Source organism: Camelus ferus, chromosome 11 (genome assembly GCF_009834535.1).
Source record: "Camelus ferus isolate YT-003-E chromosome 11, BCGSAC_Cfer_1.0, whole genome shotgun sequence".
In the NCBI taxonomy this organism is placed as follows: domain Eukaryota; kingdom Metazoa; phylum Chordata; class Mammalia; order Artiodactyla; family Camelidae; genus Camelus; species Camelus ferus.
In genome coordinates this window covers 63150327-63221830 of record NC_045706.1, presented here as the reverse complement: position 1 = coordinate 63221830, position 71504 = coordinate 63150327, and the positions used below count along the sequence as shown (strand labels likewise).

At 47.4% G+C, this 71504-nt stretch overlaps 1 protein-coding gene across 5 annotated transcripts; it reads right to left on the bottom strand.

The window, feature by feature from the left end:
- Positions 1-40608: 40608 nt before the first annotated feature.
- On the bottom strand, positions 40609-69355 carry CXCL12 (C-X-C motif chemokine ligand 12). Of its 5 annotated transcripts, XM_032491744.1 has the most exons (5): positions 69199-69355; positions 64920-65037; positions 62522-62608; positions 57780-57907; positions 54188-57349 (listed from the first exon to the last, which is right to left on the bottom strand). In XM_032491744.1, the coding sequence occupies exons 1-4, from the start codon at positions 69257-69259 to the stop codon at positions 57805-57807; spliced, it is 369 nt and encodes a 122-aa protein (XP_032347635.1). In that variant the 5' UTR covers positions 69260-69355; the 3' UTR covers positions 54188-57349; positions 57780-57804. The 5 variants fall into 5 exon arrangements, with proteins under 5 accessions (XP_032347638.1, XP_032347637.1, XP_032347635.1 ...); XM_032491747.1 differs by lacking the exons at positions 54188-57349; positions 57780-57907 and adding an exon at positions 40609-40897; XM_032491746.1 differs by lacking the exons at positions 54188-57349; positions 57780-57907 and adding an exon at positions 50455-50563.
- Positions 69356-71504: the final 2149 nt, after the last annotated feature.

Genomic DNA, 71504 nt, shown 5'->3' with positions numbered 1-71504 from the left:
TGTGGCTGTTAAAAAAAAATTGAAAATAACAGATGTGGTTCATGTGCGTGGCTTGCAAATTTCAGTGGGACGGTGTTGATGGAGAGCGTGCATAGAAATCCAACCTCCATTTTGTCATTTTGTCGTTTGGCTTTTCAAGACAAAAATGGCCAAGAGGAAGACATGCCCCCCAAAATAGTTCAAAAACCAGAAAGGAGCATTATGCATTTAACTTAGTTTCTCCTGTCCTTGGTCAGGATCATGTCACAAGCTACATTTCAGGAACTTCCAGGGAAAACAATGTGCCATTTCCTTAAGAACGAGAAGGGAAGAGAGAGGAATCATGAATACCCTGAGTGAATGCTAGTGAAATAAAAAGATGGAATTTTTTTTTCAAAGCCCTGAGGCCTACCTTCACATTTCCTTTATGAACCCACAGAGCTCTCAGCCAGAGGACATGAGCTCCTCCTCCACCCATCACTGAGTCGCCTGTTTCTGCAGCTGATACAGGAAAATGGGGTGCAAGAGATGGTTGTGTCCCAGATTTTGGCTGAGTCCCTGGGACATGCCCCACCAAGTGAGGGTCCTTGGCTTCTCATAGGAAAGAATTCAAGAGTGAGCCATAGCACAGTGAAGGTAGATTTATTCAGAGATGCCCACCCCATAGACAGAGTGCAGGCTGGCTCAGAAGGCAAGAAAATGACCATAAGGTGCCAGGTTCTTAGTCTTCATGGGCTTGGTAACTTCATGTGCTAACAAGTGGGAGGGTTATTCCAACTACTTTAGGGAAGGGGCTGGGATTCCCAGGAATTGGGCCATCACCCATGTTTTGACCTTTTATGGTCAGCCTGGGAACTGTCATGGTGCCTGTGGGACTATCATTAGCATGCTAATATATTACAATGGGCATATAATGAAACTCAAGGTCTACTGGGAGTTGAATCTTCCACCATTTTGGTGCCAATTTCTGTGTCATCTTTTACTGGTTGTGCCCTGGCCCTGCCCTCCTGTCTCACAGCCGCTCCCAGTCTGGGGGGGGTGTTGCCTGCTGCACCCCTCTGCCTGACCTTCTCTGCCATGCAGCCGGTGGCCATTACAGCTCCACACCATGAAGATGACCAGAGAAACGAGATGTCATTATGCAGCTGCGGAGCAACCATGGCCTGGCTGGTGGTTCAGGTATCGCCCCTGAGCTACCTGCCTGTCCAACAGTTGAAAAGGAGTCAGGAGCCTCAGGCCCAGCACAGGGCTGAGGGCACAAGCATGGTGTCCAGCAGCCCAGGACTAGAGTTTCTGCTGAAGCCTGGACTGTCCAAGCTGCCAAGGTTCTAGAAGTGGAAAAGAAATTGGGATTCCTGGAGAGACTGGGCCTGTGACTGCAGCTGCACAAGGACGCCCTTTGAGCTGCTGTAGGAAACTAGACTCACAGGAAATTTCTCCCACCGTGTGTGGAAACTGCATGACGATGCAAAGGGAGTTCTGGGGTTGAGGGGGTTCCCAATAAAAACAGTAATAATACTGAGGTATGATGACTACAAGGAAAGAAGAGATGATTTGAGGAATCAGCTCCTCATTTGAACGGAACAATGTCATCCAGGTACCTAAGAAAACAGCTTCATTAGGGAGAAACAAGAAGGAGAAGGACTCGTAATGATTCTTCACTTCCTGAGTGCCCAGAGCTGGACTAGGGTGGGAGAGAAGTGCATAGATGTTCAAGCTCAAGGTCGTTCTGGTTGGAGGTTGGCTCCTGAGAGAGCCCATCTTCTTTAAATGTTGGGCCTTTGGTGGGTGGCTGGCTGGCTTCACCCTGGTGCTAACCTTGACCAGGAGATCTGTTGAGACCTATTTCCATTAGCTTATTTAATTCATACAAAAGCTTACGGTTCAAAACTCTGATTCTCAGTTTAGAGAATTTCATAAACTTTCCATTTTTGAGATAAAAGACACTGAGGCTTAGGTTCCAAGTCACACAGAGAATAAGCTCACACACATTCCCTGCCCTGCACAGCTCCCTGGATTTCATCTCTACCGTTTGCTCAGAAAGATTTCTGAGTTTTTCCAACCATTCAAACAATGCTGGAGGGCAGGTGGATGACTCTGGTCAGAGTCCTGACTTTGTCACTGCCTAGCTGTTTGATGGGAGGACAATTACTTAGTTTCTTGGTTTTAAATTGGGAGGGTTTGTTTTCAGGATGAAATGAAAAAATGCACATCAAAGGCTCAGCAAAGCGCCCAGCACATGGTAAAGTCAGGAAACACTAATGCGTGTTTCCATGCCCAGGTACCTCCAGCAAGTTACTAGTCCTTGAGGAGCTCATAACCTGGAGGCAGGACAGAAAAAAAATAAGCACAGAGGGTGAAGGAAAAACTTGAGTTTCCCAGGCAGATGGTGCATTCCAGGTGGCTGTAGTATAGCCTGGGATCTTTTTAGGAAGTGTTGGGGGTGGGGTGTGGTCCCAGGATACCTGGTATGGAAGAAGAGGGGAGAAGACAGGACTTTGGACAGGATGTTTGGCCTGAGAAAGTCAAGATATCAGCTAAGGAAGATGGTCATCACTGAGCTGTGAGACGATCACCAAAGAAGGCTTTGAATGGAGGGCAGTCAAGGAAACCCTTGGGATCTGGAAAGTGTATTGGTTAGAGAAAATGCATTTTTGCCATGAGGGCTTGCCCAGCCCAGGCATGTGGTTCTTTCACACTCTGATCTGAAGAGGCTCCGCTATTCAGGAATGAGTTGGCCCAATCCTGGCACCACAGGTAAGTCAGGGAAGGCTGAGAGTGGAGGGTAAGCTCCAGAACTTCCTTTCACCCATTTCAGGACGTAATCACTATTTCCTGCTATATCTCATTCACACAGGGATGGGTCCTTCGTACCTCTCCCCACCTGACCACTTCCTATGTCCTTTCCAGATGTGCTGCTTTTTTTTTTTTTTTTTTTTTTTTGGTTGTTGTGGTTGTTGTTGGAATCCACCACCAACCCACTTCTGACCTGCTGTCCTAGAGGTACTGGCATGTGTGGTGCTGGAGAGTGAGAGGAGTGTTAGTCCATAGCATGAAAAGGGTCTCCTTAGCAGCCATGAGCAGAGAGAAGCTGGAGGCCCTTGGGGAGAGCACAGGTTTAGGAAGAAAGGACTACAGAGGCTGGAGCTCCCTTAGACAGGATCCTAATTCGGACCCCCTGTCTCTTAATGCCTTGGGTGGCCATGGTGAAAGAGGGAAGGGGGATAAATGGGGCATGGTTATCAGCTAGATCATTATTCTTACCTCCATTTCTAGGTAAAGAGATTGGGGTCCAGTGAGGTTCTGTTCCACTCAAGATTACCCAACTCACAGATGACAGAAGTAGGGTTCCCCTTCGACTTGTGTTGCCTCTGAAGTCCAAGCAATGTCCAGCACTACTTGTGGCCTCTCAACCATAAAACTAGCACCAATTTTCCCATCTTTCTGCTCTTACTTTGAATCAATTCTCTATTTTTATTGCTTTAGTGACACTAAGGAGAGGATACCTGGGCGGGTCTCCCCTGCTCCACCCACTTTCTTCTGTGTTTACACAAATAGGATTGGTCTTAAAATTGCTCCTGGCTAGTCACTTGGCCGCAGGCCCCGCCCACTGGCCGCGGCCCCGCCCGGCTCTCTCACAGCTCTTTTTGCTTCTGGTGACTGCAGGACTCTTCAAGACCTCTGACTTTTTCTTTGAACACTGCTCCCTGGGATCATGGCCCCTAAAAGGAGGTAGAAACCTCTCTTCCTTTGCTGCCAACATCCCACCACCTCAAAAGGAAGTAGATATTTAGCAGTCATTGTCTCTTTCCAGATAACATCTTGGGAGCCTCCTCTTTCACATTACAATGGAATAACAAGGTGTTTTGCTAAACAAAGACCATCTGCTCTGTAGTGAGATTGCTCCACTAATTCAGGTTCAGAACTCAGCAAAATGAATTTGGGGTTTGCTTTGTTTTTACTCTGCTGCACATTCACAGACACAAAGTGGTGCTTACTTTGGACTGTTATCTGTTAAGGTCTAGGGTGAGACTACCATCCAATATGTGGCTCATCACACATCCCATTGGTGCCTTCATCCCCAGTGTTGACACAAGGGACATTACTAGCCCTAGCTCTGGTGTACCAAGGAAGGCCAGCAGGAGGAAGTAAGCCTCTCTGTTCTTTGAAGCTGTTGGCTGTTATCGTGCCAAGATCGTCAGACATTTTACATTTGGGCATTGTTTTAAGCAGTCTTCTGGCTCCATTTTTTAGATGAGGCAGCTGTGAGTGTTGTAATTGCAGTGACAAGCCCCTGACAACTTCCAGATTTCCTCTTAAAAATATTTTTTCAATTATAATTTAAGTTTATAATTTCATCATCAAATCACTCAGTAGAAAATGCTACATTTAGGCTCCAACATGGGTGATCACCTGAAAGAAGTGGGTTTCATTCCAGAAAAGACCCAGGTCAAGCAAGTTCTTGGTGAACTTATGGCTCATGAAGTCAACCCCCTTGGTGGGCTCAGAGCATTCAGTCCCCTAAGACAACTTAACTGGGAAGGACTAGGCACTGCCTTTCTCCACTTCCCTTTCTCTGCACCCTGAGTCAGGTGCCCTGCACCATCCTGTGACAAAGAAGTACTTCTACTTCCCTTTTCTTCCAACATATGACCTCACTGGACACTGCAGTGGAAACTGCATAGTAAAGGGGACACAGGTCCTTAGGGGTTGTGGTGAATGTTGACTTCCCCCCTGCAGGTTTGGAGGGAAGAAACCTGTAGAGGGCACTTTCCTCCTCTTTTCTTATTGCATTGTTGTCTTATTGTACCCTTCTCTGCCCCAAAGAACATTGTCTGTTCTAGACATCCTTTTTCTTACTTGAGGTCCTGTTTCAGTTCATGGAAACATTGGTCACATGCATTTTTTACCCAGAATATGAAAATCATAGATTAAGAGCACAGCTCCAGCTTGTTTGGCTGTGAGGCAGAGGGCAAACTGGACCTCTGTTTTCTACTTGATCAGTCTTCATCATAACATCATCGTCCACTGATATGCACAGCACTCAAAGGTTACCACTCATTCTTATCACTTGAGAGTCACATACTTGGTTAGAAAGTAGAAGCAGAGGTAACTCCCCACCCCCCAACTCCTTGTTATAGAAAGGAAAATGAATGCTAAGGCAGGCAAGGTGCCTTTGTCAAACAAGAAATTGCTAGGTTCTCAACTATTTTAACTTTACCAGGATGTATCAAAGAGGACATATTTGCCTATTAGTCTATTAAATACTAGGACATCATTATTTGGATGTGAATCTGTTATATAGACACAAAAGGGAAACTTATCACCTGGAACTTTGATGACACCAGCAGAGCTTCAGACAACTCCTAAGGTATGTGAGAACTAGTAAATGAAACCAACCAGTGGTGGTGATCACATTAAAAAGCTAATTGTGCAATTTGATAAAGGGCATGTATGAAAAGCTCACAGTAACATCATACTTACTGGTAAAATGCTGCATGTTTCACCCCTAAGATTAGGAACAAGGCAAGGATGTCTGCACTTACCAGTTGTATTGAACATTGTACTGGAAGTTCTAGCAGGGTGGTAATTAAACAAGAAAAAGAAATAAAAGTGATCCAGATGGGTAAAAGTGAAAACTATATTTGCAGATGCCATGGTCTTGTATATAGAAAGTCCTAAAGGCTCTACTAAAAAACAAAACAAAACAAAACAAAACTAATAAAACTATTAAAAATGAATTCAGCAAAGTTTCAGGATACAAAATCAATATATAAAAATTAATTGTATCTCAGTATACTAGTGATGAAAAATCTGAAAGTGAAATTAAACAATTCCGTTTATGATAGCATCAAAAATAATATACTTCAGAATAAATTTTACAAAAGAAATGCAAAGCTTGTACATTAAAAACTACAGGATATCATTGAAATAAATTAAAGAACACATAAGTAACTGAAAAGACTTCCTTTACTCACTCATGGACTGGAAAGTTTAACATTTTTAGAATTACTTTCCATAATCTACATATTAATGTAATTCCTAATCACTTCTTTTTTTCGAAGAAATGGGCAAACTGATCCTCATATTTACATGGAATTGCAAGAAGCTCTGAATAGTTGGAAAAAATCTTAAAAGAAAAACCAGAAGTTGGAAGACTCACACTTCTCCATTTTAAAACTTAGTACAACTCTACAGTAATCAAGACAGTGTGGTACTGGCATAAGAATAGACAAAGAAATCAATGGACCAGAACTGATAGTCCATAAGTAAACCCTTACATTTATGGTCAGTTGATAGGAGTCCAGACCCTTCAGTGGGAAAAACAATCTTCTCAACAAATGGTGCTGGTACAACTGGATAACTTCACACAAAAGAATGAAGTTGGACCCCTACCTCATACCATATAGAAAAATTAACTCAAAATAGATCAAACACACAAATGTAAGAGCTAAAACTATAAAAATCCTTAGAAGAAAACATAGGGTAAATCTGAACAACTTTGAATTTGTCAATGAAGTTTTAGATATGACACCAAAAGCACATACAACAAAGAAAAAAATGTTAAATATGATATCAAAATTTAAAACTTATGCATCAAAGAACACTATCAAGAAATTGAAGAGACAGCCAATATAGGAGAAAAATATCTGCAAATCATATATCAGATAAGGGTCTAGTGTCTAGGCAAATAACCCAGTTAAAAATGGGTAAAGGATTTAAATTGACATAAAGGAGATAAGCATGTTGCCAAACAGCATATGAAAGGATGCCTAATATCTTTAAGGAAATGCAAATCAAAATAACTTTATACCCACTGGGATGATTAATAAAAAAGACAGACAATAGCAAGTGTTGACAATGATATGGAGAAATTGGAGCTTTTGATACATTGTTGGTAGGAATGTAAAATGGTGCAGTCACTTTGGAAAACAGTTTGACAATTTTTAAGAAAGTTAAAAATAGAATTACCATATGACTTAGCAATTTCACTCCTGAGAATATATCCAATGAAAATGAAATGAAAACACATATGCACATAAAAACTTGTACTTCAATGTTCATAATAGCCAGAAAGTGGAAACAACCCAAGTGTCTATCAAATGACGGATGGATAAACAAAATGTGGTCTATACACACAATAGAATATTACTTGGCAATAAAAAATAAACTACTGAAACATGCCATAACATGGATGAACCTTGAAAACATGATAAGTGAAAGAAGCCAGACACAAAAGACCACATATATGATTTCTTGTATATGAAATGCCTAGAGTCAGCAAATCCATAGAGCCAGAAAATAGATTATCATTGCCAGTGGTGGAGATGGTTGAGGGTGGAGATGGGGAGTGACTGTTAACGGGTACCAGTTTTCATTTGAGGGTGATGAAATATTCTGGAATTAGATAGTGGTGATGATTGCACAACCTTGTGAATATACTAAAACTCACTCAATTGTACACTTTAAAAGGGTGAATTTCAATTTTCCCTTTAATCATTTACTTGCTCCTCTTAGGTCTAGTTCTAGTTTCTCCATAAATTTTGGAAAATATGAAGCATAGGGATGGGTGTCAATTGTGGATTGATCCAAAATCAAGTGCAATTTTGTGGGGTCATCACTCCTGGCAAAGCAGCCATTCACTTAGGATGGAAGTTTGGGGTGTCTATCTGGCTGTGTAAGGTGGATCTGCATGGTAGTAGGCACAATTTCAGCTGTGCCTCCAGCTCATGGTTAGCTGTTACCATTCATCCAGCCTTCTGGCTGCTCATAGGATTTGTACAAAATCCTGGGCATTTATCCATCCCAAGAACACAAACTCCAACAGATTCCTCAAAAAATTAAAAGTAGACTTACCATATGATCCAGCAATCCCACTCATGGTCATATATCTAGAGGGAATTCTAATTCGAAAAGATGCATGCACCCCAATGTTCATAACAGCACTATTTACAATAGCCAAGACATGGAAGCAACCTAAATGTCCATCGACAGGTGACTGGATAAAGAAGTTGTAGTATATTTACACAATGGACTACTATTCAGCTATTAAAAAAAAAGAATAAAATAATGCCATTTTCAACAACATGGATGGACCTGGAGATCGTCATTCTAAGTGAAGTAAGCCAGAAAGAGAAAGAAAAATATCATATGATATCACTTATATGTGGAATCTGATAGAAAAAGAGAGAATAAAGAGAACACTAATGAACTCATCTATAAAACAGAAACAGACTAGCAGATGTAGTAAACAATCTTATGGTTACCTGGGGAATGGAGGTGGGAAGGGATAAATTTGAGAGTCTGAGATTTGCAAGTGTTAACCACTAGATATAAAAATAGATAAAAAACAAATTTCTTCTGTATAGCACAGGGAACTATATTCAATATCTTGTAACCTCTAAGGAAAAAGAATATGAAAAGAAATATATGTATATATATGCATGACTGGGACAGTATGCTGTACACCAGAAATTGACCCATTGTAACTGACTGTACTTCAATTAAAAAAAAATTTTAATAACATGAACTGTACCTGCTATCCTGGCTTGCCTCCTCCTTCTGAACAGTCTCTTTACATTTTCCCTTTGTGGTATCCTGGAATGTAACTTCACACGTACCTCCATTGCTGGGAGTGGGTGGGGAGAGTGGAGGGTAGGGTAATAGGAGTGAGAAAGGGCACAGGCTTCTGAATCAAAATCTTTTGGGATCCAGTCCCAGCTTTCCCACCAGTCCACGGTGATACAGAGTGAGCCAAAAGTTCAATTGCCTGTAAAATTAGAATAATAGTACTATTAGTAGTACTTTCCTTGCAAGAGTGTTGTGAGAAGGAAGGAAGGAAGGAAGGAAGGTAGGAAGGAAGGAATAGAAAGTGCCCAGAACTGTGTCCAGAACACAATCATCATTAATGTTAGTGAGATAAGATTTTAAAAACATTTTCTTCTCCAAAAGCTCAAAATCCTCATGAAAAGAACTGTCCATGAAAGGGTTCTGAACACCTGTTGGCTTTGAGGAAATGTACTGAGGGGAAAAATTAGACATTGTTCCTATTTTTATGAGCAACTTTTGTAAATAACATGGGCAATCCCACCAAACCAATCCCTTTCATATCATCTGAAACTAATCAGGTTTTATTATTAAATATTTATGAATATTTACCACATTTGCGGAAATGCTCATTTTAGAGCTCAAATAAATGAGATCTAATTCCATGTGCTTATAAAGCAATTCCTACATAATTTTAAAAGAATTTGAGACAGTTTATAGTAAAAGCCACTTTTACAATTCCAGTTAATGATACAGTGAAGTTGGATTTTTACATGGCATTACCATTTTTTAAAAGCACCTGCACATGAAGTCCTCTTGTGTAATTAATACACATAATGCAGTCATAATTAACATTTTAGTGAGCGGCAGTGCAAGGGGCATTTTCCTCCAGGACAGCACACTGGGTATAGTTTGCTCTGTGCCTTTAAGTAGCTGTGTGACTTCAGGCAAGCCTTCACGTTCTGAACTTCAGTTCCATCATTGTAAACCTAGGCATCTGAAAGAGTTCTGTGATGCCAATTACTGCTCCAAAATATTATAAGAATAAAAGTCATCAGTTCACATTATTTCAAGGATTTCAAATTGCTATGTTCACTAGCTTCTTGTCTTGAGTCATGTTATTTTTCATCTCTTTGATACATATGTGTGTGTGTGTGTGTGTATAATTTTATGAAAGAATTTGATCTGGAGTACAATTCCTGGGTACCCCGGTGCACATATCTCTGGATTTGCTATCAAAAAATCTTATTCTCCATTACCGGCTACATGACATTAAGCAAATGAGGTAGCTAGCCTCCCTGAGCCATATCTCCTCCCTTCTGCATAGCTCTGCTCCATTCCAGACTTCCTGTTTCTCCAAGGTCAGGGAACAAAAGATTGCTCATCTTGACCTTTGCCACAGCTGCACAAGGCCAGCACAACACATACTTGTTTTTTTGTGAAATAGAATTTCACTTTTTTTGGTCATATGCTTCCCCGCACCCCCCCTCCCCAATTGATTGGCTCATTTGGAAGATTATGGTAGTATCAGATTCCTGCTGATATGGAAGATTATTCTGACGACTTTTCAATGTTAAACCAGCCTTGCATATCTGGAATAAATCCCACTTACTGGTGGTTTATAATTCATTTCATGCATTATTGGATTCACTCTGTTAATATTTTGTTGAGGATTTTTGCATCAAAGTTCATGAGAGATACTAGGTTGCAGTTTCCTAATTTTTTGTACTGTCTTTGGTTTTGTATCAGTGCAACCTCATAAAATGAGTTCTATTTTCTGGAAGAGATTATGTGAAATTGATGTTAATTACTCTTTAAATGTTTGGTAGAATTCTGCAGGGAATTCTTCTGAGTCTGGAGATTTCTTTGTTGGGAGTTTTTAAGTTGTGAATTCAATTTCTTCCACTCTTAAAGGTCTATTCAGGTTGTGTATTCTATCCTCATTAAGTTTTGCTGGCTTGTGGTTTTTGAGGACTGGATCAATTTCTTCTAAGTTATTGAATTTATAAGAATAAAATTGTTCAAAGTATGTCCCTCTTACCCTCTTAATGGCTTCAGAATCTGTAGAGACACCCTTTGCTTAATAACTGATATTGGTGATTTTTGTTTTCTTTTTTTTTTTTTTCTATGTTAGCCTTATAAAAGTTTTACCAATTTTCTTATTTTTTAAAAACCAGTTTTCATTGATTTTCTCTAATGTTTTCCCTATTTTTTTGAACTTTGTGAATTTCTGCTATTTATTGCTTTCTTTCTTTCATTTTGGGTTTATTTTGCTCCTTTTTCCCTAGTTACTTGAAGTAGAAGCTTAAATTATTGATTTGAGACCTTTCCTCTTATCTAAACTAAGAATGTAGTACTATAAATTTCCTTCTAAGCACTGCATTAACTGCACCCTGCATAGTTTGGTATGTTGCATTTTCATTTTGATTCAGTTCTATATATATTTTATTTCCTTTGAGACTTTCTCTTTGCCACATGGGTTATTTAAAATGTGTTGTTTAATTTCTAAGTTGTTGGAGATTTTCCTGTTGTCTTTCTGTTATTGCTTTCTAGTTTGAGTTCCATTATGGTCAGAAAACATACCTAATACGATTTCAATTCTTTTACATTTATTGCGGTTTGTTTATGACTCAGGATATAGCTCTATCGTGGTAAATGTTCATAGACAACTTGAAAAGAATGCATATTCTGCTGTTATTGAGTAGAATACTCTGTAAGTGTTAATTAAATCCTACTGATAGTGTTGTTCAGTTCTTCTATGTCTTTGCTGATTATAGTTCTATCAGTTGCTGAGCATGAGGTATTAAAGTCTCCAGCTGTAATTGTGGACTCACCTTACAACGCTGTCAGTTTTTACTTCATGTATTTTAAGGCTCTGTTGTTTGTTTGGTGCATGCACATTTAGGATCATTATGTCTTCCTGGTGGTATATATATTTTTTATCATTATGTAGTGTTCCTTTCTGTCTCTGAAATTTTCTTTCCTCTGAAGTCTACTTTATCCGATATTAATATAGGCACTTCTGCTTCATTTTTAAATTAAAGTTTCCATGGTATATCTTTATCCATCTTTTTATTTCATGTCTGTATTTCATTGTGTTTGTGTATGTCTTGGAGACAGTGTATTTTTGACCATACTGTTAAATCCACTCTGTCAATTTCTGTCTTTTGCTTGATATTAGATCATTTACATTTAAGGCAATTTTGTTATGACAGGACTTAAAGCTGAGATTTTGTTGTTTTCTTCTGTTTCTTATTCCTCTATTTCTCTCTTCTTGCCTTCCTTTGGGTTAGTTGAACAGTATTTTAGGATCCCATCTTGATATGGTGACTTTCTTTTCTTAATTAAAAGTAGCAAACATCAAATGTCATGAGCTTTTTCTGTGGGAAGGGCTCATTCCAGGCACTGCATGTGACTAAGGCAAAAGTCACAACATCCATGACCCAGGTGTCTTTGGGGTGGAGCACCTGTAACTGAATACAGGGCTTTTTCCACCCTTCAGCCTGAGAAATCTTTGACAGAACTTATTCTCTGCAGCAATGGACACTCTGGATGTCAATAATCACCAGGACCAATCTTCTGGGGCTGAGAAAGGATTTCTCAAATTTATCATGGGAGGGAGATGCCAGAGGGCGAAGATAGAATTTCTCACAGCTTGCAGGATAGATGCTTCAAATTTAATCCTATAAAGCTGTGTTGGCCTCAATTTGTACCTCAAACTCATGCAAACTATTCCAGACATGCCAATTCTAGCTCTTCCTTAGCCAGAAATAGCTATCTAACTGCAATCTTCCCTGGAGTGACATTTTGAATCCAGATTATCTGCCTTAAATGGCAGAAAAGATAGAGACAACTTCCACCACCCTGCATTCCCCGCATGAGATGAGAGTGCACGGTCATGGTACTGTAGCAAGTATTTCCTCCAAGATGCTCAGAGCTTTCACATACTCAACCTCATTAGTCCTTGAGTTGAAAGTCTTTATCTCTTTCGTATGAGTGGGAAGATTAATCAGCAACAGATACTTGCTCAGAGTCACATGCTAAGGCAGTCAGTGAATTAGGATTCAAACTCCCTCCTTGGATATATGAGATAATTGACTACCCCAGCTGATGTCTGCAATGCTAATTATTTCTGATGCTTAGTTTGTAACCAAAACTGAGAAACTCTGCCCTCTCAGAAAGGAGCCTGTGGTCTGATTCAGGTAGACTTGACTCGTTCATGGTTTATTTAGCATGATACATAATGATGTCTGTGATGTATAATGATTATAGCTCACCTCATTCCAAAGCTTTCGGGACTTTTGCTGGGAGATTTCATTGGCTTTATCCATTCATTACTTCCTTCATTCATTAAACAATCTGTCAGATGCCACTAGAGCCCAGGAGTGCTCCCTAGTCAGGAGCTGCAAAGGTAAAACGTGAGGAAGGTGGCCAGGTAGACAAGTAATTAGAGACTCAGGAATACGTGCAATCAAAAAGGAAGCTATGAAAAGCCAGGAGATAGAAAAAGGAGCTGAAGAAAACTTTTCAGAAGGGGCCCTTTATTCAGAAATGTGGCAGGCATCCAAGAGGACCAAAGCTATTCTAAGCAGAGAATGTTCTAGATAGAAGGGACAGCAAGTGCAAAGATGCTGCCTTGAGTGTTAATATGCATCCATGAGAGGCGAGGAATTCAGTGCAGCTGGAGACCAGGGAGGCAAATGTAGATTTATGGGAAATTAGGAGAGAAGCTGAGGCAAGATCATGGAAGGCCTTAAGCATCTACCATTTCCAGAGCAGTGCACTGTGGTAGAAAGAGCACCGGCTTTGGTGTCAGATCTAGTTTTAATACTAATGCTGCCTCTTTGATGGGATTCTTTGCTTTCCCCTCCTCCCAGCCACCCAGACAGTTGTCCAAGGTGTCGAGGCATTAGACAAGGAATAGATTTACAAAGCCATAAAAATACCAATGCAATGTCATCTAATAGTTTGGGTATGTGTCTGGATTTAAAATCAGACAAGTGGGGCTTGAAGCCTTTGTGCTCTGGTTAGAGGATCTGGTGAAGCTTCAGAAAGTGGCTGGGGACCAGACCGTGTAGAGTAATTGTTTGCCAACATCTGCTTCCAAGGTACCTGGAGCCACTGTCTTCAGTGGTCAGATTTTCCACTGCTTTCTTACAAACGTCTTAGGAGTGTGTTCCCCAGGGCAGAGCTCAGCATTAGGAATGCTGACATGTAGATCTTAGGACAGTTTATGTGCATCCACCAATGGCACCTGCATTCACACACTCATTCTCAATGCCCCCCTGGGAGAGAAGCTCCTGGGATCATTATCAGTCAAAATGGATATCTTTTCTCTTCTGCCTCTTATTTTTTTAAATTTCTTTTTTGTTTCCTCCAGAGAAGATGATTGATTGCATACAGTAGCCCAAAGTGGAAAACATCTAACGCGGTGTCTATTAAACCATAACCAATCGACTTACCACTCCGTTTAGAAAGCTGTCTGCACCTACACTGGGTAACAGCTGTGTTGACAGCCCTGGGATGAATGAGGAAAATGTTACAGAGATTTAAAACGTGTGACTAAATGACTCAGTTCTTTGATGCTCCACTCTCAGAAGAGGGCTACTTGGAAAACTTTGATTCTTTTAGAGCTGAATTCAGCAAAAGTAAGGGTGGTCACAGTTTTTCAGGTTTATTTAAGAATAGCCATTTGAATGGAAGCAATCTATATATTCAAATGGATTGTATTTAAATTATAAAATGTTTTTGAGGCAAGGTTTGAGATAAAAATGGTTGGTATTTCAACCATACTTAAAAACAAAAATCTGAAAATTGAGTAAGACAGAAGAAAAAAATGGACTTTTTTTTTTTTTGCTCAGAAGAAAAAAGAATGGTCATTTGATGTATACACACTACTTTGTACATACCTCACACTTAAAAATACATATATCACATTGACACACACTCACCACAAAATGCGTGCCTGTATCTTCCAATTTCAAAGGGCCATTATGAGTACTACCATTAGGCACCTCCCGTGGAAAGAGAAGCAGGTAGATCAACATGACCCCAGTTGTGACCACATATACCTATATGTTTGGCCAGGTACTCAGATAACAAATCCTCTCAGTAACCCTTTCAGGCAGGCATTGTCTTTTTCACTCGTAAGTAAGAAACAAAGGTTCAGTGAGGCTAAGTTATTGGCTCAAAGTCACACAGCAACTGACTCTAAGTTTGTCTGATTATCAAGCCCATTCTCTACCACTTCAGGAAAACAGACCATCCACTACAGACAACTGAGTCAAAAAAATAAATATGAAGAGGTCCGATATCCACAAAAAGGCATAATTACCTCTTCTACCTTGCCAACCCATCATTCACAAATTAAGTCATTCATTCAACAATTATGTATATACAGAGTCTGCTGCCTGCCAGACACTGCACATTTTGAGAAGTGCATCCCAGCCAGAACCGAACGTGCTGAGAAAGAGCTTCAGATCTAGGATTGGGTATTATTTGCATCTCACGTGGCAAGAAGCAGGGATAATTTCCCAAGTCAGGTAATCAAAGGAATAAGAAGTTAGTGGTGTCTATAAACGTAAACACCATGACAACTATTTCATCAGGGATACCCCTTCTCGCTTCTGAGTCAGGTGTGTTTGTTTCCCAGGACTGTTGTAGCAAATCACCACAAATCGAGCAGCTTAACACACCAGAAATTTAGTTTCTCATAGTTCAGGAGTACAGAGTCAGAAATCAAGATGTTGGCAGAGCCACACTCCCTCCAAAACCTCTAGGGGAAGATTCTTTCTTGCCTCTTTCAGCTTCTTTTGTTTGCAATCAACCCCTGGTGTTCCTTGGCTTGCGATAGAGAAATTTCTGCCCCTGTCTTCACATGCCTTTCTTTGGGGGGGGGGAGGTAATTAAGTTTATTTATTTTCTTATTTTACTTTTTAATGGAGGTACTGGGGATTGAACCCAGGATGATCTAACACTGAGCTATACCCTCGCCCTACAACATGGCTTTCTTATCTGTATGTGTATCTGCATGTCTTCTCCTCTTCTTACAGGGACACCAGTCATGTTTAGGGACCACCCTAGTCCAATACGACCTCATGTTAACTAATTACACCTGCAAAGATCTCATTTCTAAATAAAGCCATATTCTGAGGTTTTAAGTGGACACGAATTGGGGATGGATATATAAACCAACCCACTATAGTAGGAAAGAAATCAGGAAAACCCTAGCTTGTTCTCTCATCTACTCCCTTGCTTCCAACATGACAATCTAAAAGTTTCCCAAATTTGTCCCTTGGTGCCTGCTTTTCTGACCCTGTACCTCTTGACCTAAGAGAAATCTTGGTTAGAAATCACTCTCTTGCCCCATGAATCCAAGCCCTTGGGCAAGTAATCTTCCTTCAGCCCTGGACCACCCAGGACAATGGACCCAGTGCTCCAAGACTCTTAGCCCAGGGAGGATATGAACCAATGCACAAGATGAGAGCTGGACCAGACTAGCAAGGAATTCATTTTCAGCCCTACTACCAACTAATGAGGTTATAGGAAACTCACTTAGGTTCTGTAAATCTCAGTTTCCTCCTCTGTAGAATGGGGAATGTATAACTCATAGGTCTAGTGAGAGGAGTAAATTAGGCAATAATTTTATGTCATTAAATAGTAGCTATTAGTAGTAGCATTCAAGTGGAAGAGGCACAAGACCCATGGGAAGACTGTACTAAGCTCTAATACTTGGTTCACTGGGAGGAGAATGGCTTGGATGAAAAGAAATAGGAACTCCCTCCTCCATTCAGATTGCTCTAGAAATCGTAGAGTCTTCCACCCACTGGACCTAGAGATCTATTTTATTTGAAGTAAGAGCTCCATTGGGAGAGAAAGGGGTGGGAGGCGATATCTGAAGATGCTTAACAGCTGTGTCCTTGGCCATGAACCATGAATAGTGCTTCTCTGGCACTTCCTGGAACTCCTCTGTGTTGTGCTTCCAACTGTCCATGAACTCCTCTCTCATTACCTGTCTCCCTCCCCAGTAGAAGAGTAAAACTAAAGGACTAGCTTAAATACTTCTGAAAAGAAAAAAGAAAGGGAGTTAAATGTATTAAGACAGGTGAAAATCATATTGCATAACTATAATAATTAAAGCAGTGTGGTTGTTATGGATTGAATTGTATTAATAATAATAATAACAATAATAATTAATAATAATGTTAATACAGTGAAGCCCTAAACCCTCGGTGCTTCAAAATGTGAACTGTATTTGAAGATCGAACCTTTAAAGAGGTGATTAAGTTATGATGAGGCTGTTAGGGTGGTCAGAAGAGTAATCTGTCTGGTGTCCTTATAAGAAGAGAAAATTTGGACACAGAAAAAAAGATATCATGGGTGTCTTAGGAGGAAAGGCCATGTGAGGACACAGCAAGTAGGTGGCCATCCATAAACCAAGGAAGAGAGGATACAGGAGACCTCCTGACATCTTGATCTTGGACTTCTAGCCTCCTGAACAGGGAGAAAATAAATTTCTGTTGTTTAAGTGGCCTAGGCTGCAGTATTTGGTTATGGCAGCCCTAGTAAACTAACACAGTCGTGCTGCCATGATAAAAACTAGACAGGCAAGGTGAAAACAACTATCATATTTCTGTATATAACAAGAAAGTCAGAAAATTAAATACAAAAATACACCATTTAGAATATTGCCAATAAATAAATAAACAGAAAAACAACAAAAAGGGGCCTGTATCCAGAATATACAAATAATCCCTACAAATTAGAAAGAAATAAGGCACAAAAAAAAAAAAATGGGCAAAAGACCTGAACAGAGATTTCACAGATCTATTAATAAATCTAATAAAAGTTGTACAAGACCTCTACACAGAAATCTCTAAAATATTACTGAAAGAAATTGATATAACATCTAAATAAATGAAGAGGTCTATTATGTTCTTGGATTAAAAAACTCAGCATTATAAAGAGTTTAATTCTCTTTTAAATTGACCTATAGATTTCAGGCAATCCGGATAAAAAAAAATCAAGTAGGTTGTTTCGGTGCAAATTCCCAAGCCAAATGAAAATTTATATGAAAATGCAAAAGGGCTAAGAGTAGGCTAGGTAATTTTAGCAGAAAACAAAGTCAGAGGAATTACTCTGCTGAGTATCAAGACTTACAAAACTTCAGTAGTTTTAAGAGTTTGTGATATCAGGAAAGAATACACAAAGAGATAAATGGAAAGATAGAGAGCTCAGAAACAGACTCAATCAAAGGTAGGTATGTAATAAATGATGAAGAGGAATTACAGAGCCATGCTAAAGAAGGCCTTTCTGTGCGGTGGTGCTGTATCTGCTGGAAGTCCTTTTGTGCAGGCGGGGGAGATGAAGCTTGACCCCTCTCTTACATCATAGAAACATACCCAAAAATACTTTCCAGGTGGATTATGACTACAAATGTAAAAAATAAAGTTTTGGAGAGATGATGAAGGAGAATATCACATGATTTGGAAGATGCAAATATTCCTTAAACAAGTGCTAAAAAGCACTAATCACAAAATAAAGGATTGATCTGATAAATAGGACCTCATTCAACTGAAGAATGTCTGCCCATTGAAATATACAATTAAGAAAATGAAAAGGCAAGTCGTGGAGTTGTAGAAGACAGTTGCAACATATCAAACAAAAACAGAAAAACAACAAAGGTCTTGTATCCAGATATATATCCAGAATATACAAATAATCCCTACAAATTAGAAAGAAAAAAGGCACACAACACCAAAAAAATGGACAAAAGCCCTGACAAGAGATTTCACAAAAAAGAATATTCAAATGATAAATAAATCTATGAGGTTTTTCAATGGCATGAGGCATCAGAGAAATGCAAATAAACACCACAGTGAGATGCAAATGGAAAAAGTGGAAAAGACCAAGTGTTGGACAGAATATGAAGCAACTTGGCATCTCTTTCACTCCTGGGAGGGGTATAAGTTGGTGATATTTTCACTTAGATAAATGGTATTGTTCATAAATGTGGGAATGATATCCGTGTGATAGAATCTGTGTGTGATATTCACATGATAGAATCTCTACATAGATGTTAAATGAAATCCATCCGACATGGCGACATGGAGATATCTCAAAAATACCAATGGAGACAAAGAACAAGATGAAGAATAAGGTACAGGGAACCACACCATTTACCTAAATTCAAAACTCACCTACATACAGAGAAACCAATACCACATATTCGTTATGAAGATATATGTTTGTAAGAATATAAAAAGTGATGACTGGAAAACATACACCACACTTATCACAGTTGCCACATAGGAGGGAGGAAAGAAATAAGATGGCAGTGAGTGGTTAAAAGGTATTTTAGTTCATTTGAGAATATTTTCTCTCTTTAAAAATAAAAGAATATGGAAAACAACAATTAATCCTAAATGGGAGAAATATATTTGTTTACTTTTTGATTTTTTTAAGAATTTAATTTGACTTTTTTTCTCAAAACATGGAAATGAACTAGCTTCAGTTCCCTTGACACCTTTGGGAATTGCCCTGATTGCCCCTGCCTCTGCACTGACCACCATCTCTATCCTCGTTTGAAACATCAGCTCCCATTTTTTCTTCTAGGAACCTGTTCTGCATCATAGCTGGACCTTCCCCTTCTCCAGCAGCTCTGTGACGAACTCTTCGAGAAGACGGTCCAAATGGTCTCACCTACTCAGCCCGGCCTCTCAGACCCAGGCTTCTCCTACAGAAGAAAGAAATCAGGTCATCCCAGGGGGTTCCCCAGAATTCTGGCTCTCTGCTCTGCTTGTGGGGAGGGCAAGGGGTGAGGACCCAGTTAGAAGGCAGTCCCGCTGTGTCCATTTGGGACTGGTTCAGATTGAGCAAAAACTCAGTTTGGAGCTATCCAGATCCAGATGCTGAACTTGGCTCCATATTGAGTCTCATTTTCAGCTGTGTTGAGGAGAATCATCATCAGAGGTGAGTGCACCTGTGTGCCTGCCTTCAGCCTGGGGCCCAAAGCCATGGTTAGGTCAGGTTAACATGGCTGTCTCCCCTTGTCCTCCAGTATCACACATATGACGATTTGGTGCTCATCAGCCCCATCAATTATTTTCTTTTATTTCATTTTACTCTATTTTATTTTAATTTTTATTTATTTTTTTTGTCCTGGGGTAATTAGGTTTATTTATTATTTTTAATGGAGGTTTTGGGGATTGAACCCAGGACCTCGTGTGTGCTAAACACACGCTGTACCACTGAGCTATAACCCTCCCTCTGAGACCCATCGATTCTTGACTCAAGCGAGACTCCCAAAACCAGACTCCTGAGTAAATCCCAGGTTTTGAGACATCACGGATTCTACAAAAGGTGATAGAAACTGTGGGAGAAAGTGGCATTGTAGGGGCAGAGATTGCCCATGAACAGGAAGGAGAAATTTCTGGACCACAGAGATTTCTTTCTTAGCTGGAGTCTGAAGTTTGTGCAAGAGAATAAGCAGAAAATAAGGCCTGGGAGATAAGCCCGGATCCTTTTTTGGAGGTCTGAGAAATCGGTACTTTCTGTTGAGAACACAAACTACAGTCATTTTCAGAGCAAAGTAGAGGTATCACTGGATGCACTTCAGCATCAACGCTTAGTGAGCTACTCGGTCTACAAAGACATGGACGTCCATCTACTGCCTCAGAGTCACTCATCGTGGGAAAAGTGGGCACACATGCCTCCAGGGGAACATCTGCTCGTCTGCGCCTTGGGAAGACCTGGATGCTGACAAAGTGGTCGCTGCCCCTTAAGCCAGACTCCTGATGTGTGCACTTTGTTCTCTCCTTTCTCACATCCTATGTCTTTGCTCCACTTCCCTTCATTTATTTTATATTTTTAATGACTCTCGGGCACAGATTGGTAAGTACCCATGTGGTTTGACACTCCTGAAGTGTTCTCAAGCTACAGAGCAGCGAGCAAGCCCCAGAAACCCACCCACGCCATCCTCAGGGCCATCTGGGGTGCAGAGTACCCAGGGCCCTAAAGCTGCTCATGCCCTTTGCCCCACCCACTTGCTTTCTAGGAATGACCCTAAAGAAACCCCAGGGATACAAGATGGTTTGCGTGTGGTGCTATTACAGCAGCCGTGTTTATAGGAAGAGATGAGTTAGATAAATCACAGCCCATCAGATGATGAAATGGTGAGCAAGCTCTAAGACACATTTTTTTCCCTAAGAAAGTTGAATAATGTGGGGAAAATGCTTCTGTTGAAATCACAGGTGAAGAATCAACTACATATGTAAAAATTTATATAAATGATGACCCCAGCTTTGTTAACTATATATGTAAATGTATGCATCTATTAAAGACCAGAAGAAGATATGTTTAAACTTTGATGTGTATTTGTCCAAGTTGTGGAAATTTAGAGAATTTCTCTTTTCCCCTTTATACTTATCTATATTTTCAAGAGTTCCTCTAGTTGGACTCATATCAATTCCATAACCAAACACAAAAGGTGTTATTTAAAAAGAAGAATAAAGTACTATACTTAACAGATATTTCCTGAATACTTATTACGTGCCTGGCACTGGTCTGTTCAAAGTGAAGAAAAAGAAAGAGAAAGAGGGAAAAAAAGGAAAATAAAGCCTGATGCTCTTCAGAAAGGGGAAAATGTTTCCTCATATGCCACACTCTGCTGGCGGGTCACAGGCTGAGCTGGAGAGACAGACGTGCCTCTTTGTGCTGCAGAACTAAGCTCAGATGCTGAGGCCACGTGGGTCCACACCCGGGAGCGGGAGTGGAAGCGGAGCGAGCCTTTCTGGCCCTTCTGGTCTGCAGGGTCCTGGCGGGCACTCGGCTGCGAGGCAAACTTCTGGTTCCAGGCCCAGCCCTGCCCCTGCATCTGGGTGACAGGGAGCCTTCCCCTAACTCTCTGAGTACCCCGTCTCTGCCACTTCCAGCAAATGAAGACACGGAGACACTCTCTTGCTGTCTCGCGGCCGTGAGATCCTTCTGGATAACAGGTTGCATCTTTCCTTTAAGCATGCGTGCCTTTCTCCCAGATCCAGCTGTCCCATCCAGATGTCCTCCCAGCCCAGTTTACAGTCCAGGTCCTGGCGTGGTGGAGGCAAGAAGGACAAAGATCAGAAGGGGTGGATTTGCTTTCTTCTTCTTGCTCAGCTGTAAACGACGCTGCTCTGAATAATAAACTGGCAGAATTACTTTAAAACGCCCTTGGACCCCCCCAGCACCACCACCTGCTTGATTTCCCAGAGGTGTAAGGTGATCCCCGAAGGCTTCAATCACTTCCACGTGTCCGCTGAGCCGTGCCGCCTTCTTTCTGCACTCTGTTTTGTCTTTTTCCTCTCTGTCTCTTCACAGATTCTTCTGCAGAGTCTCTGTTGTTCTGTGCCTTTTGCAATAACGCATACTGTGAGCAGAGTCTCTGCCCCATCTGTGCTCTCCCTGAAAATGAGCGCAGAGTCAGCTGCAGACTGGGATTCCATTGGCTCCGCCCATCCGGAAACCGGGGTCTGGTTTCAGGCACAGCGCAAAGGAGCCACCACCCTCTGTCCCTTTGCCCTGCCCTTGGATTACCGAGAAGACGAGAAACAGCACTACCACCTGCTTTCCTGATGAGGTGATGAGAAGCATCAATTGGGCTTTCCTGGATTAAAGAGCTCTGAGATTTGCGAGGTCCTGTGCAGGGGTTAGCCGTCGTGATTATTAGCTGAGAGGGGGTCATGACTCACAGGATACAATTAGAGACTGATTCCCTGCGAAATCCTAGGGCCCTGACCACAGCTGTGCCGAAAAAAGGCTGCAACGAGGCCAGCATGACCCTGGAGTAGACGGGCGGTGCCCGGAGGAGAGAAGGGAGGATCAGGGGTGCAAAGGCCGAGGGAATGGATGCAGGAGACAGTGCGCAGGCGCGCCTGACCTGCATGGCGGGGCGTGGTCTTGAGCTACCTGCCCGCGTGCACACACAGCACTGGCCAGCACTGGTCAGTCTGAGGGGGGCCCATCCTCTAGGTGTGTGTGTTTGTAAACCCTTAATTTGAGGGTTTCTGTTTAAATTCCAGCTTAGAGCGGAACACAAATTTTAAGAGCTAAATTGTGGTGTTGAGAGGTCTGGTGGGTGTGAATTTCAGGGGATCATGCCTGGTCTATGTCCTGGAGGAGGTCATCCAGTCTCCCAGTGCCTCAGTTTGCCCATCCGCAGTATAATAGAACCAGCCTCGTTGGGTTCTAGTCTGTGTGAATGAATACACTGGAGCGCCCTCATGGTAGGGTCTGGTGCAGAATAAATGTTAGCTATGATTGTTATAGTGATACCTGGAATTTAAGTTTAGGTCTGCCCATGATCTACAGCTACAATCTGAGCAACTTCAATTCTCACGTTCCTCAAATGAGTGCAGGTGCCTTCAATTACAGTTGGGCACAGAGCAGGTGATCACACATAGCCAGGAAATGCTAGAGACATTCATGGGCACCTTGCCCGGGCTGCTATAGGCACATGAAGGGGTCCGAAATCCCCACCCTCCCAAGCCCCAGGCTAGCAAGGGCTTCTAATGACCAATGCCTGTGGGGAAGCAAGATATGCGATGGGACAGAGCAGGTGGGCCCAGAAGTCACCCAGCTCGGTGTCCGGGGAGTCCCGCCACCCCTCCGCAGACTGGGAGCCAAAAGAGCAACCTCCCAGCTCCAGCCCTGCCCCTAGGTGAGCTGCCCAGGCCACTGACCTTCTCGGGACCCCACTCCTCAGGCTCTGAGAGGACTGAAAACAACCTGAGTTGAGGCCCAGATTTCCAAGCACCATCACTCTAACCGGCCTAGCATCATCTCCTTAGAGATGGCTGGATTTGCTCCCTGCGCTCAAGCCTATGAAGAGGATAAGACACACTCATAGCCCGAGCTCCTCCCACATAACCAAGCCCAAGGCAGAGGACAGCGGGTGGGGAGGGCTGCACACGAAGATGGGAAACCTTCTCAGCCAGCTCTGGGAGACAAATCTGGAATAGTTTTCTGCATTTGAGCTGGGCTTTTATCATGGATCTGATATAAAAACTGCAAGTTGAAAGGGGGCAGATGAGAGGCATTCTAGGAAGAGGCATGAGGAAAGGAAGAATCCAGAAATACTCAGGGACCATTTCTGAATCGCTTTACATATGTGAACACCTAATCTATGCTAGGGATATGCAAGGATGAGTAGGCAACGGTCCCTAGGCTCAAGGAATCCCTACTAGGGAGGCAGAGAGGCTGCAGAGAACAGTCAGATAAAGGATGTGAGAGTTGCATGGGGGCCACACCTGCAAAGACTTAGGGCTGGGGGTTTGCTCAGGACTGTCCCCATTGTAGCACCCAGTCTTGCATTTTGAGAAACCCCCTAGTCCCCTTCAAACCAGGGCAATTACTCCCCTATAGTTGGGACTTGGTGTTCTGGGCCAGAGTGCCCCCAAATTCATATGTTGAAGTCCTAACACCTGATTCTTCAGAATCCAACTGTATTTGGAAATGAGACCTTTAAAGAGGTAGGTTAAAAAGAGGTCATTCAGATGGACCCTCAACCAATCTGACTGGTGTCCTCATAAAGACAGGAGGTTAGGACAGAGACATGCACGTACGAGGGAAAGACCATGTGAAGACCCAGGACAGAGACATGCACGTACGAGGGAAAGACCATGAGAAGACCCAAGGAGAGAGACTGGGAACAGATCCTCTGCTCACCGTCCTCAGAAGGAACCCACCCTGCCCACACCTTGATCTCAGCCCTCCCAGCCTCCAGAGCTGTGAGAGAGGGCCTGTTGTATCAGCCACGCAGGTCGTGGTGTCTTAGTATAACAGCCCTGCAGGTTAATACACGGGGTGAGGTGCAGCCTTGAAACGAGACAGGGGTCATTCATTCAAGAGGCCCATTCAAGAGGGAATAGCCACAAGTGACCAGTGATGTTGTGGCTTCATAAAATATCCAAATGGGTGGTTTGGCCAGAGACATAGACAGGACTCTGACAATTAAAGCCACAAGTGCCAGACGGGGAGCTTGGGAATTTACCTCAAGGACAAGGGGATGCTGGAAGAAGAAGGAGGGCCTGTGACATCTGATCAGGTTTGAGTTTTAGCCTGTTTCTCTGCTGGGTAGAATCAGAGGCGAACGGGCTTGGAGAAGCCCAGCGGAGAGACTCAGCAGCAGCTAATGGAGCAGCTCAGAATCCCACAAGATGGTCACTTCCACCTTTGTCAGTAGGATACTGACATGTGCCATCCGCGGGTTCGTCCTGACCTACGGCCCTCAGTTTCTCCAGACAAAACATAGGTGTTACCTTCACCGCCCACCACCCTGGCAGGGGTAGGATCCTCCCACACAGTTCACCCTGCAGAATTTGAGGACAGGACCCCAGCAGTCCCCCCTTCTATCAGACACCCCTCTCCCTCTTCTTCCTAAGGAAGTTCTGGAGATGGTGGGACCGTTTCAGCCCTGTCCACAGTGAGCCCACCTGATCCTTGTGTCCACCTCCACCCTGGGAGCCCCACCATATTCCTAGTGAGTGAAGCTACAGCCCTCAGCACACACATGCTCAATGGAACCGTCACTGATGGATCATATGGGTAGGTGCCGGCACCAGAAGGACAGACACAATCACAGATGCAACGCAGAATGGAAGGTCAAGGTCAGCCATCCAGCTGCTCTGGGCCCAGCCTGGAGGCCTAGTCTATGCAGAGGACATCTGCAGATGGTGAAAGTTCTCTGACCTTCATTCTTGGTCTGGAAAAAAAAAAGCTTGTTGAATCAGGTGGGGAGAATGATAACTTTGGGAGGGTTCACACAGAGAAGAAGCAGAGATGTTACTGAAGACATTTCCAGCCCAGACTCTTCCAGGTGGTACTGGATCCCGCCTGTGGGATCCTGGAGGGCGGTTCCTCTCCCTCCGCTTCTGTGGCCTCTACTGAGACACGGGTAAGCACGCTGGATGATGGGTTCACGTCAGAACCAGGTGACTTTTGGAGACCTGGCTGATCGCAGTGCATTGAAGACTGGCTGGGCCACATGTGCTTGTGAGTGGCTGAAAGTCCACTTGGAGGGACCTCTGCACATCCCTAAAAACCAGCTGACCACACATTGATGGTTAGGCAACAGGATCATTCAGTGCTGGATGCCTAATTTAATGTTTTAAATGGAAAACATTTAATGTTCTAAATGTTTCAAATCTGTGCACTTGGCAGCTTTACCAAAAACATTTAAAATATTTATTAAAGTCTCCAGCAGTTTATATTTGATGGATTGGCAGGACCTAAGAGAGCTGTAGACGTCAGGGCTCCGGGACGTCTCTATTTTCTGGGTACCCCCAACCCCCCTCTCTCTGAGCCAGGCAGTCCAGGGAGGTCCATGCTCTGACTGCCTCTGCCTTTCCTCCACCAGAGAACTACCCCCTCCCTATCCCAGTGCCCTCCAGCATCCCTGCAGCAGCACGAGCGAGAAGTCCCTTAAAATATCAGTAAGCTGATAAAATCACCCCATCCAATAAGAATTACCAAACTCTATCTAAAGAGTCACAAGAAACAGTTGTTGAAGAATCTGTGTATTTGATATGTTCACTGGGTTAGTCATTTTGCCGACTGATGTGTGACTGAATTGGCTTTCGTTGAATTGGGACAGTAGCTAAGAGCAGCCCGGGAGAGACAACGAAATCTGCAACAGGACAGTAGAGAATTGGACCTAGAGACATGAGACGGGGGGCACCAGGAATGGATGTGGCCAGGGGGTTGAGGGGGTGGTGAGGATGGAGGGGGAAGGAGCGAGAAGCGTTAATTCTGCTGCACCTCTCTGAGGGTGCGTAGTCTGGATTATTATCAAATAGTAGAGAATCATCTTCCCATCTTTTTTTTTTTCTCATTTGATCCTCATACGATCGTGTGAAGCACAGCAAGTCTTTTAGTTCCATTTGCAGATGAATAAACAGGCCTAGAGATGTGGTTTTCCAAGACTAAATTTAACACTTTACGGAATTCAGAGCTCAAACCCAATTCTTTCGACTCTACGATCCATGTTGTTGTCCATCTCACAAATGAACTCTCAGTAAAGGTCAGAGACCCAGAGGATGGACCATTGTGTTCTTGGGGCTTTGCAGACAGCAGGTGCCCAGCAAATATATTTTTAATAAATGAATAATGATAATGATGACAAGGATGATCATAAATTAAACAGCTAATCTACATTGAGTTTGCAGGGATTACTTAATTTTCAACCATATGTAGTAGGTCGTATTATTAATCCCACTCTGCAAAGGTGGTTTAGATAAAGCAACGGGCTTCAGGTGGAGCCAACAGACCTTGTAATGAGGCATGAAGAGAACAACGCTGGACCAAGCACTGCTTCCCCCCAGGCAAACTGCAGAGAGTGGCTTGACTGTGTAACAGGAAACCGCGTCTATAATCTAACTCCTGGGTCCTTAATTTATACCTGGATTCCTGGGCCGTGTGGTTCAGATATTTAGAGACATTCTAAACAGCCCAATGGTGCCTCTTGGCTATTTATCCTTATAGGGGATGCTGTGAGGAAGTGCTCAGAGTCCTTACCAGCCTCCAAGTCCCAGGGCTTTGCCCATCACTTCTGCCCCCTCCTTCTCTCCTCCTGCACTGGTCCAATTATGCATGACCTCTTTCCCAGAGACAAGTGTCTGCTCTCTCACATCAGCCTGCCCAACAGACCACAACCAGGGCTCTCTGACTTAAAAGCAGCTCAGATCACAGCACTCTCCTACTCAAAACTGCTGAGACTCTTCCCGAGACCTGGGAGCAGAGGGTCTCAAACCCAAGCCTGCATCAGACGTTGCTGGGCTCCACTCCCAGAGTTTCTCATTTAGTAGGTCTGGGGTGGGACTGATAATGTGTATTTCTGGTAAATTCCCAGGTGATGCTGCTGCTGCCCATGCAGCTGGTCCAGGGTCACACTTTGAGAAGCACAGCTTGAAATGAAAGCCAAAGGCCTTGCTCTGGCATTTGAGCCTTTTCCTCATCAGGTGGCAGTCCACTGTCCTGCATTTTATTCCGCTAATCACCTTCCGCACATTCATTCAGCTGTTAATAGTTAGGGCTTCCAGGTGCGTTCCTGCTTCTGCATATCCGCTCATCCTGCGTCTGCCAGGAATCCCTGTGCCCCTACCCTTCCCCACCTGCCCCCCAGCTTCTCTGCACATCTGTATCTTACAGATTCCTCCCCTTCTGCTCCAATCCACCTGCTCCAGGAAGCCTTTCCTCACCTCTCTTAGTGGGACACGTTCATTCCTCCTTTGCTCTTAGAATATTTTATCAGTTCCTTCCTTCTGGTGCTTATCAATTTCAGTCCTATAGAGCTCTGCTTTCTGTGCCCTGCTGGAGTGTGGGCTCCCACAGAGGCAGGGTAGGGTACAGGCTTTGAACTCTGACTGAGCGGGTTTCAAGTCCCCTCTCTGCTACTTACTAGCTGTGTGAACCACCGTGGTCACCTCAGCCTCTCCAGATCTTAGTTTCCTCACCTGTAAAAGGAGAGAACTAAATACTGTCTGCGATGGTTTTTAGACATGTCTGAAAGTGCTTTGATCCTCCCACCTTGATTATGGTCCTACCTCAGTGACTGGCTCGTAACAAATGCAGTGGAAGTGATGTTACATGATTCTGAAGTGAGGTCACAAGAGGCTGGACAGCCTCTGCCTCATCTCCTTGGGCTGCTCTCTCTCAGCACCCAGTCACTGTCTGTGAAGAACCCAGTACAGATGTTCCAGCTAACAGTCCCAGCAGAGGGTCCAGTGGCAGCACGCCAGCCAGACCTGTGAGTGTGCGGACCTCAGGCGAGTGTGGTCCTCGGCACCACCTGGGCCACACCCACTGCCAGCTGAGCCTGGTCCACCCAGAACCACGAGGATGAATAAGGAAATGACTGTCGCTGCTTCACACCGCTAGATCTGGGGGTTCTTGTTTCAGCAACAATAGATAAGCCACCTTATGTGCTTATTTTAAAGGTTAAATGAGACAATGGAAGAATTTTGATTACAACTCGGCATACGATACAGTGAGCACACTCAGAGGAGATGTCTTGTAGCACATGTCCTTGGCCGTCCCATCAATCTAACTCACATTAAAATTCTAGGTTTTGCCTCTACACCCTCTTCCAAGTTTTCTACTCTGTCACCCAGATTAGATGCACTGTCCACATGCCACAGGCCTCTCCCAAAGCTCAGAGCAAGGCTGCAGCCGTTCACCTGATGGTTGGTCCTACCCACGACCTGGGACAAATGTGATCTTGACCGTCCCCTCTCACCTCCAGTAGGGAGATGCATTCAGAGGCTATGTGACGATGCCGGGGCTCTTGGCACAGATGTAGCTTCAATCTGTTCTTCACCTGGCTCCCTAGATAACTATCAGGAAATTTCACCCTGTGTCCTATCCAAGTTCTCAGAGGGTCATTGTGAATTTCACAGTATGCAGGCTGTGAGACGTGGACCCACACTCCTTGACACTCTCCCTGTGGAGAGATGGGCTACACCCCCTGCCCTTGAATCTAGGCTCAGCCAATAGAGCATGGAACAGTGATGCTCTGTGACTTCTGGGGCTCAGCCAGAAGAGGCCTGCATGCTTCAGCCTTCCAGTAAACCCTCTCAGATCATCCCTCTCGAGCCCCTGTGTGTTAGAGTTCTCTAAAGAAATGGAACTAGGAGAAACAGACTTAATAAATAGAAATAATAATGTGTTTTAAGGAATTGTCTCAGATAATTGTGGAGGCTGATGGATCCAAAATCTAAGGGGTGGGTAGAGTGGCAGGCCAAAGACCCAGGGAAGATCTGATGTTGCAGTCTGGAGTTCTAGGGAAGTCGGGAGGCAGAATTCCATCTTCTTTGGAGGAGGTTAGTATTTTTCTCTTAAGGCCTTCACCTGATTGGATGCAGCCTACCACCCACATTATGGAAGGTAATCTGCTTTATTCAAAGTCTACTGATTTAAATGTTAATCACAACCTAAAACAAGGGAAAACAAAAACTTCGCAGTGACATATAGACAAGTGTTTGACCAAATATCTGGGATACTATGGCTTAGTTGAGTTGACATATAAATCAACCATCATAGGCCCTGTCTCTTGGAGGCCTTTGTGCTGTGGTCAGCAGTCCCAGTGGATCCTAACCTGCCGGCTGTCTAGCCCAGGTGCCAGATGTCAAGAGAAGTCACCTCCAGAAGATGCCAGTTCAGCCCTCTGCTGTTACGATCACTCCTGGCCATTCAGTTCTTCTGAGCTGAGACCCTCAAGTTCATGGAGAGGAGACAAGTCACCCCCTTCTTCTCTGTTCAAACTCATGACCCGCAGACTCCGTGCACATAGTGAAATGGTGGCAAAGTGGTTGTATACCACTATGTTTGGTATGGCTTGATAGACAGTAATACATACCTGGGATACTAAAATTTTAGGCAAAATATTCCTATGAGCCGTCACATGTTGCTGAGGGAGGATTTTGCTGGCATGGCTGAAAGCCTGTAGCCTCCCAAACAGTCCTCATTCAACCAAATCATAAGACTTCTCACCTTGACCTGTCTCATCTTTCTTTGTTTTCCTCCCTCCAAAATCCGGCCTTCTCTGAACCATCCCAAGAAGTCTCAGTCTGGAAGCATTAACTCCCCAGTTCTCCTCGTCTCATCTTCTTATGTTCCGCTGAAGCCTCAACAACCCAGGTCTATGGGATGGATCAGCTTAAAGCTGAAAAAGAAATCCCGTTATGTATAGGCTCTGGAATTTTTACTTGATAAATTACTTAGCTGAGGATACATCAGGGGTTACTCTACTAATAAATAGAAAAAAAAATCATAATTACTGGAGTTAGTGAGTGATTCTTTCCATCTACAAGGGCTCTCTTGTGAATTTCACAGTTAGCCTTGAGCTGGCCGGGAGCCACCTGTAATGAAAGACACTGAGAACATACACAAATAATAAGGTTGCTTTGGAGGGACGTGCATTTCTTTAGGAAGGAAAGAGAAAGGAACAGGCTATTTGTTTCCCAGTCTCCACTGCCCAGACTGGTGTAAAAAGCCATGTGCACTTTTGTCGAGGGCAGGGGACAAGGGGTTGGAACATCTGGTTCTCCACACCCCCAATGCAGAAGGACATGAGGCTTACCCCTTCTCTTTAATATTTTTTGAGGAAGAATGTTTGGAAAGCTGTCATTAGAATCTTGGTGTATCTCTAACATGACATGCTTTTGAATTTCAATAAACGGGGGAAAGAGAGAACTTGAATTTCAGGGACTTAAAGGAAATGACAGGAATCTGCCTGTGAACTCTTTAATTACTGTATAGCATGCTGAAGCTCATGATGATTTTCAGTGACCTGGAGTAATGAATCCAAAGTTTAAAAATATCAAACTTACTTAACCAGGAATAAAATCCAAGCACGTGTTTGAAGAGCAATTCTTTATTTCTGCTCTGGAAATCTTACAAAAGGGTTTAGACATACGGACCTCCCTGGGCGCAGACTGGTAAGATGGAGTTCCCGGGAGGCGACATCTCTTTAAGGAACGTTCCTAATGAGCTCTGAGGAATAACTTCTCTTTTAGTCTGGGAGCCAGGGAGAGGGCAGCTGGAACAGCTGGGAGGTCTCCTGTAGCTTAACCACTAGAGGGTGGATGTTTCTTTCTGCCCCGGATGACTGGGGGAGGCATGATGGTGCTGCAAAGACGAACTTCTCCAAAGGGTGCTGACAGCCCAGAGGGCTAAATACTAGGTACACAGTGAAGTCGCATGGCAATACCTCCCAAATGAGGTTTCATGTATCATGTGATCTTGGCCCCTCAACGATGAGTGGGATTTAAATAGGTGGAGAAATGACCCTTCAGGCAGGGGAAGGAGCAAAGATGAGCCTGTGGGGAAGGAACTCAGAGGAGAGGAGCCAAACTGGAAGATCTCCAGGGGACATCGTCTTGGAAAGGGGGCAAAGCACAGACTCGGAAGGTCCTGAAATGTGGGAGGGAAGGACGAACTCTTCTGTTCTCCAGCTTGAGGGAGCAGTTAACGGTGTTCAGGTAAGAGACGGAGAGAACAGTGCAATGATCAGTCCTGGAGTCATCCTCTGCTCCGTGGTTCACCCTGACGAGCTGCACCGCCTCTAAGCTTAGTTGTCCTCTGTCTGTCTGTCTGTCTGTCTGTCTATCTATCTATCTAATTTATTTAAATTTTCGAGTTGAAATATAGTTGACCTACAATAATATGTTAGTTTCAGATGTACCACATAATGATTTTGTGGCCAGAGAATAGGTTCTTGCCTCCCGCAGGAAAGAGTTCAAGAGTGAGGCATAGTAAAGTGAAAGCAGATTTATTTCAAGAGATACACACTCCATGGACAGAACATCTCAGAAGGCAAGAGAGAGCGACCATGAGGTGCAGTGTTGTTCGTTTTTATGGGCTCGCTAATTTCATATGCTAATGTGCAGAAGGATTATTCCAGCTACTTTGGGGAAGGGGCAGGGATTTCCAGGAATTGGGCCCCCCGTCTACTTTTTGACCTTTCACGGTCAGCCTAGGAACTGTCATGGCACCTGGCTTCACGATGGAATGACTTTCATTTGGGTGGATGGTAGTCTTTCATCAATGTGTTCACACTCAGTAAACAGCACCTACTGCATGCAGAGAACCTAGTAATGTGTGCAGAAGGGGGGGGGGTGGCTACTGCAGAAATAGGAACCCGCTTTTACAGAGCAATTCGATTTTTTCTTTTGGATGTATTCCCTCCATCTCTGTACGTCACTTGATGCTCAGAGGCCAGGTTTTTGTTAAGTTTGAGGGGTCAGTGGGGAATCAAGCTAGAAGTGGTAATAGAAAACGGGAAACTGAATTTTAGAAATGAGATGAGGACCTGGTGGAGATTTGGGAGCGATTTATAAGGATCAGCTCTGCAGGGGAGAGAGTGGAGGGAGGAGGGAGAAGAGGGCTGGAGAAACCGGTCCAGGATGGAGTTAAACTCCTTTATCTCTTCTCCATCTTGCCACGCAGCTCCCCAAGGGCACAGCTTGCTGCCCTGGGTACCACACAGCTGATGGCTCAGTTGCTCCAGTGGACTGAGCAGGACCTACTAAAGGGTCTCCTTTGCAAACACCTTCAGTTTCAGGAGCTTTAAACTACCCAGTCTGCCATGGCCCACACATGTTTCCCTGCTGGGCAGCCAGCAAGCAATTTTCTTAATTATTTTAATTAAATCTTTTTCTTGATTTTTAAATGAAACACACCTATCTGTTTAAATGGCTGTATTCCCTGGCCTCTACACTGGTTGACTTGGAAGTGTCTGTTGGTGTCCATGTTCAAAGTCATACAGGACTCAGATACTAATGAGAAATGTGCATCCTCTGTTCCCCCCCACGTCCTCACACTACTTTCTCTTTCAGGCCCCAGCCCCAGGAGGAATGCCATTTGCTACAATTTCTGTTCTCACCTCTCTGCACTTGAGGGTCACATCTCCCACGGAGCATCCCTGGGCCCAGCTTAGGAAGCAGGCCCTTAATTCCTAGCAAAGATGCAGTGGGTGGGATCACAGATGGGGAGAGAAGGTTCTGCAGAACAGAATCTCTGTGCTGTTATGAAAGGATGCTGGGAGATCTGGAAACAGCAGTATCACTGCAGATGCTCAGGGAGCACTTCATGGGTATCCAGGACCCCGAGAAGGGCCAAGGACCCAAGGCCCTCACTGGCCCAGGTACAGAGGCCTCCAGTGGGGATGGAAGCAGTACGTGAGCATCACAGAGAACCCAAGGAAAGCCCACACTCCTTGCAGACAGCCACTTAAAAGCAGATCTTTTAGATGGCCTTAAACAAGGAATTATCTTATTGTAAACAAGGAATTTGTTCATTATAACTGTGATGAGTGTTTAGAAGGCAAAGCACAGGATGCTGTAAGAGTACCTAATGTGGATGGGGAGAGGAGGACTCTGACCTGGTCAGTCAGTCAGGAAGGCCTTCCCCAAGGACATGATCTATATGCAGACACCTGAAGGATGTGCAGGAATTAGCCACGCAGAGTGATTTAGGAGAACAACATGGGTGAAGGCCCTGAGACAGGAAGAAGTGTCTGCTGCATTTGAAAAACTGAAAGCTCTGTATTGATGGGCCATCCAGGGAGAGGAAAAGAAGGGTGTGAGGGGAGGGTGGAGAAAGAGGTAGCAACCACATCATATGGAGCCATCGAAGGCCATGTTAAGGATATGGCCCTATATTGGTGAAGTCTCTTTTTGGTACATATGACAAAGACCGAATGCAAATGAGTTTAAGTTGAAAAGGCAATTTATGGGTTCAGACAACTGGGAAGTCTGGAGTTAAATCTTCAGGTACTGCTGGATCCAGGAGTTCAAATAGTATCATCAAGACTTTCTTTTCATATGTAAACAACAAGTTTCTACTGTAGAGCACAGGGAACTATATTCAATATCTTGTAGTAACCTATAATGAAAAGAATATGAAAACGAATACATGTATGTATATGTATGACTGAAACATTATGCTGTACACCAGAAATTGACACAGCATTGTAAACTGACTAGATTTAAAAAAAAAAAAAGACTTTCTTTTCAATGAAAAAAAAAATAAAAGCAGATCTTTTAAATTTACTGCACATGGCCAGGGATAATTTGACAATTGCCATGACCTCATTTATGGGGCCTCTTTCTAATTCCCTTCTGATAGAACCCCCAATCCTGCAAACAAATGGTGCCTGAGGCCCATTCTATATGCTGAGGCTACAGCAGTGAACAAAGCAGACACGGGCCAGGCAGGCATCATGAAGGTCGAGAGGGCAGAGAGGAAAGAATACATATATAGTAGGATGTCAGGAAGGGATAAGCTAGGAAGAAAAGTAAGTGGAGACCAGATGGTGAAGGTTTGTTCAGTTCTCCATGTTGTACGAGAAATCCTTCTGGGTTTCTGAGACCAACGAAGCCCTTTGTCCTCTCGACCACAGTCTTGATTGGAAATGTCCACACTGGACAAGGTGGCTGACTTGAGAGGAACAGAGGGCATCCATTCCGCAGACAGACAGAGCCCAGGTCCAGTTGTTCCTGAAGCTCCACCCACCTGCATCAGTCCAGGCTTCATAGGTCATCACATCATCTGGATGAAGCTGAGTTGATTGATTTTGCTTCAATAGCAAATCTCCAGCCAGGAGGTGCTACAGCCGAGCAGCTGTGTGCATGCACGAGGAGAGGGAAGAGCGAGGGACCTACAGGTGGTCCTGAACTGACAGGACTGAGTGACACGCAGTGCTGGACTGAGACGCTCACTGACCAGTGGACCCTCTCTGGGTTGGAAAGGAGAGGGAGACCAGGTGTGGGGAGAGGAGTAATGATTTGGATCTGCTCCGAGTGTCAGAGGAAGGAGAGATGAGTTGAATATGGTCTGAAGCCAAGCTGCTTAGATTTGAATCCCACATCCTCAACTGTTCAGCTGTGTAACGTCAGGCAAGTTTATTAACGTCTCTGAGCTTCTGTATTAGCGTTCTCCAAAGAAACAGAATTGACATGATATACATATATATAAACACATAGATAGAGAGTAAGTGAGAGAGATAGAGACAGACAGAGATATTTTAAGGCACTGGCTCACATGACTATGGGGCTGGCAAGTCCAAATTTAAGAAGGCAGGCTGGCATCCTGGAAATTCTCACAAGAGTTGGTGTTGCAGTCTTGAGTCCAAAGGCAGCCTGGAGGCAGAATGCTTTCCTCTTCCAAGCGCCTCATTCATTTCTCTTGAGTCCTTCAACTGATTAGGTCAGACCCACCCACAATCTGGATGATCACTTGTTCTATTCTCTCTACTGATTTCACTGTTAATCACAGCCCCAAATACCTTCACAGCAACATCTAGATTCGTGTTTGACCAAACAACTGAGCAGCATGGTCTAGTCAAGTTAGCACATGAAATTCACCATTACAGCTTCCATTTCCTTATCTGTGAGAGGGGCTACTAACAGAACCTCCTTGTGATGGTTGTTGAGAGAACGGAAGGGGCTGCTCTCTGTCACGTGCTGAGACAAGCGCTAGCATATGTCTCCGCCAGGTAAGTGTCAGTGGGCTTTGCCTGTTCCCATCTTCCAAGTGGCGATGCCAAGGAAATCTTGCTTGCACTGGTTTGAGGCAGTACAGACTCGGGTTTGGAGCCGTCGGGGAGATCCCAGAGGCTAGGCGGAGGGAGAGTCTTCTGTTCACAGGGTGAATTCATTCCCCCGGCACCACCTCTTATGACCCTTCCATCTGTCACTTCAAGTTCCCTGACTTTCCCCCGAAGAGCCAGGTTTTTCCTCCCTGATTCCGTGCACGTCCCTCCTGCAGGGATCCAATGCCCCGCCCCGTGGGACTGTTCCCCTTACGGCGCAGGCACTGTGGCTGTGAGGGGTTGGGTGCTGCACTATCCCACTCCTAAGGCCCTTGTTGTGCGATGTTCCTTGAGGTCTTCAAAGCCAAGGACGTGCCCAGCTCTGCATGGCGCTGATGAGCAAAGGCTTGGGAATCAGCAGGTGCTGGTGGGCTTTGCCACCTCATGACTGAGTGGCCTTTAGACTGGACTCAATCTCACTGCATCTCAGGTTCTCTATCTGTAAAATGGGAATAACATCTACTGAAAAGGACCCCGAGAGGGTGAAAGGAGAGAGGTGTGTAAAGCCAGGAGTGAAACATCATGGCTGTTGTCACTCACCTCAGCAGCTCCTGCACACAGCACCGCCTGTGAATGCCTCCTTTGTGAAGTCCAACAAGTTAGTTTCGAAAACCTGAAAGATCATCTTTGATCGGTGCCAGGTGATTAGAAGAGGTGAAAGGCCCATCAGACCTTCCCTCTGTGTAGGGAGCACGCAGGTTTTCCTTAGTCCACTGGGCATGGGACCCTGCACACCCATCCACCCAGATGTGCCCCTCAAGGTTGATGCCCGTCACCCTCAGGCAGCTCGGCTGTCTGATGTCCCTGTGGGTACGGCGTGTTCTGTTTGCAGATGACTTGCCCTTGCCTCATTCCTTCTGAGCTTTGAAGACAGCCTTGAGAGGTTGCTACTCTCATTCTCCCCATTTCACAGACGAAGAAACTGAAGCTCAAGATGCCTCAGGACTTCCTGAAGGGCAGGCAGCTGGCTATTGGTGGTGCAATCTCACCCCTAGAGAGTGTCCCTTCCACTCTCCACTTGGCAAACATGCGGGTCCCCAGAATTCCGGCGTGATCAGCCCTGGTGCAGCAGAAAACCCCTACCTGGCCTCTGTTCTGAGGGCTCAGCAGGAGGCTGCAGGGGGCCCAGGAGGACTCGGTGTTGGTTCCCGGGAAATCAAGGGCCATGAAAACCTTCCGGACCCTGGCCACCTTCCCCAGACTGGGGCGGAGCCGCGCAGGAGGGCACACGCTAGAAAACCGAATTGCTGATGAGACCCATTTCTTTAAGAGAAGGCTTCTGACTTGCGTGTTTGCAAGCAGGGGTCCCCAGAAGTTCTAACCTAGGAAACTCAGATGTTGGTCCCTTCAAAGTACCTCTGGCTTTTACAAGTTCCATTTTGTTTAGTGGCTTTACTTCAGGGAAATCATATAATCACTCAGCTCTTTCTTTGCTTCCTCCCCTGTGTCTCAGCCTCTCCTGCCCTTCCTCTTTTGTCTTCTCATTTCCTCCTTTTCTCATCTTTTTTCTCATGTATTCCTCCTTCTTCCCTCCCTCCCCGCTTCTCTCCTCCCTCTTCTCTCTCTCCCTCCCTCCCTCCCTGTCCAGCCCTTTCATAGTGATTGAGTCAAGAGGGAAGAAAGTGTCCTCTCTTGCCAATTCGTCTTCCTGCACTGGAGCTGTGACTTTAAACCAACAGAGAAACTGTTTGGGAGAAAGAGACCTAGGCGGGTTTTGAACTTATCAGAAGCACATCAGCTGTCTGGGCAGTGGACTTCCTGTTTATACAGCCCCCCTTCTCCTGGGAGGCTCAGCTGAGCCTGGCCAGCTGTGGTCGGGGCCAGACGCCTAACTCCAAAGCCCAGGATCCCACCAGTTGGTGTCAGGCCCAGGCCCACTGGAGACCCGCAGTGTCCATACCTGCCTCCACAGTGCTCCCCATGCCTGAACGTGTGCGGTACCCAAACACCCCCTCTTTGTCCATTCTCATTCTCCCTCAGTCAGCGGCACCAGGAGCCTGCCCTCCACAGGAGCAGGGCTGGGGCACTTCCCACCTTTCTCCCTGTTGTGCAGCGAGTCCACAGGGGAGCACAGCTACCTGGGCTTTTCCTGGGCCCTCCAGCCTGGAGCCAGGACCCAGGTGGCTCTAAACTGAGGGCACCTGGAGAATCATCACCTGTCCTTACATATTTATGAACTACTACTCTGGTCTCTGCACCATTTTAGGGCGCTAGGGATACAGATGGAAATAGACAAGGCTTTCTTCCTGTAAACGCTTATATTCACAGACAATGAATGAGAAAATGTAAAATGATGATGATGGGGGGCAATTAGGGTGCAGAGGTGGGGCTTGCAGGGAGGGGGGGGTCTGCCTGGAGTGACCAGAAGGGCACCCCCCAGGGGATTTCTTTAAGTTGAAGGTGAAGAGGGGACAGTGCTCCAGGAGAAGGGAAGCATCAGTGCAAACGTCCTGGTCCTGAGGAGGGAGCTGGCTGGGCTTGGTCAAGGGGCAGAGAAACAGTGGGGAGACTGGGGCACTGGAAACAAGGGACGGGGTGTTTTTTGGTGAGCCCTGAAAAGTAACCAGAGGCAGAGCTCCTTGAGCCCATGGGCTCTAGAGAGACGTTTGGATTCTATCCTAAAGACACAGAAACACCATTAGAGAATTTGACTCTGGAAGAAGGGTGTGAACAGATTTATATTTTAAAAGTCAACCTGGTTGATGGGAGCTGGTGGATGCCCAGCAGAGGGTCTGGAGCCATAGAGCAGCCCACGGTCAGACATGTGTCCTGTAGCTGGCACTGGGGGCTGTATGTGAACACGGGGGACTGAGCCCCTAGCCGCAGGGATGTCACACACGTAACCTCCATGATCCTCCTGCAGACCCGGGCAGAAGATCAGTGGAGGGATAATGGCTGGGGCAGAGACAGAAACAAGAGTGCGGCACCTGCTGTCCTTTGGATGCCGTCCCAAAAGCCTCCCTTGCAAGCCTTTGCTCCCAGACCATTGGGGTTGGACCAGGAAGTGGCTTCAGTCTTTCATGCCTGGAGACAAATATAGCTTCAGATCAACGGTTCCTACCTTCACTTCTGATGAGCCCCTTATGGCCAGCAACAAACGCATTGTGTTTTTTCCACAGAGTCATGGCAGCAGCGAGGTGAAGGGGCTTTGACTGTGGGCAGAGTGGTTGGATGGACAGCAAGGATGGGGGGCCTTGATAGAGGAATTGTCCTGTGTCCATGTAGGGGTCCACCTGGGGTCACTGAGCTTGAATCTCATTCAGGAAAAGACTCTTTTTCAACAGCAAACATTTAAAAGGCCCCAACACCACACTGAACCAGTCACAGAGCCCTCGGGTGACCGACAGCAGGAGGCTTGTCCCAAGCTGACCACCCAGGCTGGCAGCCAGAGTCCTGGGAGCCTTACTGGAGGGAGCTTTCTCCCTCAGACACCAGGTGGTGACACCTGTGTACGTGAGGTGAACTCTGAATGACCGCAGGTCCCCAGGCTGCAGACTTTCTGCCAACTGTGACAAAGCCCTGGGCAGGAGGGCATTGCCACCCCAAGGATGGACAGAATAGTGCCTGAAGACCGTGAAGAAGCCCAGGCCAGACTGGGACAAAAAAAATCTCTTGCTACACATGTCGGTGTGAAAAAGAAACTAGAAGCAGGTGTCTTATCATTCACCTTACTGTCCTAACTGCTCCATATGAGGGATAGCATTTATAAATATTACATGAGAACTATCTCCATGTTTTGAGGACTTGCTGGACGCTCATTATGCTCAGCATTGAAAAATACATTATCTCATTTAGTTCTCCCCACAGCTAATATTCTGCCATGGACAAGGTTGCGGCTCAGAGAGGTTAGGTGACTTCTCTGAGGTCACACAGGCAAAGCCTGGACTGGAGGCTGGGCTTGCAGCTGTGTGATGCAGACTCTGAAATTAATGCAGATGAAAGTGAGAACATTCAGACTTGGAACTCCAGAGTGTGAACTGAGTCATTGCCAGCAAATCTTTTTTGCATCATCATAACTCACTGAGTTGAAGTTTCCCCTTGGGTGCTTTTATGCACAGATGCAAGAAACCAGGTCCACTCTGGTGTCCCCTTTGGCGTTGAAACCTGGGCCCAGCGTGAGCCAGGTCAGGGAGCAGCTCCGTGCCCTGGGCAGTATGCTGAATGCTGCCCTCCTTTGTTTCGTTTTGTTTTGTTTTTAGTTGAAGTACAGTCAGTTACAATGTGTCAATTTCTAATGTACAGCACAAGGCTCTAGTCATCCATATACATACATATATTTGTTTTCATATTCTTTTTCATTAAAGGTTATTGCAAGGTATTGAATATAGTTCCCTGCACTATACAGAAGAAAATTTTTAATATATTTTCATATCTAGTGGCTAACATTTGCAAATCTCAAACTCCTAAATTTATCCCTTCCCATCCCCTTTCCCCTGATAACCATAAGATTGTTCACTATGTCTGTGAGTCTGTTTCTGTTTTGTAGATGAGTTCATTAGTGTCCTCTCTTTTTTTTCTTTTTTTAGATTCCACATATGAGTGATATCATATGGTATTTTTCTTTCTCTTTCTGGATTACTTTACTTAGAATAACGATCTCTAGGTCCATCCATGTTGCCACAAATGGCATTATTTTACTCTTTTCATCACTGAGTAGTATTTCATTGTGTAAATATACCACAACTTCTTTATCCAGTCATCTGTCAATGGACCTTTAGGTTGCTTCCATTTCTTGGCTACTGTATAGAGTGCTGCTGTGTACACTGGGGTGCACGTGTCTTTTTGAATTAGGGTTCCTGCAGGACATATGCCCAGCCTTTCTTTGTTTTTGATCCTTGCTGTTTACTGTAAAAGTAACACAGTCTTGTCATAAGAAATGTGAGCATCATGGAAAAACAGCTTCTGAAAATGTGAAAGTTAGCATCACAGTCAGGGCCCCAGCAGAAAGCACTCAAGTTCGGGTCATTTCACAAGAGTTTAATAACAGGACTCCTTACAAAGGTGCAGGTGGGACAAAGAGTCACCTTCCCTGGAGAGGGGAGCTGGAGGGGAGCAGTCACCAGATACAAAGTCAGGGAGCACCCCTGGACAGAGTTCCAACCTTCCATCAGCAGAACTGGGGCGACTTGGTCTCAGGGTTCCGGGGAATACACAGCCCGTCGTCCTCACCTCCTGCTGGTGATGCCGACAGTAGTGTTGGTCGGGTTGGTTCCCAGGGCAGAGATCAGGCCCAGGAGAGTGGGACTGGGTCTGGAGGGTGACAGAAGATATTGCACACAGTGCCCCAGAATCCCATCCCATAAAGTCACCTCTGGCATTGGTAATGTCTCTAAACATCATATTAGGAACTGAGTCCTCCAGACACTCACTGCACCTGGGTAGTTCCTCCCAACTGAAGCCCCTGCAGCCTGCTGCCCTCATGCTCTGCAGGGCACAAAGTGAGTAGAATGAGGTCTGCCGTATACAATCAGAGAATCCCATTAATCAAATGACAGCAATGGAAACATTAATGAGGAGTGAGAGGAGGAGGCAGCATGGAGGCTGGGTCCACAGCGACTGGCTGAGAAGTGGAGGAGGAGGATGCCCAGGGCTGGAAGAGGCAAATGGGTGGGACTCCTGCCCCAACAAGCCTCCAGAACTGGCCCCACTCCTGCCTCTGGACAACCCTCCCACCCCACGTGCCCCCGACCCTTCGCCCACACACTGAAAGCTCTCTGTGCAGCCAGGTGAGGTGTAGGCAAGAGTGGGTGTAAGGAGGGCTGTGGGAGGCTGTTAGAGGGTTTGAGTTTGATTTAGGTTTTTTTTTTCCTCTTCTCCACTTTATTTTTGTCGAGGTACAGTTGATTTACAATGTTGTGTCAATTTCTGGTGTACAGCAGAGTGATTCAGTTGTGTATATATATATTCCTTTTCATATTCTTTTTCATTATAGGCTATTACAAGATATTGAATATAGTTCCCTGTGCTACACAGTAGGACCTTGTTGTTTATCTATTTTATATATAGTAGTGTGTATCTGCAAATCTCATACTGTCAGTTTATCCCTTCCCACTCCCCCTCCCCTCTGGTAACCAAAAGTTTGGTTTCTATGTCTGTGAGTTTGTCTCTGTTTTGTAAATAAGTTCATTTGTGTCCTTTTTGTAGACTCCACATATAAGTGATTTAGTTTTGGAACAATCCCTGTGGCTTTACCTTTTCCCCAAGTCAAAGTGTCCCAGGTCCAGAGCATAGGCTCTCTCTCATCCTGTGGTCCCAGACCCCCAGTGCCACATCCCTGGGACCCATCAGAAATGCACCTGTTAGGTGTCACCCAGACCTGCTGAGTCAGAGGCTCTGGGGGTCCAGCCAAGAAATGTGTGTCCTAACAAGCCCTGAGGTGATCATCTCTCAAATCTGAGAACCACTGGCTTCGAGCAGTGATTTTCCACTGTGAGATTACAGAGCAAAAATAGTGCTGCCGCCTGGACCCCACCCCTAGACTCTGAGTTCACTGGTCGCAGCCCAGGAATCATGGTCCTGACTTGCAGCTCAGGCTGAGCCCTTGTCTGGACCTTTCCCCAAGAGGTATCTGTTCCCTCTAGACTGGCACTTCCTGTCTCTTTGCTTCCCTGCACTTCTTTTACTAAATCCTCTTCTTGGATTTACCTTCTCTTTTTTTCATTTATTCACTGAAAAGGGATTAGGGTGATAATCTCCTTTCTAAACACTTACTGAGAAAAAAAGTGCCTGTACAAACAAACAAACAAAAGGAGATATATGCACCCCAATGTTCACAGCAACGCTACTTCACAACAGCTAAGCTGTGGAAACAACCTAAATGTCCATGGACAGAGGAATGGAAAGGAGCTGTGGTATATTTATACAATGGAATACTACTCAGCCATAAAAAGGGTAATGTCATTTGCTGCAACACGGATAGACCTGGAGATTATCATATTAAGTGAAGTAAGTCAGGCAGAGAAAGACAAATATCATATGATATCACTTATATGTGGAATCTAAAAAAGTGGTACAAATGAACTTATTTATAAAACAGAAATAGACTCACAGACATAGAAAACAAACTTACAGTTACCAAAAGGGAAAGTAGGGTGAGCAGGGAGAGACAAATTAAGAGTTTTGTATTAACAGATACACACTACTATATATAAAATAGATACACAAGGTCCTAATGTATAGCACAGGGAACTATATTCAATATCTTGTAATAACCTATAATGGAAAAGAATCTTAAAAATATGTATATATACATATGTATAATTCAGTTGCTTTGCTGTACACCTGAAACATTGTAAATCAACTATACTTCAATAAGAAATAAATTTTAAAAGTTCCTAAACCAGATAGAACCTTGTGAACAAATCCTTTGCACAAGTATGTTAAAAATAGTGTATTCCATTTTTTCAAATGCTTCAGTCTACAGTCTTGGGGAGTTACGGTGTTCCATATTAAACTTGCTAAACTAAATTATTTTTTAAATAAAATAAATATTTTATGTTAATATATGAATATATATTGCAAATGTAAGCACATGAAAGTGTTTAGAGAAATACTAGCTTGAATAAATTGAAATATTATAAATATTATCCAAATGATGTTAATTTGACCAGGGGGAAATCCTAAGGGCTTGTAAGCAACAGCCACAAAAAGTGTACTGCTGTGAAAATAGTTAACAGGGGACAGTTGTGGGGTCTTCCTTGTTGGGACAGTAGGTCAGACTTTGGCCAAAGAGAAGGTAAACAGACTTGGACTTGACTGCGTGATGGGAGAAGACAAGACTTCAGAATGCCTCCGACTGCCCTCAGAAGGCATCCTAGCAGGGACAGCTGGGGTGGGGGATGGAGTAGAGTGGCAACCAGTGGAGAGGACAGACCACAGACACCCACACATAAACAAGGGGATAAAGATGATGCAAAGTTGCGTGGGTTGTGAGGGAAACTGGGTAGAGGTTATCAGGGAGGCATCTTGGTTGAGGGGAGGGTCTGGCAGAAGGATACATAAAGCCATGGAGCAGAAGGTCTGGGAAGAAAACTTGGGCAAAGGAAAGATGCATTTGAGGATCCTGGAGGAGGTTGGAGTGAGATGGTGACTGAGGATGGGAGGGGGAGTGGGACTGGAGAAGGGAGCTGTGGGAACTTCTTGGAGGGTTTCAAATAAAGGAGTGGTAAATCCATGCAGAACATTTTTATTCTACCATGAGCCCACCCTTTTTCTGAGCACATAGGTATGGAACCTTAAAGCAAGGTGAGGTTGATCTTTCTGCCCCAAAATCTAAGACATTGCTACCTTGGAGATGCTTTTCAATCTTCTGTGAGGAAAGACATTGAATCCCAAATCCTAAATGGTTCAAGACCATTATAAAGGCTAGCCTCACATTGTTTAGAATTAAATGCTTAATATTATTTTATAAGTTACGTGTTCCTTCTGTCCATTTCAACTTTGGTTTATATATGTGCGTGCGTGTGTGTGTGTGTGTGTGTGTGTGTGTGTATGTTTTATGTTTTTTGTATTTTTATTTTAGGGAGAGGTAATTAGGTTTTTTTGTTTGTTTGTTTATTTTAATGGAGGTACTGGGGATTGAACCCAGGACCTTGTGCATGCTAAGCATGTGCTCTACCACTGAGTTGTACCCTCCCCCTTCCCTTTCAACCTTATTTTTTGGTTTTTGCCTTCAGAGTCTTCTTAAATCTCTGCATATTTTTTCTCAACAGGGATGACCTCTGCTGGTTATATCCAGGGAATTAGGTAGCCTCTTTGTTTCCATTTCTGGATGCTGGGAAGTGCAAAGTTCCATGAACCTGCCTTGCTTTGCCATAAGCATTTGGGATATACCCAAAGAGGCTGGAAAATACACAGAAATCCAGCTGGAGCTGGTCCCAAAGGCTGGCAGCAACCCTCTGACTCATTCACTTTGGGTTTGGTTGCATCCGTGAGGTAGGATTTGCCACAAGTGTCTTTGGTTCCTGCCACAATTCCAAGCCCAAACCTACTGAAGATGCCTCCTTCTGTCTTGTTTTGTTTCACTTGGATCCTGAGTGGTATGAACGTGTGAACAAAAACAATGGGGACGGTGCATTCCATGGCTGGAAACCTCACAAATTTGTTCCACTTTGATCTGATGCCTCTAAAAGAGCCTAGGATGTGCGTTGGGAGAAGAGGAGGCCGAAGTCATTTCCCAGCTGTGGTGACACTTCTATATGCCCTTCTGAACAACCTTTGCGTGGGGACCCGGTTGACGGGTGGGTGGCTCAGGTTCAGAGGACCAGGTGGGAGGCTCTGTCTGTCTGTCTTATTTTACTTGGAAACAGAAGGGACGCATCTTTGTTACACTGGCATGAGGTAGTGCTGGGTCCCCCTGGCAGGACAGCTGGTGAAATGAAATTGCTGAAGCTGGAACAGTTGGGAGTGAAGGTTGAAAGTTAGGCATTTGAACTCCTGAGATACATGTACATTCCACACCATGGAGATCTGTGGTTTGTGAACCTTCTGCCAGATTAAGAAATGGTCAAATCCAGTCTGGCGCATAATCAGCACGTGGGGAACATTAACTGCCATCATTTTTGTCATTATTATTCCTGTGATTCTTTATCAGCCTTTGCCCTGTCTTCCTCTGTGCCAACTGCTCAGGGCAGGGTCTAACTCTCCCTTTCTCTAAAACAAGAATGCCTTTCTTTCAAAAAAGAGTACACTAATGAACTCACCAAAACAGAAACAGACTTGCAGACACAGTAAAACAATCTTATGGTTACTGGTGGGAAAGGGGGTGGGAAGGGCTAAATTTGGGAGTTTGAGATTTGCAAATATTAGCCACTATATATAAAAATAGATTTAAAAAAACAAATTTCTTCTGTATAGCACAGGGAACTATATTTAATATCTTATAATAACTTTTAATGAAAAATAATATGAAAACAAATATATGTGTATATATATGCATGACTGGGACATTATGCTGTATACCAGAAATTGACACATTGTAACTGACTATACTTCAAGTAAAAAAATAATAAGAAGAAGAAGAATGCCTTTCTTTCACCCAGACTCCTGAGCCCATGGATGTGCATGACTGTGGGCATGCCAGTCAGAAGGGTCACATCCAGGAGACACTTCTGTGTACCTTGCATGTGCCAGACCCATTCACCATCATGTCATCCCTGTGTCCCAGGGCAGCCCTCAGCTCAGCCGATGGTGAAGGAGTGTCCAGTGCCCAGGCTCAAAGTGACTCCCTCCTGCTGCCATGGACTCTCCCCACCCGCAACACCTCCTGTTCATCCTTCCACAGCTGGTGGTGACTCCTGAGACACCCAGGAAGGAGGACTCATTGGTGATAAAGATGGCTCAGTACAAAATGTGGTGACTCAAGTTTCTGCTACTGTTACACACATGCCTGGGAAAGTGCTTAACTTGATTTTTCTGTGTGAAATAGGACTATATCCCTTGCAGGGAGCAAGGAGCATCCATTAGTGTGTGTTGGGTGCTGGTCACAAGGAAGGATGCAATGACTCCTAGGCTGGTAGCCTTACCTGCACTTGGGCTCCAGCCCTGCCCTCTCTCAGGGCACTCCAGGGCTGCCTGTCCTCCCCACTCTGTGAGCTATAGCTGAGTAACCACGGACAAGGAAGGACACCAGGGCTCAGGGAGGTACAGAGGCTTCCCTGGGTCTCCAGTATGGTCTGTGACAGGGTGGGCATTGACTGGAGGTGCAGGGATTCCTCAAAAACTCTGTGGATTCTGATCTCTCCTCTTCCTGGGCTGGCCTCCCTGTCCTGTACCTGGTCTCTGGGGAGAATGAGGAGACCGAGGCCCAGCCAGGGATTCAGGTGCCCCAGAAAGCAGCTCTGGGTTTGGGTGAACAGAGGAGATGAGGACCAGAGGAGGAAGTGGGACAAGGACTAGGCTTGTTCAGGCTTTCCTGAGGGAGGGAAGGGGATGGAGAAGATACAGGGCTGGAGAAGCTGAATCCTTGGCCATTCGAGCCATGAGCTTAGCACAGTCCACAGACTCATTCATTCTTTGATAAGGGGGCCGTATAATTTACCATTCACACTGGGGCATTCTGAGAGAGAAAGGGCATTACTAGGCATTTTGTTGGCAGACACTGCGACTGTCTTGGCACAGCAGAATGCATGATCTCTCCAACCTTAAGGACTTTGAAAGAGCCTCTCAGTAGCATCACTGACCCTTGACTGTCCAGGGGACTACTCCCTCTGCTTCCCCTCTTCGGGAATTTTGGGGTTCAAGTCTTCCCCTTTCTGGGACCCTAGTCTCCAGGCTCTTGCTCTCTGTGGCTTTCCAGATGCAGACCAGACTTGGGGAGGTCATCAGGGGGCCCCATGAGCCCCACCCCTTTGGAACTGGGCTCCCTGGAAAGACTCAATGACAGAGGTCCTCCTGTCACCTGAGAACATGGGCCTGGGTACCTGCCGGCAAAGTACCTTGTGGGTTAGATCTGATTTTGTTATTTTAGAAACGCCCATGGCTCTTTAGGAAAGAAAAACAAAGTAACTATCTGATGTCTACTGTAATTGTAATTGTATCCTGATTTTAGATACAGAAGAATTAAAAAAAAAAAAACCCTCTTATTAAATCAAGGAAATCTAGTGTTATCCTCTTTTTCCCTTCTATCCAGGGAGGGTCAGACACTTTCATCACTGGGTTTTATGTACACAAGACCAGTAAACTTTTAATCACAATCTACAATAAAAATTGCATTTGACATTATGAAACACACACACACACACACCCCTGAGCAAACGTTCTTCCTTTCTGTAAATGTGACCTATGCCAGTGTTTTTCAATTTCTTTTCTTTCTTTCCTATTTGAGGCTATTTCATTTTTAAAAATTGTTGCTTCTGACAGGCTATACTGATTTCACAGCCAGAGTTTGCCCAGCGATTTTTTTAAAAATGGACTCTCATTGAAGGTCCAGAAATGCTCTTGGGCCAAACAGGGCAGACCTGGACGTGAAGGTTGACAGCCCCTGCCCACCAGCTCCTCCTGGGATACAGCTGTGCCAAATGCAAGAACGGGTTGTCTGGGGCATGGGAGCCAAGCAGCCTAGGAGAGATCTGTCCTCCCTGCCTCCGAGCCTGAGATGTGGATGCTCCATGGCCACCCTGGACCTTGGTGCCTGTGTTCATCACATGGGAAGGGGCTGGGCTCACAGGGGATTGTTGAGAGGACAAGAAGACTGCACCCAGAAATTACTGCCAGGGCCCTGGCGGGCACAGGCTGCCCCGAAATGTCAGCAGGATGGAGAGTGCCTGACCAAGGTGGTTGCTTGTCCCCACTGGGAACTTTGTCCTGCTCACCTAAGGAAACACATGGTGAATGCATTAGCCTCCGGTCCCCCTGGGCCTCCTGGGCAGGGTGGCCCCTGCTCAACCTGGCTGGGCAGGTGATCTTTCAGGGGAAGAACCAGAAAGAGCTGGTCCCTCATAGGCCTGGCTTCCAGGCCCCAGGGCCCCCAGGCGCCCGGGCGCCCGGGCCCCCGGTATGGTGCTGGGGGTTCCCACAGTGGCTGGAAGGACAGCCGCCTCCCCAGAGCTCAGGAATGCCCAGAATGGTGGTTTCCTCACGGCCTACAAGCCCACGTGACCTAGGCTGAGGTTCCCAAGTTCAGGAAAGTGCCTGGGAAGAGGCCGGGGCAAGGTGAGCCTGTGGCTGCCTCTGGGGCCTCTCAGACTGACCAAGACCAGTCACACCTTCTCCTGAGCAACTTCCACAGCTGCAGTGTTAAGCCTGGCTGCTGCTCGGGAAAGCTGGGCACAGTCCTCGCTGCCACCAACCCTTCCTGAGCTCTCGGCCTCTTGCATCTTCCCCTTAGAGGGTCCGCCATCCCTGCTGGGTCTGACTGTCTGACTGCATTTAGGCCAAGCTAGCAGTGTCCAGGTGCACTGAGGCCTCCCCCTGGGCAGGGCGGGGCAAAGGCATGGAGACCCCGAGAAGAGCATCCTGATGGGTATGGAGGTTGGAATCCCTCCACTCTGCTACTTCCCAGTCGTGTCCACGTGTGGAAGGACACAGCCTTGGTGTCCTTTGCTGATCCCTGCTGATTGTTCTTTCCTGCTTTGGTAGCTCTGGACTCATGCTCCTCTAGGGCCTTGGCTGTGCCCTCTGGTCTGGCCAGCCATCCACTGCCCCAAATCAGGCGTGTGATGAAGAATCAGCAACAGAGATCTCATCCCCGGGGATCTGCACTGGTGGTGGCCATTCTCCCCCTGGGCCCCCGGCTGCAGAGTCCAGGCTTACTGGACCTCAGCCAGGCACTGGTCACCCAGGTGGTCTGCAGATCCCCAGGGGGGAGGAGCACCCAGAAGGAGGGGCCTCTGGGGAAAGAGATGATTCTTTAATCTTGACTCACTAGAGTTTTTCTATAGTGGGGACTCCCGGAGGGAAGGGACAGGCACAGGGGATTCCAGAGAAGGGGCAACGTGTGCGACCACTGATATGTGGACATAGGAGTGAGATGAATTTGAGTCCAAATAATGACTCACCAGTGTGACCTCAAGTGCACAAACGAATGCACAGCCTCGTGAAGTGGGTAGTGCCATCTTTATTTTAGAGATGAGCAAAGAAAGGATCCCCTGTGTTAGCATCCTGTTGATTTATCAGGCAGCCACTCAAAAATGATTTCTTTAGTAACATCTATGTACCAGCTGCAAAGGATAATTCATGAGCAAAGCAGACCAAGCCCCTCCCTTCCTGCATGGTATTAACCCTGTCCTGTGGGGAAGCGGTCAGCGAGCAAGTCAACGGGGCAGGTGGTGCTGTGGGTGGGGAGAGGCAGGAGAAGATGGCCAGGGCTCATGCGGGGGAGAGGCTGCTGTACAGGAACCGGGGTCTGCAAAGGCTTTTCCGACAAGGTGTTGGTGATCAGAGATGGAAGGAAGGGAGGGGTAAACCATGTGGTTTCTAGGCAGAGACCGCCAAGTGCCAAAGTCCTCTGCCAGGGGGACTGGACTTGTTCAAGGGAGAAGAAGCCAGTGTGGCTGGAGTAGAGGGGGGTGAGGTCAGAGAGGAGACAGGGGCCAGCAGATGTAAACTGGAGGGTCTCCGAAGGGGTGACGTGGGCGGGCATTGTGATGGGCCACTCTTGCTGCTGTCGAGAGGACACTGCAGAGCATGACGGTGCCCACCTAGGGTGCTGGTGTAGTGAGTCAAGTAGATGGGACTTGGATCAGGGTGGTGGCATGGGAGATGAGCGGGTTCTGGATATATTTTAAAGGTGACTAATCGAGGTTATTAATAGTTGAGCTGAGGGTTGTAAGCTAATGCAATACATCAAAGATATCTAAAAGATTTTGGCCTGAGCGACAGGAAGGAATAGAAATTGTCACTTGTGAAAACGGGGATGAGCCAGCTAGGGGAAGCGGGAATCAGGAGTTTCATTCTGCATAAGGTAAGTTTCAGAGGCGGAGCTGGGTTTATAAGGAGGGAGTCCAGGAGAGTGATGGCTGGATTCCTTAGCTTTAACAAGGTTTTAAGGCCAAGAGAGGGAATGCGTCCACCTGGTGCTAGGGAAGAGAATCTGAGGACTGAGTCCTGGGGTGTTCTTGTCTGGATGACACCTGGAGGATGAGGAAGAAACAGTAAAGAGACACCAGAAGGCACGAAACCAACGACACAGACGGGAGTGGTCCCCTGTGAGCCAACCAGAAAATGTGTTTCCAGGAAGCTGATCTACAATGTCCAGTGATGCTGAGAGACTGAGGAAGATGAGAATTGCTGACTGAGAATTTGGCTTCCCGACGGGGCTCAGTGATGTCGCCACCAAGAGCAGCTCTAGTGGAGTCGGTGGTGGTGTGGAGTGGGTGGTGGGGTCAACATTCTAACTGGAGTGGGTTCAGGAAGGATGAGGAGGAGAGGTGGAGGGGAGGTGGACATAGGAAATACAGGCCAGTCTTCTGAGGACATCTGTGTGATAAGAAACAGAGAAATACTGTAGAAGCTGTAGGGGGATGTATGGGTAGAAATACATAGTATAGACACTGTTTTTATTTTTGCTTTGCTTTGTCTTCAGTGGGAGCTATTATAGGATGTTGGCGTGCTGATGTAGACAGTGAAAGATTTATGGTGCAGGAAACGGGGGCTGTCAGGAGAGATGGTCCTTTTGTAGGGGAGAAGCACTGGGCTCCACTTCTAGCTGACAGCAGTGATGGTGGGTACAGGGATGAGAGGGGAAGATCAAGGAAACTCTCTTCTTATCGCTTCCTTTTAGTCTGACATAGAAGCCAGATCATCAGCGGAGAGTACAGGGAAGGGGGATGAAGATTTAGAGAGAGGAGAAAATGTGGGATAAGCACCGAGGAGAAGGAGGAGCAAAGGGGACAGGGAAATGTGTTAGCATCCGAGCAGCACTAAGGGCCTGCTTTTGGTGAGTGTCATGAATTTAGAGACCAGACAGCAGGGACAAATTTTCTTCTCTGAGCTGCAGTCAGCTACAGAGGGACACACAGGGGCAGTGTGGACCGAGTTAGATTTAACTGGCGATGGGTCATCCAGAAATTCACAGCTACTCGCCTTCACTCTAAGACCGAGCTCCTCCCACCCAGCCTCCCAATCCACCAGCACCTCTTGCTAATCCACTCTCCCCTCCTCCAGCTAGGGCTTCACTCTGCTTTGTTTCCAGTTGGTTTCTTGGGCCAAGAGGAAGCTGCAACTCATTTGCTCAAAAGTGAGCGTTAGCTCCTGAAACACTTAGCAGAGCAACCCCTTGGCATTTGAGATTAGCTCCTGCCCCAGGTAGGAGCACCGGGGCTTGGTTGTGGCTTGCCCAGGAGGCTGCCACTAGGGTCCTTTGCTGCTTCACAACCTGAGGACATCAGCTCACATACCAAATGTCCATCAGACACCCACTATGACAAGCGTTCCTCTAGGCCCTGAGAACTCAGCCCCCCCACCCCCCAAAAGACACCAGAGTCTGTAGCCTAGAGGCGGATGCCCTAGGGATGAACTGCACTTGAGAGTCCACTGTCCCAGTTAGTTCTTCTCATCGGGTCCACAGGTGGCGGGTGGACCTCAGCCACCCCCCACATACACACACTTCCGGGGCTGGGCTGGAGCTCTCCACAGGCTGATGGTTCAACCATCCCATCACAGCTTATGTTGGGCAAGTTGCATTGGTGCTGGGGTTGCCTTCTGGGAGGGCCCTAAACAGAAGCTGTGTGATTTTCATGGGGGGGAGGGGCTTAGGGGGTGCCTCTCGGTCACTTATCAATCTTGATGGGATAGAAGCATAGGCCTTTCCTGGGAGTTCAAGTTGAAACCAGGGAGAAGGCTGAGAAAAGACCCCAGGGGAGGGTGGGGAGGGGGAGGGAGGCCTCTAATGTAATGCCTTATGCCAGCGCCAGCCCACAGCCTCATTGCTCACCTGCCTCGCCTACTTTGCCTGATTAATTGCTCCAGGTGATTGTTATCTGGACATAATTAGCAGAAATCCTCGCTGTCTGGGGGGATTTGTTTGGAACACACAGAACCCAAAGGCAAGGAGTGTGGCTGGACCTCCCTGGCCACACCTCACCTCCATCTCAGGCTACCTGGTCTCTCACCCGAATTCTTTCTCTGAATCTGTTTCATCCTGTGCTAGCTCCCTCTGCTTCTCTGTGTCCAGCTACCCACACTCCCAAGAGCAAGGATCTCAGCTGTGGGCCCAGACAGACCCAGAGAATCAGATCAAGTCTGAATCACAATTCTGCACTCCTTGGGCAGAAAATTGGGTCAGCCATCCTGGGCCAGGTATCTAAACCATCCCATCAGCTGGGCCAAGGGCACCCCCTCATATGCTTCCCAGCTGTCGGGACCCCATCCTTACCCAGGGTGGGGGCCCAGCTCTTCTCAGCTGCATTTGTGCCATTTGTGCCCTACACGAGGGTGCAGCCGGGGACCGAGGGGCTGGAATCCAGCTCTCCCTGCCCTTGTGCCAGGCTCCCCATGGGAGCTGCGCCCCTAGCAGAATAAACTCCCATTTCTAAGTCACAGCAGGACAACACATGGGTTCATGAAGGCAGTCCTGATGGGTCAGTAGACCCCCACCGCCAAAAACCTACTTCTCTCAGGTCTTGGCTTCAGCAACAGGGTTTTTAGGGAGCCCCTGATGGTACTCTAAGCTCCCCTGACACCTGGATGCACCCTGACCTACACTTACCAAACTTTATGAAAATGCTCACTTCATTGCAAGTCAGTCCCCCAGAGCGCAGGATCCATGAAATCAGGGAGCAAAGATGGCTTGCTCTCCACAGTATCCACACTGCCTAGTATGGGGCTTTTTTTTTTTTTTTAATGCAGCATCACTCTGAGGAGTCAACATCATTCCGGGGAATGAACAGAGAGGTTGTTCATTCCTGGTGCTGGGACAGTGGTGGAGCACGCTGGAACCAGCACTGCACGGGCACTCGGGGAACCAACAAGACCCCACCCAATGGGCGTCTCCCCATTGGTCAGCTACCAGGGAGCAGCTCAACTCTGAAGAGCACTGTGAGCTCCAGCTGGTATCTGAGCTTTGCTGAGGGTCTAAGGAGAGGCCGGTGGGATCTTCTTCCAGCTCTGCAGACCCCAGGGAACAGCAGGGGGAGAGAGGGAGCAAAATGGCTTCCACGCACACTGTCCCAGTCTGAGTCTCACCACCCTCGGTGACACTCAGCTCAGGGTTGGGTGGGGAGACTGAGACTCAGGGCAAGCGTCTCAGATCAGAGAGAAGACCAGGATTCAAGCCCTGGTCTGTCTGTTCATCCTCATCCCACGCCTCTCCCAGGACACCACGATGCCTCTGCTGTGGCCTCTCAAATACTTCCTCTTTCCTCCAGGCCATTGGCAACTTAGCAATCACGCCGCAGCCACCCTATAAATAACGGGGCAGTTCTAAGCACAGGGGATGCCATTGTTACGGCTGGGCCAATGGACAAGAGCGTCTGGAGGACAGAACAATCTGGACTCGGAAATCTGGGGCTTCGGTGCTGGCCTCTCCTTTCCAGCATGGCAGACAGTGGATGAGCGAGAACATGGTGGCAAGTTTTGAAGGCTGACCTCTGGGAGCCTGTCTGTCGGGCACACCCCCTGTTCCCAGGTGCATCAGCACCTGGCTTCCAGCAGTGCCCCCTGCCCCGTACAGGAAAGAAACTATGAAGGATGCTGGGTCCTTGGCAGTGTCTTCAGGGACGGGGCCTCGGTTGCCTTCTACCAAGCCTGAGGAGTACAGAGTGGAGGTCTCTTTCCCCACAGCCGACAGGCAAATACCCAAGCCCTTACACAAAACTATCCCTTCTGGAGTAGAGGTCTTGCTCACCTTTAAGAAGGGATTCCGGCAAAACGAGGGACATTTGGAGAGAAGGGAGTGCCTTTCCCCTCTGTTAAGGATGCAGACTAGGAGTGTATTCACATATGTCCCCAGGATTCCTGCCTGTGGTTAGTGTGATTACAGTGGCCTGCTTTCCACTGCCTACAGCAGCTAGGACTATATGACCCCTCTGGGCTGGGCTGGAGGAAGAAAACCCAAGGCTGGAGAGTCCCCACTGGTAACACTGATTTCAAACCGTTGGCTACTATATTTGCATACATGTCTTTATTAGGAAAATTATAAGTGCATATACATCTTTCCATTGATATGATTTCAAAGTAGAAATTGTTGTTTCTCAAAAGGAGTTGTTACTTGTTAAAAAAAAAAAAAAAAGCACACTGCATACAGGAAGCTGCCTTCTCCTGGACCATTTTCACATTATGTGGGAGATGCAATTTAAACAATACACGATACAGTATTTATCACATTTAACACTGACCCCATCACTGCTCAGAGACTGAGAGTCCAGCGAGGTTACAGAGTAACAGGTTTCCTGTGGGATTTTTCAACCTGGCCATGTCAGTGGTCTCCTTAGGGGGCCGGGAGGTTTCTAGGGAGCATTTCCCAGGGATGGGGCTCCCTTCGGGGAAGACTGTAGAGGGATCAGGACCCCACAATTCACATCCAGCGACACAAGGGTGCACCACCTGGGGAAGGGGATGAACTCCCAGTGAGAGATCCCACAGTGATAACACCAGGCGGTAGTCAGGAAAGGAAGGTCAAATCGGATCCAATGAAAAGAAGTTCTCTGGGCTTCACACGTGGGGACTGCAACCTTTTGCTACTCAGGCCCTCTGCTCCAAGCTGACCCTCCGTTCTCTGGAGGACAGGCAGTCAGGCAGAGGGCCCCTTCTGAGCATCCTCGCTGGGGTCTCAGCACCTGGCTGGAGCAGGACAAAGAACAGTGCAAACAACACAAAGCACAGATTCGGATTCCAACACACAGCATGTCTGTGAGCTCAGTCCCCCAGTCTTCCCTGCCCGGGTCCTGATGCAAAGGCTGGCAGTGGAGGACCACCCTGGAGGTTATGGGGAGCCCAAGGGAAGGTCAGGGAGAGGCAGTACTGACCCAGGAGGAAAAGCTGGGTCACCACTAATCAAAGTGATGCATTGACCTTATATTTTGAAAGCAAATGGAGATTCAAAGAGCCTTTTCCTTTGCAAATGGTCTATTTAAATGCATATTTGCTTTAGCTGGGCAGTCTCCACCTTGGAGCAGATCCCAAAAGGAGAGGAATTGTCACACAAATCATTTCCCCTGCCATTCTCCTCTTACCTATTTCCCCCCATAGGGGAGAAACAGAAATTATTCTCTATCTAACTGTAGTCAAGATTTAGGGCTGCATTAATTTTCTTGGAGTAAGAAATCTAATGGTTCTGGTTCCTGGGTCCCTGGGAAAGATGTTTCCAAATTTTCCATGAGTTTTTAAAATATGTTGGATTACTTGGAAAATGACTCTCCCACTGAAAATTCAATCATTTCATGTATAATTCAGGAGCCCTGCAGGGCTGACAGGTTAATTTCAAAAGAAGGTTTTGAAATCAGTTCTATATCCCTAATAACTCACAAAGACCCCTCCAAACCTCTATTTTTTTTTTTTTAACAAAGCTGGTTTGAGAATGTAAATTTCTGTTTCGTTGATGGATTCTCTGTCTACCATGAAGATCTAATTTAAAGGGATGTTTATAGAAATGCCTACACCCTGTTACTGATAAACCAGATGATTTAATCTAAGAACACCTACAATTCAAGATTGTTTTACTAGAATATACTTTCTGTATGTTATTTACAGCATCCTGTCCATGGATACATTTCCTTGTTTTGCCCTTCTTTTTTTTCTAGTTTTAAAAAAAAAATGTACTGGAATATAACCAGAGGAAAAGTAGGAGTGAGACCAAATGAAAAACAAAACAAGCAAAACCCCCTCAAGAGCCTACTTTTTCAGAAAGTGAATTTTTGAAAAATCGTTTAATGCAACTCTACAAACTGCTCACAGTAAAGGGAAACCAGCTTTTCTTTTCTAAGAGGAATGCCCTGCTGGACGTCTTGGAAGGACAAGATGATAGAGCAGTGAAGGTCGAGGGGCCACTGTGCAAGGTAAGATGTGGTGGGATGGTCAAATGGTGAAAAAGATGAGGTGAGATTTTAACTGGGAAGGAGTCTTCATGTCCAGATTGATTGTCTTGTGGATTGGGCTTTCAAAACCAAAAATCAGTTGAAAATTCTTTTCTTGTTATTCCCTGAAAAAAAAAACTTTCTGCGGTTCTGAGATACCAATAATTATAGAAGCCCTGAGGGTCTGTATCCTTGGAGGTCAATACTGCAGCAAACTGAATTCCCTTGGGCTCTGGTGACCCGCCGTGGGTTTGTGATCATGAGGAAACCAAGGTTCCACCCCACAAGGATCAGAAACTTGGTCAAAGGCCCCGAGGGGCACCTCCTCACTCTCAGCCTTGGCATAGGATGTACTGACAGCGCATGCACCGAGGACACTGGCTTTGAACAAAAACACAGGATTGGACAACGGACAGTATTCCAAACAAGACACAGATGTGCACAGTGTTTTCAGGACCGGGGAACACGAGACATTTTGATTTGCTCCTTGGTGCCCAGTTTAAAATAAAGCTTTGGTCTTGAGAGAGTCCTTTTCCGGGGTCACGGAGACAGTCTTGGATACACATGATGATGGATGACAGAGACAATGATGGGAAGGACGTGATGGGATGCAGAGGAGAGCTGGGGATGCGGGCTGCACCTCACCCTGCCCTGTGACACTGCTGCCTGCCTTAGCTCAGGGCAACCCTGCGATGCTCAGTAAAGGGGACGACCCTCGCTCTCACCCCAAGGAAGGGCCCCCTGGAACCTATTTGTTCACCACCCCTTGCACAGGGCAGCCTTCTCTAGGGTCCACCCATGCTCACTGGTGCTGACACCTCCTGGTGGCTCTCCACCCTGGACATGGTGATGCGGGCAAGGCTCCCTCTGTCTGGGGTTCTGGGGTTCTATCCTGCACCACTCAGAGAGACATACAACTCAGGAACCTCTGGCCAGATGAGAGGCTCCGTGGGAAAGATATTATAACAAAGCGAGTAAAATAGTGGCCTTAGTCTAAGTTCCTATCTGTCGCCAATGACACTGGATAATCAAACTATATGAGGAATAAACACCATATTATTTTTGCTACATAATCAAATGGTGAAAGAAAGGCAAACTGCACAAGACAAGGCCCCTGGCAGTGCAGCTGACCCTGCCTGGGTGCAGGGGGCGGCTGCAGCCCCTTTCCTAACACTGGTTTCAGACCTGGGCTCCTACTGAAAGGTTTCCTCAGGCGTCTGACCCAACCTGCGCCTCTCACATCTTGAACCTCCTGTTAACAAGAACAGAGGGAGACACCATTAAGGCGGGTTCCTTCAGGGGCTGGGCCGCACACCTGAGACAGGGAGCCCCGCTCCAGCCGCGGACCCACTCCTGATGTCCAAACCACTGCGGTGAGTCTCCCTTCTGAGGCCCTGAGCCAGGGGGTGGAGTGAGAGAGGCAGCCTGGCAGAAGCGAGGGATGGATGGAAGGCGGGAAGCGGAGAGGGCAGGTGGGTGCAGCAAGCACATGGTGGACGGAGTAGGGCACGGAGATGGCAGGGCACAGCGGTCACACGACAGGACGGGGTGCGATGCCTTAGCCCAGCATAGGTATCGGGCCTGGACTCACACGGAGCCCAGCCCCAGGACCGCTCAGCTGGCGTGCCGGGGTGGCCCCAGAGCTGGGTGGGCAGGCAGCGCTGGGACCCCGCACCGCTCACCTGGCGGCAGACACATGGGCGCGGCCTAGTTAGTTTCAACCCACAACGTAATGGAACGGAGGTCCGGCTCTTCCGCTCTTCCATGGCGACCCTGTCTTCTGTGGGGCTGGGGCTGTGCCTGCACCTGCCTGTCAGACACAGCGAGGCCCCAGGGCTGATGGAGTCATATAAGGACAGACAGGGGCTTGCCTATGTCTCTGAATGTGGGGCCAGCTCTTTGAGTCCCCGCAGCCCGGGCTCCCCCAGGACAGGGCAGGTGGGAGACACTATCTCCCCAGCACCACAGAAAGCCCTCAGGGAAGCAGTAGATAGACCCGCTGTTGCTACAGGGCAATCAGCTCTCCCAGAACAGACCCATCACCCTCTTTGGCACAGAGATGCGCTGTTCCTGCAGTGGGAAGAAGAGGGGAACAAGGACACAGGCCTGACCCGCCGCAGCTGCTTCTGTATGAGCAGCGCTACCCAAGCCGAGGTCCCGCAGCCCAGAACCGCTGGCTTCGGCCATAGCCCCGGGCAGCCCAGCAACCACCCAGAGGCCTTCAGAGGCACAGAGGGCAGGCTCAGGTAGGTGGGCAGCCCGCACCCCCAGGAGTAGGCCTGCCATCCTCAGGGCTGGTGAGAGGACACAGGCTGGGGGAGCCAGCCAGATGAAAGGGACGGCTGTGGGAAGGAAAACGCCTTTGGCCACAGCGCCCTGGGGGGACCCTTCTCCTCTGGGGAAAAGCAATGGCTGTAATTCCCTCTGTTATAATCCCAAAGGGGCGCATTAAAGCCAGAGGGGGACACGGCACTCCGTGACCCAGGGGACAGGCGAGGACCTTGGGTTTCTTTCTGAAATCCACCTGTTTCATCCTCCAGCCCTTTCATCTTTCTGCATCCAGGCACTGAAATTATGACCAGGGGCTGGGGTGCAGGGTAAGGCTGTGCCCACGTGTGCAGAGGTGGGGAGGCAAGAAACGTAGCTATTCAAGGTGTCCCTTTTCAATGCACTGCACTACTGAAGTCAGGACCCTGCTCTCCTATGTGATCCCCTTCCTTCCAGTCCAAATTAGAGAGACTTGGCAAGAAATCTCAGACACAGATCTGTGTGTGTATGTATGTTGTGTATGCACTGAGGGCAGACTGAGCTGTGCCCAGGAACCTAATCACACAGGGTAAGGCAGACTCTCCCAGCAGATGAGGGGAGGGGATAGGCTAGGAGTCCCCAGAGCTGCAGGCCCTTCACACAGCTCCTCCATATCAGGGACCTCGGGGACCCATTTAAAGAATCTACAAAGTGAATTGTCCTGCCAAAAGGCTCCCTGAGAAGCATTTCCACAGCTGCTCGCTGGGAATGCAGAGATGCCATCCACTCTCCCCATGTGGTCTGCAGAAATTCTCCCCCAGGCTTGGAGGTAAAGGTGCCCACACAGCCCCATGCCTGGGGAGGGAGAGGCCGGAGAAGTCCCACCCCACAAGGCAGGATGGTGGAGGGACAGGCAACAGGCACTTGAGGAAAGGAGTCAGTTATCACCCACAAAGGGCATGGCCACAGTCGGCCCTGCCCCACAAAGGCAGTGATGGGCAAGTGAGGGGGTCTAAGGTATGTGCCCCTTGCTGGTCGAGGCTCCCATTGCTGGGCTAGCAGACTGCCGTGCACAGGCCAGGTGGCTACACCCTGGCCCCAGACAGGAATGCATACTTTAAGTGTGTGGAGCTGTGTGAGCTCTGAGCCATCAGATCACGGGCCTTCAAAGAGAGGGTAGAGGGCAGGGTGGGATGCTGGAGACCCTGGGCCACTCTAGAGAGAGCCCCGGGCCACCCCGGAGTCCCAGGCTGCTCCAGATAGAGTCCTGAGTGCAAGTCTCTGCATCACAGACCCCTGACCCCGGTCTCGACACAACTACTTTCTTCATAACTTAGCAGACCAGGAAGGGCCCTAACAAGCACATAAATACAGGAGCCAGTGTGGCCTCAGGGTCGGCAAAGCACTGCTCCCCCACAGAAGTCTGAGCGCCCGCCTGGGAGGCACAGGGGTCTGCCCTGGGGGAGGGTTAGAGCAAGTTTACAAAGCGCCGGGAGAGACAAGAGCACAGTGCACTGCAGTCCATCTCGAGGTGGCAGATAACTAGTTTTTCCTTTTCTGAGCAGCCTTTCTCCTCTTCTGTCGCTTCTTTTTTCCTATCTTTTCTTTTTTCCCCACTTTTTCTTCTCTGCGCCCCCTTAGATAAAATTAGTAGAACCATTAATAAGGTTGAAATAAACAAGTGTCTATCTCAGTCCGCACAATATTTAAAACAGGCCTGGGTACTGGTTTCACTCCATCTTTAGTCTCAGGCCTTGGAGGACCACTGTCTGTCAGTACTTCCTTAAAATAAATTAGACATTTTCCTCCCCACTCAAAAAAATGTTAGATGGGTTTCCAGGATGCTGACATTGAACTGGGTATAGCAACTGCCAGTTTGCTAACTTGACTCTGATTCCTGCTACTGCTCGAGGTTTCTAACCGGGACAAGGAATTCACATATAAAAGGCATACCCAGGTCCAGGCTGGACCCATCTTGTCTCATCCCAACCTGCTCTCCTAGGATTTCTTTCCATCTCAATGCAGAGCTGAACTCTCTACTGTATCTCATAAAATCTCTGCATTTCAAACCGAATAGGGCTCTGGAGGTTGGAGGCCCGAGGTTCAGGTGGCCATCCAGGGGAAGGGAAGGAAGCTAGCCCCATTCCAACTTCTTCTTTCTGGATGCCCATGGACACCCCCGGGGAATGACTGGGATTGTTCTGGAGAGCAAGGGAGAGAGCTGGTTAGCAAGAATTTTATTAGAGCAATTTTATTAGAGCAATTGGCTCTTGACTGTCACATTAAAATGTTTCAAGCCGAATGGTATTTAATGATTTATGGGGTAAGGCCACCTGTTCCTGAGAAAGCTTGATATTAACCATGGGCTGGAATGATGGGAGTTTTACATGGGAAAATGTGAAGGCTGGGTATTATGAGGGTTGAGTCTCTGGATATTACATGGGGATGTTAGGAGAACTGGAGAGAGGGAAGGGAAAGAGGAATTAGTGAGTCAAATATTATTCTTTAGAAAACTACATCTCGGCTTCCACTGGGTTAAATGTGAACTTGGCAGGAGAGATGCAAAGCACCCCACCAGCCTGCTAACTTATCTTCATAAATCCCAGAAATGGGTACAAACTCCATGTCTTAACAACTACTGGATTTCATCTCAGGTAAATAAATTCCCACATACAGTAGGAGGAGTATACCATGAAACAATTAGCGTTTTATTGCTAGTGCATATAATGTCACATTTGATACATTTTTGGTACAAGTGAAAAAATACACTGTGGCTAACATTATGAAGCTGCAATCACACGGATATATCATATATATTTCTTTACAAACTGCCAGTAGTTTCAGATAATAGAGAAATGTAACCTACTGACGTTTGTATGACTCCACCTCAAATATATGAACTGTTCGACTATAAATATATTCTGAAATACATTTGCTTACTAAAGAAATGTTTAAAAAATTGTGCACGAAAATATATATAAAAAAATGCCTCGCAAAAAGTTACAAATACCACCAGGCCCATCTGTGGATCACATGGGAATTTCATCTTGCCAACATTTCTGACTGGAACCTGAAACCATGCTGTGGCTTCAGGAGGAGGGGTGAGTGGCCAGAGACTTGTTTATTCATCTACTTCTCTCCACTTCTGATTTCAGAAACCTCAGAATTGGTACAGCCTCCATGGCATACACAGGCTTCAGAGGCAATCACAGAAACCAAATTCCTCGGAGCAAGCTCTCCGATTGAAAGTTGCATTGGATTCCGCAAAGACTGTCTTTCATGGGAAGGCGGAGACATGATCTCATACCCCCAGGAGAGGGCCAGCCCATTCTGGAGGAGGCCAGAGAAGGATCTCACAGAGGGCCTGCTGAGGAGGAGGGGCGGGCAAAGGGAGGAGGGGGCTGCCGGGTGGGAACCCCAGCCATCACCCTCCTCCGTCTAGGCGCGTACAGAAATGAGAGGCAGAAGCAGGATGACAGCATGCTCTGGGAGGCTGGGAGAGGCCGGGAGTGACCCGGAGAGGGTCTCTGAGCACAGTCCCCAGTGATGGCGGTTCTCCACCCACCCAATCACTGAGCCTGAAAGAGGAGGGGAAGGTGGTGGCCGCTGCCTAGCACTCGTCAGTATCTGGGTTGTCATCCCCGGAGGGGGCGCCCCCTGCAGGAGCCGCCCACAGTCTTCCTCTGAGCCTCAGCCTCTGGAGGAAGGATGCTTTTCTAAGCCCCCTCCTGGGCCATCACCAGACTGTGCTCAGACTCCCCAGGGGAGAAAAGGAGGATCTCCAAAGCAAACCAAATACAGATCTTGAAGTAATCATCTATTTAAAGAAGGATAATGAGAATGACGATGATGGTGATGATCATGAGGGAACGGATGGGTGAAAAATGCTTATGGGGATGATACAATTTCTTAGAAAAACCCCAGTTATAAAAGGAGCCAATGTGAAGGGTACGGGACACGGATGAATACACGCTGCAATATTGTACCATATGCTATAAATGCAGTTGTCTATAGGCTGGGCAAACCTCACGTCCGTCCCCAGGTCAATGCACTGCCCTCCCAGGCACACCTGGTCCTCACCATTCAGACCTTCCTCCCCCACCTTCATATCTCACACATGGGTTTAACTTTCCTCAAGTGGCTCTAGTGGAAAGTCCTTTTTGGTTGTTGTGCTTACTTGTTTAAAGCTTTCTCCAGGTATTCCTGAATCCACTTCAGTTTCGGATCAATGCACACTTGTCTATTGGTGCTCTTCAGTCTTGCCCTGCCGAAACAGAAGAGGCGACAGTGTGCAGCTGAACGGAAGGGGTCACGGCTGTGACCCGGGCATGGGCTCATCGTCTGACACCAGGGTCAGGACCCTCCAGGAACTGGGTGCCCCAATTGGCAGGCTCAGGTTCGGGAGGAACCTCAGGGGTGCTGGGGAGACCCTGTGAGCAGTGCTGTAAATTTCACCCCAGAGATACTGGAAGTGAAAGAAAGTCTTTAAGGAGTCCGGGGAGAATTTACACAGGGTACATCTGAGTTGGGTTTTGAAGGATAAGTAGGAGCTGGGCAAGTAAAGTAAAAAGAAGGGGTAGGCAAGAGCAAATATCCCAAAGGGGTAACAGGGCCGAGAGGATGTGGAGGAATTTGGGAGACAGGACACTCAAGCTTGTGGCCAGATATAAGGGGGAAAGCAGTGGGGCTTTATCTGTAATTTTATTTATGATGGGTACTTGTGGGGACTTCAAACTGGAGGGTGGCAGAAGCAGATTTTTATTTTGATAAATCATCTTGATAGTACGTGGAAGAAAGACTTAAGAGTAAGCCTCGGTGGGGAGGGGTATAGCTCAGTGGTAAAGCACATGCTTAGCATGTACCAGGTCCGGGGTTCAATTCCCAGTACATCCAATTAAAAACAAATTTAAAAAGAAAGGAAAAAAAAAAAGAGTAAGCCTGGAGTCAGGAGACCTACAAATAGGTACATAATAGCCTGGGGGATGGGGAGAGGGGACGGACAGTGTGAGGAGGAACGGCGAGGGGTAAGGTAGGGGGTTTGCCAGAGACCTTACAAGTTCACTGAATATTCAAGGTCTCATTTGTTTTCTGAAAGTTCAGACTGGACCTTCCCCCCTGCTTCTCACCTCTACTCATAGCCTCCCTCCCTGAAAAGTCCTGGGGGAGGACCTGCACTTATCTCTGCATCCTCTCCATAAGCCCTGGGGACCAGGTAATCTCAAGCAGCCTTAAGACACCACTACCCACCCATTCTGGGTCTATGATAACACCTGCAGCCAGCACAGTGGCTGGGGACACCCACAGGAGTCTTCACACGACTGCCAGGTAAGCTAGTGAGCTGTGCAGAGGGGTGTGGCTGGAAGCAGGGGAGATGGAGGTCCAATTCTGGTACTGCTGCTTATTAATGTGGTGTTTGCCCAGACAGACCTGAGGGTCTATTTGACTTCTTCAACCTCAAGATATATTCCCAGGCAAGGGAACTGGCAGAGTCTGCCCTGGAAGCAGGCTCATGCTCGCTGAATTCAGTATCTGGTTAAATACCTCTCAAAGGAGAGGTAGTATTTATTATAAGCAAAGAAAATGAAAAAAAAATACACATTCAACTTCTAGTGCCCTAAAACATACTGTAAATGACAAATACATTCAAGCAAAGGCTAGGAAAAAAAGACAAAGAGAATCAAATCTAAAACCAGTACGTGCTGGGTGGAGAGTTGTCAGTGGGTATAGTTTTTGTTCCAACTGCTGCGTCTCCATCTCGCTTTTAGAGCTGGGACTTTTCAGGAGGTGAGCTCTGCCCAGGAGACCCCGAGCCTCACCTCCTTGGCATCTGGAGTCATGACCACGGTCACTGGGTGCAGTCACAGCACGGGAACACGTGGGACACATGGCACTGGAGGGCAAGCAATGGGTGGCCACGTGTATCTTTCTTCCTGCACCTGGCCCAGCCTCCTGTACTCCAGGAGAGAGATCTTTGTGTCTCATGTATGTGTGATTTCGTTTTGTCTATTTCCCACATGAATGGAATCGAAGGTTAGCAGCTGCCATCAGCACCAGCAAAACTAAAAACTCATCTGTTGTGTCTGAGAAAATGCAGTTAAGTGAGCTGGCAATTTTGAGTTTCACCAAATGGTTTAATGATGACTTCAACTGAATTTGGGTCTTGTGAGTTTGTGCTCGGTGATAAAGGATTAAATTAGGGCCTCAAAGCCCTGATATTGGCAGGACAGAAGTGTTACTAGCCAGGGGCTGGATAATTTATTGTACTTTAGCAGAAAGAAGCTTTGGTGAAGCCCATGTTTCTCATCCGAACGTGCTCCCATCTCTTGCAGTAAAGGGAGGAAGCTTGGAAAGAAGCGACAAGGACCTCTCTGAGCACAGCACCAAGGGTTAGGGCACAAAGAATAAGAGCGGCTTTTGGAACCCCTGCCTGGTGGTGATATCTGCTGCTGTAATTATGCCAGGTGCAAGCCTGGACATTCAGCATGTGCCATTTCTCTAGCTCTAACAAGCTGGTGAGTTAGGTGTTACTCTGCCTGTTAAATGCAGCATCCCTGGGGGATGATGTTCAGACTTACACAATCTGAAGGGCACAGTTCGGAGCGTTGAGGATTTTGAGATGCTTGACGTTGGCTCTGGCGACGTGGCTCTCAAAGAATCGGCAGGGACATCTGTAGCTCAGGCTGACTGGTTTCCCTAGAAGAGGTCATGAGAGCAAGGCAGCTTGTTATTATCCTGCCAAGCCTTGGGGATACAAGTGTGTCTGGGTCTGCAGCCGAGGGATCAGATGGGGAGCGATGGGCAGGGTCACAGGCACATCCTGGCAAAGACCTGCTCCTTGGGTGGCACAGTGAGCTCTGTGGGCTCAGGCTGGACCTGAGGGGAGCCAGATCCTAGGAGGGCAGGGAAGTTAACATTAGATGCCCCCTACTCAGGATAAAGGATGAAAGATACAGGATATTAATCACAGGAGAAAACGTTTAAGCCAAGGTCCTGAGGTTCTTCGTTATTCTTTGCAAATAAACTCCTCCAGGGGAATGGGGAGGGGGAAGAAGGAAACCCCAGGCTCTCTCCTCCTCGGCACAGGTCTCATCCCAGGAGCCACTGCCACTCCCCTGGGAATGCTGCCCTCCCCCACCTGCAGGCTTCTCTCTTGACATTTACCTTAAGCCCGGGCAGCCACAAAAGAATCCCAGCTGCCTTCCTACCTGGGAGTCCCCAGAGGGCAGGCAGGGGCCCACCTTCTCCCCTGCCCTTCCAGGGCTGGAGGCAAATGTGCCTTTCATTGCCAGAGCCAGGATGCTACAGCCTCCCGGGTTGTATTACATCTTTGTTTGCCAATTCGCCAATTTCCAAAATGCCATAATTGACACTCATTAGTGTAAATTAGCAACGGGCTCCTGCAGAACCCACAGCTTACCCTGTGAGTCTAGGATTGCAAGCCCGGAGGGGCTGGGATTTGTGTGTGTGCTTGCGCGCCTGCTCATTTTCTGCAGATATTATCCAAGCTCTACTTAATACCCTAAATTATTTGAATTTGTGGATCCTTTCATCAGGGATTAAATGTATGTCTGAGAATATTTAGTCCAGAGATTAAAAAAAAAAAAGTTTGCCTGTTTACAGAGCTCCCAGAGGGCTCCTTGTGGTTCTGAAATTCTACACTTTGGGGCAAGAGGGCCGGAAAGTCAGCAGGAAAACTTGTGAGGGAGGGAGTTCATCTTTTTTCTAAAGGCTGCATGCAGTTGAGGGGTGTCATGATCTGGGTATGGCAGCCTATTTAGCCACTACGTCAGGGGGAAAGGAGACCATCTGGCTCCTCAGGACGGAACTTGGCTCCCTAAAAACCAGGAAGGAGAAAACCTGGCTTCAAGGCGCTCAGTGACTGGAGAGCCTGGAGCAGCCGTCAGGTTTATACCCGGTCTAACTCCAAAAAGTTGCAGCAGGGGCCTGGCTTTTAGCAAATGCACAGGGTCCCTGCAGGAGAAGTCTGTACTGCCCTGTAACCAGATCACCTGGGAAAGTGACCTGGAGCTAGGGGCTGAGCAGCCTGGGGTAAGGAAAAGCCAGTCTCCCCTCTGAGTGTCCTGCCTCCAGGTTTCCCTAGAATTCTTAGAGGGTCCTTCAGAGACAAGCAAAACACAAGGCAGAACTGGCCCCAACCCCAGAGCAACAACAAGCTAGAAGGCACACAGCATGAAAGATGTTGGGGGCAGCGCTGAGAGGGGTGGGGGCTGCCACTCTCCTATGTCTCTGAGAGACTGTTCTGACTCCATTAACCAGGCAGTGGAGATCGGGCCAGAAATCAGAGCCTGTTCTGAGCTCAAAATACAAGCTTTCTCTTTTTCTCCTCTCCCCTCTTCACCCCTGGGATTATCCATTTCCTTCAAAGGCAATTTTTATTCCTGCTCCCAGGACCCACTTGCCTGCCTGTCAAGTGGAGAATTTCAACAGGTTTTTTAAAGGGACAGGGCCCCAAGTGTTCTTACCAAGAGAACTAGGTGCTGTGTCCACTTGGTGACCTTCCTGCCAGCTTTTTGCCAACAGCACTAATTTTTCCAACTGTTTTGGATATGACTCTGTATAGGCAAGAGGCTTGACTGGCCCAGATGTCACCCAGGATTGGGGTGAACTTGGCTCTGCTCCGGAGCATTCCTTCCACTCTCATGCAGAGACAGGAGCCCCCTGCGAGCCCCTCCAGCCAGTCCTGGGAATGGGGCCCACCCTGGGTTTAAACCCTGGAAGCCCAGGGCATCCAGAGGCCCACCTGCTTGGCTGAGGTCAGCCAATGGAGGGAGGCAGGAGCCAGAACCAAAGCCTGAACCAGGGGACACAGCATGGACACACAGGCTCCAGGGAGTAAAAAAGCAAGGGGAGGGTGAGTGTTGGATCCCAGAGGCTGCGGGCCGACTTGGGTAGCCATCCAGTCTCAGCACTTCCCGATGTCACACACGGCCAAGCAGGTCCATGCAGCCCAGATCCCAAGCAGCTGGAAAGTGCTTGTTCCTTAGAAGTCCCTGTCCAGGATGCTCTCCTGGTGACACCAGGGATGCAGAGCCCTGCTGCTGCTGCTCTCAGGGGCACAGTGTCCTGTGCTTTGTGGGGGGTGTGCTTATTCAGAATAGCCTATGCATGCAAGGAGAACCAGGCTAACCGGGAGCCCAGGACCCTGACCTGGCCCTTGGCTGTCAAGAGGGCAACTCAGCAGGGTGAGCAACCAGTCCTTCTCAGAATTGGGCCCCAACTCCTTCTGTGGAGTGGATGGGGCCCCCTATTCCTTCTGTGCTCCGCCTTGGTCACTCAAGGACCTGAGTCCCTGCATTTCAGTCATGTCTACAGGCCTACAGGCCCCCAGAAGAAGGGGTAGCTAGAGAAGGAACCATGTCCTCAGACAGCTGGGCCATGACACCACTCTCATCAAATCACTCAACTGTTAATACCCAAACGAAGACCCAGGACCGGTTACTTTTTCAGCTTAGGAGAAAAAAATTCTTCATTGCCTTTAGGTGCTAGTCCCTCTGCAGCTCTGACCAGCTGCTCTTTTAAAGAACACTTCCCAGGTGGTCAGCCAAGAGACCCTTCTGCCTGCTCACTTACTCACCCTTGCTCCCTGCTCACCACCAACCATCAGGAACTTAGCAGTTGTCCTCAGCCCCAGCCCAGCCTACTGCTCCAGGCTCTCCTGCCCTGCACAGACCTCAGCTGCACCAAGAACTGTGTCAACCCTTTGCAGGATTTGTTGGAAAGTTCGCAGCCAAGTACGCTCAGCATGGCCTGGCCAACGTGGTTATGTTTTGTGCGTTCAGAAGCAACAGTTTATTTTGGTTTGCAGCAGTGGTGTCTTGTAACAGGACAGTGAGATTTCTCTTAAGCTTCAAAAGAAATAAAAAAGCTCTCCCCCTCTCGCAGTGAAACGGGACACCACCTTTCCCAGTGGCCTAAGGCCTTGGCGACTTAACTTTGCAGCACCGCTCACTCTGAGGTAGAGTGCTTGCTGGGCTGGTGACAAAGGCGCCTGTCTGCAGGTGTGGTTTGGGGGCTGGGTAGGCGCATGCAAGATCCGGATGGCCCCCGGGCCTCTCTTGGTGACCCCAGGAAAGAGGCAGGGAAGACAGACGCTGGATGCGCGCCCAGGTTAGCAGAGTCGCTACGGACAGAGGAGCTGTACAGAAGCCGGGCCAGGCGGGTGGCGCAAACCCGACAGCTGCTCGGTACCACGCGCCCGCGGAGCCTCGCTTAGGTGGGTACAGAAAGACGGCCGGCCTCGCGTAGAGGGGACGCCACGCAGCTGCACCCGATCGCATCGCCACTACGAGAGCGTCGCGATACGAGACAGCCTTTGCAAAGCTCTCCCTCCCACAAGAACAGCCGATCGCTTCTCCAACACGGTGCGCAGCGGGGCCTCCGAGCCCACTTGCCTCTGGAAACTGAGCTGGGAGCGGGAAGGCACTAGCTGGGAGGTGGGCGGTCAAAGTTCCGGGCCCGAGGCCCCGGACTGGGCTCCACACCTCCACACCTCCTCGGCTCCAAACGCGCCCTCGGGGCGCCCGCACCCGGTTATCTTGCCCGACCTCACTGTGCAGCCAGCCCGAGGTCTGGCGGCCGCTTCCCGGATCTGGAACCCGAGTCCGGCTGCGGGGTGCGAAGCCTCGGTGCGGCAGGGACGCTACGCCGGGGGCTTTGAACACTGCACCGGGAGGGAGCGCACTCCGGCGAAGTGGGCGGCCTCCACCTTCCCGGTGCAAAGCGGCGCAGAGTAGGTTCGGTCGGGACGGCGCGGGCTCAGGCAGAGGAGCCGCGGCCCCGCACTGAGCCCAGAGCCCGGCGCCTGCCCACGCCTCCGCCGCCGAGCGCACTCACCGTCGCTGAGGCAGAGCGCAGTCAGCACGAGGACCAGCACCGCGACAACCTTGGCATCCATGGCACGAGCGGGCGGCGGGCGGACGGAGGCCGGACGCGAATGGGGACGCGACGGCGGCGAAGAGTGAAAGTGTGGCAGCAGGAGGCGCGCGCCTGGAACTTTAGAGGCGAGAGCGGGGCGGGGCGGGGCGGGGCGCGCGGCGAGGGGCGGGCCTGGAGCCGAATCCCGGCGGTGGCCCGGGGCTCGGACCAGCGTCCCCCTCTCAAACGGCCGCTCCCCCTGTCTCCTCTCTCCCACCCCTCCCCCGCGCCTGGGATGCTCCAGGGGCTGCAGAGCGCTCCAGCCTTTGACCTGCTCAGGTTCCACAGGGTCCTGCTCTGTAGGCCCCAGACCTTCACCTCGGAAGCCAGCAGCTCGGTGAGGCTGGGCTGCGCAGGGCTGGTTATTGTTCCCATTATGCAGATGGAGAGATCGAGTCCCAAAGGCGGGAACTGAATGAGAACCAAGGAAAAACAAACAGGTCAGTCCTAGTAGTGAGAGCCAGCTAGGCCAGCGGCGTCCCGAGGTAGGTAAGAGCATCCTGTTTTGGGACTGTAGGACGTGGAGCTGACCAGTGGCCTCTGCTCGCTGCTCAGCGTCCGGGACAGCTGGGACCAAGGGAACCAGACAGGTCTTTGCAGTTAGAGCGACTATCATGATTCCAAGCCAACGTTATCACTTAATAGCTGAGCCTCAGTTTCCTCAATTGTAAAATCAAAGCTCTAAAATAGAATGCTGGGGGGAGGGTATAACTCAGTGGTGCGTGCCCGAGGTCCTGGGTTCAATCCCCAGTACTCCCATTAAATAAATAAATAAACCTAATTATTGCCCCTCCCCCCTCCAAATTAAAATGTAATGCCCTGCCACAGAAAGGAAACAAAGGCAGGTCGGCCCGGAGGTTCTTAGTAAATGGGGATTGACTTAGCCCTTTGCACCTCTGCTCTCTCAACTGTAAAGTGATTTAAACCCAGTTCACAGCCCACGTTGTGGAAATGGGGGAATTGGCCAGACCCTCCACCCGACCACCGCGAAGTGCTGAGCATCGAGGCTGACACACAGTACTCAAGGAGGGAAGCTAGAAATAATTGTTTAAACGTCAGTATTTTCTGCCTCTCCCAATGGATGCCCTGCGCCACCCAAAGTGGTGAGAGAACTCCCCACTTCCCCTCACACCCAGGAAGGCTTTTCCGGTCCAGAGAGCCCCCACGGGGTCGTCCCTCAGCGGTGTCCAGCCCTCCTGGCAGGCCGCCGCTCTCTCCCCAGTTTGGACACCTGGGGTGGCCCCAGCAGGTCTGGGAGGCGCAGGAAGAGGGCCCCGTTGGGCCTCGCTAGTGGTCACAGGCCTCTCCAGCCACCTCCCACTGCCCTTTCCCTCAGAGCTTGACAGTGGAGTGGGTTCTGTCCCCGCGTGCATCCAAGGGGATCGGCCTCTGGAGTGCGGGAGTTCTGGCCTTTGGGGAAGTGGTCGGGGCCTGCCTGGCCTGGGCTCAGCTGCTCCAACTGGAGGCCACGAAAGGGAGCGATTCAGCAGGAAGCTATATGCAGGAGAGCTCCGGGATTCTGGCCGTGGGGGTGGGTGCCTTTTGTGTTGTTTTGTTTTCCAAACTACTTTCGCACCCAATTAGATGCGCTGTGAACACTGCATTCATTCAATTCATTCCTCATTCATTTACTCCGAGCGAGGCCCACTCCTGGGTACTGGGCCATAGAACCGGGAATCCCACCGACTTGGTTCCTGCCCTTAAAGAACTAACAGTCCAGTGGATGAGACAATCCTTGGCATTCCTCGACCTCCACCTCAGCTCGAGGAGAGCTGGGGCGGGAAATCGCCAAGCTCTTGCGCCCTAGACCGCTGAGTACAAGCAAGAACGCGGCGGTTGAGCTCGGGCGCCCTCTGGTGGCAAAGTCTCTCATCCCCGCTCCCTTCCCGGCTCCCCCACGCCCCTGGGGTCCGAGGGGACCAAGATTTAGGCCCGCCCCAGAGTCCTGCGCAGACAGATGAAGCTGCAACTTTCAATCACAAATCCGGTGGCCAGGACATCGGGGTACACCATGAAGGCCAGGGCCCGGCGAGAGCCGAGCGGACCCTCGCCTGCAAGTCCAACCAAAGCAAACGTCAAAGCCTCTGACTTGTTTCCTTTTGATCGCAAAATGGGTTTGCTGCACCCGCAGCCCAAGGGAGCCACTGGGAGCTACCCGTGTGTGCCAGGCCAGAGGGAAACTAGGGCCTCCTGCGTGGCTGCGCCCCAGGACAGACTTTAGTGTG

Coding starts and splice junctions, on each gene's coding strand:
- CXCL12 (XM_032491744.1), bottom strand. CDS start 69,259: ATGGATGCCAAGGTTGTCGCGGTGCTGGTCCTCGTGCTGACTGCGCTC. Junction 65,038..69,198: donor TGCGCTCTGCCTCAGCGACG/GTGAGTGCGCTC, acceptor GACCTCTTCTAG/GGAAACCAGTCAGCCTGAGC. Junction 62,609..64,919: donor AACTGTGCCCTTCAGATTGT/GTAAGTCTGAAC, acceptor CTGTTTCGGCAG/GGCAAGACTGAAGAGCACCA.